The following is a 72,089-nucleotide window of genomic DNA, read 5'->3' as shown; positions in this document are numbered from 1 at the left end:
GATGTTCTCAAGGCTCTGTCCTAGGACCTCTCTTTTGGGACATCAATATGGAACCACTACTTGAAGACCTAAAGAACTGTGACGATGTGCTAGAGGTCATAGCAAACGCTGACGACCTCCTCCTGCTGGTCGGCGAGGACTTAGAGCCGAAAGTGGAGAGAGACTTAACTGTACTAACATCGTGGTGTCACAAAAGCAAAATGACGATTGCGCCCAATAAATCCACATACCTACTCCTCAAAGGCCAATTGGTCAGAAACCCCACTGTAAAAATTAATGGCACGCCAGTTCTTCGGCTCCGCGAGGCCTGATACATGGGTGTAATCATCGATGAGAGGTGGAACTTTGTATCATACATTGATACCGTATCTCAGAAATCCTTGGTTCTATTAAACAATCTCATCGGAATTGGTCATAAGCGGTTTCACCTTCCACCCAACTTAATCAAGTTATACCATAATAGCATCTTGACCTCAATAGTAGGATACGGATCAAGAGTCTGGGCACACAGACTCACGAGGGTCATGCCTGCCACGGCCGCAAGAAGAGTGCAGGGGAACATGCTTCTACGTTCAGCAGGGGCCTACAGGACAACACCTGGGTGAGCGCTGTTAGTGCTAATGGGAATCTGTCCATTGGACATAAAAATTCGTGAGCAGGCTGCCTGGTACTGGGCGAAAAAGGAGAACAGGGACAAAATCAGGGAGATACTTGGGGTTTATGCTGGGGACAAGAACACCATCAAAAAGAGAGGAATCGAACTGTGGCAAGAACAATGGATACGGGACGCAGAACCTATGAGCTGCTACCGGACATAGAGGAAAGAATAAAACTTACATTTTTCACGCCTACGAGAGGAATGCTGCACTTTCTTACTGGACATGGACCATATCCAACATATCTATGTAGGTTTGGGAAGCAGGCTACACCAGCGTGTGACTGTGGTGCAGTGCAAGGCACCCCAGAACATGTGGTGTATGAGTGCCACCTCTTCGATGATGTAGCCCATGATTTAAGACAACAGCTACCAAACAATGACACGTACCACTTGTTAAGGCACGACAACACCTTTAACACCCTAAATAAACTCACAGATGAGATATCAAAAAAGGTACTTAAGAACTTTTTAAGGGACAACCATCATTAAAGACAAAAAAACTTTCACCGACTTTGACTTCGTGCACCCTTCCTGTACCGCCGGGTAGGGACTGGCCAGCAGCTTCACGGTTGGAATCCGCCTTGCCCTGGACTAGGAGGGAGGGGGGTACATAAACAACAGACTAAAACGCACACCGATTATGACTTTTGTAATTAGAGTAGATGTAGAAGATAGGATAACACCTTAGAATAGACTGCAGCGATACTAAGTTAAGGGCCAGCCCACTGCCAGGGGCAGGACGTAGGAGTGTTATCACTGAGGAATGTTTTTGTGGCATCACTTGGATGATTTTATTATTCTGGAAGGCACAATGCATCAGCACAAGTATGCACCTATCCGTAGGGACAATTTCGACGCCTACATGCGACTTGTTTTATCTTGGCACCAAGGCGGCTACCATCAGAACAATGCAACGTGTGACGCAGCTCACAGTGTATATGGGTGACTGGAGGAGGACGAGGATGAATTTACCGAACCCCCCGGCCACCAAACTCCCCGGCTTAAACCAAATCGAGAAACTGTGGGACTACTTCGACAGAACAGAGCTATTCGTCCCATGGACCCTCAACTGAGAATTCTAGCGCAGCTGGCGACGACACTGGAGTCGGCATGATCCATATCCTTGTGGGTGCCTTCCGTAAGCTCGCTGACTCTTTGCTGCACGTCTCACAGGGTTCCACGCTGCAAAAAGCGGTTACTCAGACTTGTTACAGGTGGATACATTACTGTGACAAAGCAATTTTTCCTCTTTCAGTACGTGAATAAAATGAGAAAGAAAATCTATAAGATCTACTGACTAGGAGGAAAGATACTGGAAGTAGCCGTGAGGATGGGTTGTACAATAGCTTTAGAAGTGTATGTGTAGACTCAGGCCGCGGCGTCTGTAGCGGTTAACGTTGCTATCAGCTAAATATGAAGACTTGCATTCGCTTTCCAGATTTTTAAGTGGTGGGAAAATCTTGAAAGCCGCCACTTCTTCAGCTGAAATGAGAAGCTATGTATAAAAATATCCAAGAGATTACTTTTACTAGGCTGAGCCAGATGAAAGTTAATTCATTTAGTACAGAAAAGATTTTAGTCTCCGTTTCGACCAAAGTGCTTCAGTTAGACTCTGTTCTACGTTTTGTGGATTGTGACGGCGTGGTCGTACAGTAGGTGGCTTAGTTCCCCAATCACCTGAGTCTTCACAGCTCCCTGCAGCTGGTGGCGTATTTTAGATTCTACGTTCACTGCTGAATTTATAAAGCTTTCAGGAAGATATCTGTTCTTAAACGATACCATTTGCAACAGTGAACACTGTACTGCACACTTCACCATGACAAAGAACTAAACTAGAAAGATTCATATCTGATTAGAATATTACCGCATCTATCTACTACTGCTGTACTGAATCACTGTCTAAAATATAATCTCATAACTGGGTATTTGTATTTCATAAAACTAATGAGCGAGTTATTAAAGATCTTGGAGAAACAGGTACTCTAAAAAATTCACTTAACGGTTTCCCATATTCATAGTAAGTTAAGTCATGTCCAGAAATGAGGTCTAAACGCGATAGTACAAGAGAGAAAGGGTGTAGCATCTTACCAGCGTCGTCGATCAGAAAGTGAGATGTAGAAATGGTAACTCTACCGTCGAGAGTGTTTTAGCTACATATCCGCATTTTCCAGTAAGGCACTACCACAACGAATGCGGATTATGATCACACGGTGGAGGTTTCGCAGGAGTTTAGTATCACCTATTTAGGCAAATATGCCAGATTATACATCAACACTGACGTCCACCTACCCTCAGACGTCTTTGTGAAGTTCCGGAGTGTATGACTGGGCACGTACTTACTGGATACTGTCTTCTATTTCACCGCGTATAGCCTTTCATGTGGTGCAATTCTAAGGAAGACGCATGTCATCATCGAACTTTTGACTGATGACAAAAAATGGTTCAAATGGCTCTGAGCACTATGGGACTTAACATCCGAGGTCATCAGTCTCCTAGACTTAAACTACTTAAACCTAACTAACCTAAGGACATCACACACATCCATGCCCGATGCAGGATTCGAACCTGCGACCGTTGCAGCAGCACGGTTCCGGACTAAAGCACCTAGAACCGCTCGGCCACAGCGGCTGGCTGATGCTGACATGCTGCTCTTCTTCCAACACGAGATTCGTGGGGGACTTTGCTAGTGTGTGCACAGGTACAGCAAGACGGATAACCCACGAACGACTGAGGTGGAGTATATGTCTTCTGATGATTCAAGTTACAGCATTTACCTGGACGTAAACGACCTTCATGGGCATGCCGTGCAATAAAGTCTACCATATGGAAATTTCCGATGGCTGTCTAAAATGGAGTTCGATAGATTGACATAAGGTGAATCTTCTAGAGGTAGAGCTGGAACATCCCACCCATTTGCCTGACGAAGACAGTGACTCGCCTCTGCGTCTGGAGCGCCTAGTCCCGCACAACGGTTCCATCCCGAGGTTGCCGACAACGATAGGGGACAACCATCACTATAATATTCACTACAGAAACCTCCAGCAGTGTCTCAGGTTGGGGATGAAACTTGTTAGCATCACCTGCAGTATCTCCTTCACCCAGCGACACTGGAGGAGTACGTTGATTTGAATACGAGGGCTCTCGCGACGTGCGATTTCGAAAAGACTTTTACAAATTAATGAATAATTCAGTGGAGAATTTTAGAAAGTACCCGGAAGTGAAGTTGGTTTACCTTTGGCGTAGGCGTTACGACACAAAAGATTACATCGTCAGTCCAAATTTCAAATCGGCCAGCATATTCAATGAAGAGCAAGTCGCTGTGGAGATGAGTAATGTTTCAGTGCATTTCACAAAACCTGTCTATATCGATATGTGAGTTCTCGACCTCTCCAAACTCCACATATACCGCTTTCACTATGACTCTGCTGTCAAAATTCTCTGGTTCCAAGCTAATTTATATAGATACAGAATGTTTCATCTACTGGGTGTGATCCAGATGAAGTAATTAGGTACAATCATTAAAAATTCGAAACATCCGATTATGCAGCCGATAATCCCTTTGAGGTAGCGCCTCAGAACAAAAAGGTTATCGGCCTGGTGAAAGACGAAGCGAATGCTTCACAGATTGTGGAGTTTGTGAGACTCAGGTCCAAGCTGTATGCCTATCGTGTGGATGCAGGTGGCACCTACAGCCGGGCTAAAGGTGTGCATCGTGCGACCTCAAAGGCTGTAATGATCAGAGATTACAAGAGGTGTCTTCTCGAAAGTGTCAGCACTGCTCCACAAATGGTGCACCAGGTAGTGTTTGTTTCACGAGGTCATGATGTCCATACAGGTGTGCAACTGAAAGCAGCACCGTCCCATCATGACGGCATATAGATCATCTGTCGGACCGGGATCCGAACCACCCCGCACTTACACTGTTACCTGGAGTGAATGAGTATGTGGCCATGTGTAAGTAGTTAGTGTGCATGTGTGGAATAATTTGATAAGCCATTTGTCATATATTTGTGTGTGTGAGTGTACATTGCTTGCACACTATGTAGAAGATATTGTGTATATTTCAGTGTGTGCAGTCTTTTCTTCACATGCTGCCGCTAGTCTCTGTTTCCCATGTACATAGATAAGAAACCAGTGATATAAATTGAATCGACCATATATATTGTAAATAGAATGATTGAAAAAATGTAAATATTGCATAAAAATGTATACAGAAATAAAATGGAAAACATAGTGTTTCCGTCTTGAACCTGCTTTCCATAAGTCCTCAGGAAAAAAAAAACTGAAAATTCTTATATATGAAAAAAGCTGTAAATTAACAAGAAATTGTAAAAAAAATGTTTATAATTAAAAATACGCTATGTGTATAACAAAAAACTATTGCAAAGAAAAGAAGAAGCTGTTAACGAAAAAGACTGTAATTAAAGCGTAAGTTATATTCATAATATAAATTTATAAACTCTTTCACTAGAGAGAATAATAGAGCTTTATAGAGATAGTTATTGATATTATTTCTAACAACCTTGCACCTCTCCCAATGAGGCTGAGACTTCGAATGAAGAGGTCCATGCAGTTATAAAAAATGATAAAGAGTTTGAGGAGGATGAAAGTGGTGGGGGTTGCCACACAATTGTGTTGATGATTCCCCTTCATAAATTCCCGGTTGTTCCTAGGGGGAGAAGGAGTGACGGAAGCAAGGAGCTCAAGTCTGTAACCAGACACCGGATATCCTTATCACTAATCTTGAGATAATACCGTCATTTGGTCTTCAACCGGCCCTATATTCCTACTTATAGATGACTGAGAAATTTTTCAGTTGGTAGGTACTACGTGTGGCTTTAATTCGACTGGCTACAAAGTCAAACTGATCTTGATTAACGGATATGTGTACGTCATTCCGTACCACTACAACTATGTGGCAAAATCAATCCGTTTCAATTGGGGAAAGAGCTGGAGGACGCGTTGGCCTGGGAAACACTCAAACATCGTTTGTATCGAGGGAAGTCAGCAAACCAGAGGCAACATGCAGTCTTGCGTTATCTTCTTGACAGGTAATGTCACAGAGACTGTAAAGGTAACGGATCAGTAGTGTCACAAAATGTAGCTGCTTCACACGAAACAGTATCGCCTCGAACATCGAATGAGCTGGAATTGACTGTGTTAAACTACTCGGACTGACCATGTCTCTTTTAATTTACCGCGACCGGAAATTTTAAGTTAACTGAAGCCAGATATACACTACTTCTCCTCAAATTAGCTTCACATTACACTTACGCAGGCAAGTAATAACCCAAAATCTGTAATATTACCAATGATCACCCATCAGTCTAAATCCAACAGATTACCATTGATAAAATATTCTCCTAAACAAACTGCAGAATACATGTTATACCAGCGCCTGCTAATGTAGTGGCGGATTATGCGCAGCGAGAATGCTTCACCGGCACAGCACAATTATTCACATGAAATCAAACACAAAATAATAAAACATGGAGATGAAGATAAGTCCTTACAAACTACATAAACAAAGAAACATTGGCAATTAAAATGGAATGGGAAGGAATGAAACTGCTGATGTTTTACTGCATTAGTAGTAATAGCAACTGTTTGCAATAAGGATTGTGTCAAAAATTATCAGGTTTCCAAAACTGCTGTGATATGGAAAGAAAAGCTTTAGTGGATGAAACCAGATTTCAACTACTATAGAAAGGAAGTCAGAACAGCATTGCAAAATGATAATTTACTATCATGTAACATTAATGAATATTAAAAGTTACTGTTGTTTACGCATGTTGAGCTTTTACATCACTGATCAGAACAATATAATTCGCAGTGTCTCTTAAGCAATGTTCCTTCCAAACAGTGTCCACTTAGCTGATGCTGCCGTCGAGCCGTCGACGTCCACGTCGTTAGTCCATGATCCTTGAGCATACAATCCAGTAATTGGTGTCATGTTGCTGATCTACTTGAGTGTGGGTGCCTGTAGCTGTCTGTTGAAGTCTGTGGAATTATTTCTAATTTGCATATCAGCATGCAACGACGAATGCAACACACGCTTCGTTCCAATAACGCGTGACGTAACCCGTCGTAATAATGTTTGTTACACAGCTTATCCACAGTTTTTTTATTTATATTTTAGTATTACTTCACGATGAGACACTTTTCACAGTACATCCGTCCGCACTATGAGAATGTATAAAGTTAATTGTAGCATGAATCATTAGTCCGCCATTAATACCGAACCATAAGCGCCGTGCACAATATCTGTCTACGTAATCACTTGAGTCACGAGTGATCAGCACACCATACATTCACAGGGGGAATTCTCTGTATTGTAAATAAAAGGAAAAGCCTTTAACGAAAAAAAACTGTGAATAAACCGTAAGTTACTTTCATATCATTGTCATCATTTACAAACCCTTGTACTACAGACAATAATTGAGCGATATAGAGAAAATGTTTGATATTTTATATAACAACCCTTCAACTCTCTCCGTGAGACTCATGATTGTAGTAGCCCATGCACAGTTCAGCTAGTTATAAAAGGTGATAAGGATTTTGAGGTGGAACACGGTGGTGGGGTTTTCCATCATTTTTATCCCAAGTGACACAATTGTCTTCGACAGTGAACGCGTTACCATATTTTCTGTTTGATTTCACAGTCCGTGGTGCTCACTGAACAGTCTGTGCGGTTTACAGTCGAAAACTATATCCTTAAGGCGTGCACACAAATTTCCGGTCTGCACATACATGTTTTAAACTTAATAAGTCAGACTGCAGTACCGGCTGAAGAGTAAAGTGACACGTAAAGTTACTAGTTCCTTAATTGCTGCACACGTCGAAATCATGTATGTAGCACTGTTCAAACACTGACACTTCTCGTCGGCCACAAACACCGTGTGTAGGAGTACATGCGTGCCACGACGTCACGTTCACTCTCTATGTTCTGTTCCCTCCAGCCTATTTGTTGGTGCCTTCTTCTGTCGAGCTATCGATATAGTGCAGCGTTCATACTTATCACTCCACATACCGCTTTGAAAGATTCTGATTGCATCGATTTACAGCTTTATATACACTGAAGAGCCAAAGAAACAGCTACAACTGCCTAATGTCGTGTAGGGCCTCCGCGAACACGCAGAAGTGTCGCAATACGACGTGACAAGGACTTGACTAATGTCTGAAGTAGTGCTGAAGGGGGCTGACCCCATGAATCCTGCAGGACGTCCATAAATCCGTAAGAGTGTGAGGGGATGGAGATCTTTTCTGAACAGCCCTTGCAAATCATCCCAGATGTCTTCAATAATGTTTTGTCGGGGGAGTTTGGTGGCCAACGGAAGAGTTTAAACTAAGAAGAGTGTTCCTGGAGCCACTCTGGGGCCACTCTGGACGTATGGGGTGTCGTAAGGTCATGCTGGAATTGACCAGGTCCGGGGGAATGCACAATGGATACGAATGGATGCAGGTGATCAGACGGACGTTTCTGTCACCTGTGAGAGTCGTATCCAGACGTATCAGGGGTTGCATATCACTCCAACTGTACACGCCCCATGCTCTTACAGAGCCTCCACCAGCTTGAACAGTCCCCTGCTGACATGCAAGGTCCATGGATTCATGAGTTTGTCTCCATACGCCTACACGTCCATCCGCTCGATACAATTTGAAACGATACTCGTCCGATCAGGCAACGTGTTTCCAGTCATGAAGAGTCCAATGTCGGTGTTGACGGGCCGAGGCGTGGCGTCATGCCTTGTGTCGTGCAGTCATCAAGGTACAAGAGTGGGCCTTCAGATCCGAATGTAAATATGGATGATGTTTCGTTGAATGGTTCGCACGCTGATACTTGTTGATAGCCCAATATCGAAATCTGCAGCAATTTGCAGAAGGATTGCACTTCTGTCACACTGAAAGATTCTTTTCAGTCGTTCCTCCCGTTCTTGGAGGATCTTTTTTCTGACGCAGCGATATCGGAGATTGATGTTTCTTCGGATTCCCGATATTCACTGTACGCTCGTGAATGGGCTACGGAAAAATTCCCTCTTCATCCGTACCTCGGAGATGCTGCCGTCGTGCGCCGACTATAACACCACAATCAAACTCAATTAAATCTTGATAACCTGTCATTGGAGTAACAGCAGCCGGTGTAACAAATGCGCTACATACTTGTTGTCTGATACTGTGAAGGCTTTGCCGACCGCAGCGCCATGTTCTGCCTGTTTACGTATCTCTCTATTTGAAAACACATGCTTATACCATTACTGTGTACGTCGAAAATGAATTCAAATAAAGTGATAACAAATGAGAAAACATACATCATTATAAAGGAAAATAGACATCACATTCACAGCAAACACATTATGTAAATAGAACGTAATAATACAAGAAACAAATTTACGAAACTTATCCTGATATCTCATTTCAATGTGTCACCGAAATAGGACAGAAAAAAGTAACATAAAATTTAGATATCATGGTTGAAAAGTAGACAGCGATCAGTTGCAAATTAACAGGAAAAGAAACAATGAAGATCGTAAATAATCAATTACTTAAAAATGATCACCGGTTCTGGCCTTTCTGCAGGCTATCTTTAGATATACGGCGCTGTAAAGATATAAAATAGCGCCAAATTCGTTTCACCCTTCTTCCTCATCGCTTTTTACTCTATTGTATTTCATGAATTTTCACATTTTTTATTGAAGACTGTGATGCGATAGTGAATTTCACAAAAAAACTCTAATGTTAATTTTCTTATTGCTGTCAAGCAATGTGTTCATTTCATTTGCAGTTGAATGTTTGTTGCTGAATGGTGAAACGATGCTGGATTTTTACCAAGCTCGGTGATCATAACTTCCGATTATCTTTTAATATTATGAAAACTTCGGTTGTTAATCTATATGTTTTTTAATTTTTTTTCAGTATTTTATACCTACTGTTTCAGTGTTTTAATTATCCTAATGATATTATATAGGGACATAATGTAATAGCTAAATGACAAGCTTATGACTGTCCCTTGCTTCAGTTAGCCACACTTTAGCAATGGCTTTATTGAAACTAATGCAGTATATTGTAATACCATTACTATGTTGATCGACATTCTCACTTCGTTTATGAACATCCAACAAACGTCTTGGTGCTGGCGACAGCATATTAACACATCGGCGCCATTACAGCCTGCAACACATTACTGCCAAATCTTTATTGGCGCATATCGACAACCACAAATCATCGTCATAGCAACGGCGTCTTATGGTACATCTTTGACCATCAACAGCCGGCCGCGGTGGTCTCGCGGTTCTAGGCACGCAGTCCGGAACCGTGCGACTGATACGGTCGCAGGTTCGAATCCTGCCTCGGGCATGGATGTGTGTGATGTCCTTAGGTTAGTTACGTTTAAGTAGTTCTAAGTTCTAGGGGACTGATGACCACAGCAGTTGAGCCCCATAGTGCTGAGCCATTTGAACCATTTATTTTTACCATCAGCAGCCATATTTGAGGACGTCTCTGCAGCATTCGTGAAAGTGCCAACCAATACCACCTGGTTGATTAACAGATGCCCTGTCACATTCTCTTTTGTATTTAAAATATTTTTTAGCTTATGTCTTCATCATTAACAAATTTATACAGTTATTTGAAACGCTGTTACTTATATAATGCTTAATGAATACCTTCATGCTTTTTTATATTTTATCCGCTCTTTTGAACGTGTTTTCGTGGCTGACGTCATGCAGGTTAAGCGCGTTTTTTAATACGCTCCAGGTTCGCCACCAGCAGTAGTAAACGACTGTATCATTACGCAACTGTTCTCTGCAACGCCGGATGCAGCCATCCGGGTAAATGCTATGCTACATTATTTTAACTTCTGGTAGTTCTATTGTCTTACACTCCATATTATTGCCTGACTTCTCTATTTTGGCACAATTTTATATCTGTACAGTACCGTAGATCCGAAGATGGCCAGCGTAAAGGCTAAAACCGGTCATAATTTTTAAATAAACGATTATTAGCGATCGTGACTGTTTTACGTCTACATGGTTAGTCAGTATTTCACAATTAAGTGTTTAGCAGAGGGTTCATCGAACCATCTTCAAGCTGATTCTCTAGCGTTCCACTCTCGAACGGTGCGTGGGCAGAACTAGCTTTTACATCATTTAATGGGTTTATTTTAGTACTACTGTGGATGACTTTACACTTTACATTATTTAGGGTCAATTGCCACTTTTCGAAGCATACACATATCTTGTCTAAATCATTTAGCAACTTGTGTTAGCTATGATTTCTCTTACTTTATCATGATTATCATTTCTCCCTATGTAGTTGTGTGGCAACAAAATATTTTCGCGGTACGAGGAGAAAGCTGTGATTGAATTTCAGGAGAAGATCTTGCCGCAAGAGAAATACCTTTATTTTAATGATTGCCACCTCAATTCACGTATCGTATCTGTGGCACTCTTTCTCCTATTTCATAATAATACAAAACTGGCTGCTCTTCTTTGAACTACTTCAATGTTCTGCGTCACTCACCTTTGGTGCAAATTCCACACCGCACAGCAATACTCCAGAAGAGGGCGGACAAGCGTGGTGCAAGTAACCTCTTCAGTAGACCTGTTGCGTCTTCTGTTTACTTTCCTCGTTCCAATTTAAGTTATTCGTAACTGTAATCCCTAAGTATTTACTTGAATTTATAGTCTTTTGATTTAAGTGATTTATCGTGTAAGAGAAATTTAGTGGATTTCTTTTAGTACTACTGTGGATGACTTCGCATTTTACATTATTTAGAGTCAACTGCCACTTTTCGCAGCATACAGATATCTTGTCTAAATCATTTTGCAACTGTTTTGATCGTCTTATCACTTTGCAAGATGGTAAATGACGGCATCATATACAAAGACTCTAAGAGGACTTCTCGGACTGTTTCCTCCGTTGTTCCTTGGTGAACGCCAGATATGACTTCTGTTTTACTCTATGACTTTCCGTCAATTACTACGAACTGTGACCTTTGCGACACGGAATTTCGAATCCACTCATACAGCTGAGGCGATACTCCACAGGCAGGCAATTCGATTAGAAGATGCGGTGCGGAAAGCGTTCTGGAAATTTAAAAGTGTAGCATCAATTTCAGAACCCATGTCGATGGCAGTCATTACTTCGTGAGAATAAAGAGCTAGTTGTGTTTCAGAAGAAGGATATTTTCTGAATCCGTACTGACTATTTGTCAATGAATTGTTTTATGCGCGTTACTTCATAATGTTCGAATACATGTTTCAAAGTCCTGCTGCAAATTGACATGAGAGATGTGGGTCTGTAATTCACCGGATTTGTGCATCTTTGCAGTCTTTAGGTACAAATCTTTCGAAGAGCCAGCTATTGTATATAATTGATGAATGGTGCAATCGTATTAGCATATTCTGAAAGGAAACTAACTGGTGTACAAGCTGGACCCGAGACCTTGCCTTTCTTACGATATCTAAGCTGCTTCACTACACCGAGGATATCTTCTTCAAAGTGAAGTAAAAGAAAGTACAGAAAAAAATCCATTATCGTACTGTAGTGTTGTCTTCGAAAAACCTCGGAGACAGGGCACATCCACCAACCTTCACAGCTCAGAAATGTAGCAGCTACAATCCAAAATACAGCCTGTACTAACCAGAGATGGTCATGTTGTTTACCTAATGGCGTCCGATATCGTCACACTATGTGTGGGGCCGTATGGCAATAAAAAATGTAATATCTGAAAGGATGACGTGCTATTACTCTTCTTGCCATGTGTTGGCATTCCCCACTCCGCTAGCAAGCGAAGGGAACCTGAAGCAAATGAGGCTGTGCCGACAGTCCGTGGTCCTTTAGGTGTCGTCCCACTGCCCATCTTGAGACCTGTCTGGCAGTACTCGTGTAGAGCCATAGAGATCATGGGTCTCATCAAATCCACATCCACTCGAAAGTTGAGGAGTAAGGGCTAACTCGAGTAGCCATAACACAAAACGGCAAACTGCAGTCTCGATAGGCTACGAACCATCCTCTGTCAAGTTTCTATACTTGCTAACTGAGTTACTTCTTGTTGCTTGAAGCATAAAAAATCGTCTCACAAACAAAGGATATTCGTATGTAATTCATGACTGAGAAACGCACTGCGTGTTCTTTCCTCACGTAAAGACTGTAGTTAGTGTTACTCCTACACGCGTTATGAAACTGCGGTGTAATGATAATCACTTGCACATCCAAGCATGTTGTGCACCTACTCCCAGTTTGACGTTTCTTACATTCCACTTACATGGAGTTGTAATTTTAATGGCCAATTGCGTAATACGTATGTGACATACAGGGAATAAGGGGTATAAGAGCAGATATTTGTTTACATATGGTACCTTAATACCGGGTGGTTATAATTATACTTTCCCTATTTAACACGTTATAACACGGAAACTAATTACTGTAAGGGATCCAAAGTTGGTAGCATTAATTTCAAGGGCGTGGGGAAGAGAAGTGGTGCGAATCAGTTCTATGAAATGATTTTACTGTACTGCTATGGTACATCACATGATTACATATCGGTACCATAGAAGCTACAAAACACACTCAATATAGCGCCCATCAGGGTCCAGTAGAGTCTGAAAGCGCAGAATTGCATTCTCCACAACAGAACGAAGCATGTCCTTAAGTATTCTGGGTATCGATCTTAATAAGCTGCCCTTCAGATCAGTACATGTGTGAATGTTCCCCTGGTAAAGCCTGTCCTTCAGGTAACCCCACAACCAAAAACCATAGGGAGTGAGATCAGGTGATCATGCCGGCGAAGCATTTGGAAACGAGTGGCTGATAATTCTAACGTTTCCAAATGTATTTCAGAGAACTATGTAAACTTCATGTAGTATGTGCGGTGAGGCCCCATCTCCTATTAAAGTTGTTGATTTCAACGCGTCTCTCTCCTGCAGGGTGGGTATGACATGCTGAAGAAGCATATCACAGTATCACTGGACAGTGCCACTGCACGTCTTTGGTCCTTGAGCGCCAACCTGTTCATAAAAGAATGAGCCAATGATGAACGTAGCCGTGAAGCCACACCACACGGTGACACGTTCACATACAGAGGAACGTCATGCACGGTGGCTGGAGGTGAATATCTCCCAACTCGGCAATTCTGTGTGTTCACATCACCCGTCAGAGAAAGATGAGCTTCATCTGTTTATAGGATGGTCCAGGGCAAGGCGTCGTCAACTTCAATCCTTGAGAAAAGTGGAGAGCGAAGTCAACTAGTCGTTGTGCGTCCTGTGGCGCAAACTGCTGTACCATATTCATATTGTACGGATACTATTTGAGAATGGTACCAAGCTCCTACCGTACCGTGGACCACGGGGTATCCAACTGTCGTGACACAGCACGCGCACTGCCTGAAGATCGTGAATTGCGGCCAGCGCTGTCTGCCATAGCAACGGCGATTGCATCAACCACCTGTGGTGCAACCGAGCATTGACCTCTTCCTGGAGCGACGTCCAGTTCCCCAAATGATTTGAACTTCTTCATCATGCTCCTCACAGCAGGTGCAGAAAGAGGACCCTTCCGTAATCTTTTCAGCCGGCGATATTCTGGAAGTGCAGCTGCAGTGTTACTGTAGTTTTGATAATATAGCTTCTCCACTACTGTCCTCCTCCTTTTGGCCAAGCTCATGTTGACATGTCAACAAGTGTACAGCGGCTGGTCAGGTGCGTGAGATTACGAATCACGATGATTGATCACGGCACCAGGTAGCCGTAGTTGGAACTGGACGGTGGCGCTGTGACGCATAGGAATCACGCATCGCACGCTCTGGACCTTAATGCTACGAATTTTGGTACTCGTACTGTAAATAGTTTCTGTGTTATAACGTGTTAAATAGGGAAAGCATAATTATAACCACACGGTATCTAGACACATCGGTGTGTCGGTTGTTTTTATCCGTTGCTTCGAACAGTCTTCCCACAGACATGTCACACAATTTACTACCCATTATTCTACATCTACATCTACATCTACACAACGACTACATCTACATCTCCACACGGTCGCAACTACACCACTGATTGGACTACATTTATCATTATGGGCTAACCGTTTTGCATGCATCTATCTACACTTCAACACCTAACGTGCTGCACAGTAGAGAAAAAGCACTAACAGGAGGTGTGGTCTCTTAGAATACCCGAAAATTTTCGAACTCGCTTTCCATGGTGAGTTGTGGCAGAAAGACTCTACGTATACTCCCCCTACGCTTCTACCCTCGATCGGTGGCGCCTTTCTATAAAGTGCGCCAACAACAAATAGCATTGTCTTCTACCGTTTCATTGTTGCTTTATATCTACCAACCCATATCTATTCCTTCATTATTGCTAAGTGCTAAGTTGTCCTGTCGGTCGTACGTCAAAGTGATCAGCATCAGTATAAAATAAATTGCATGCTACGTCAGAAAAAAGTGTAATCCGTGCAATAAAACGACCACATTCCGAGCTAGTGGCACAATTCCACAATGAGACAGTTGTATAGAGATAATCGGCATTCTGGTAAGCGATTGGCTGTGATCTGATACATCTGCTCTGTTTAATTATTCGAGTGTGTCGTTACTGCAAGGTATGACTTTTACACAGCATCAGACTGATACAACGCAAGTCTATTTTATTACATTTTAGCTAAACAATGGTTTAACTCATCTAATGTAAGTTTATGTTATTTTTGTTTGGTTAAACTAAGATTGAACTGTGATTTTGCTCGTTCATATTTACCTTGGTAACATAACAAATGCTGTTCTTTGAATGTGTACAATGTGCGCTACGCTGACGGTTGTGCTACGAGAATCGGTACCCCCTCATGGGGTAAATTGCTGACCCTGCAATGTTTTACTACTGGTTGCGTTAAGTCCTTCTTTTATTGTTGTTAACACGTTTTACTGAAGTGTGGAGACCACGCATTGTGAACCTCGAACCTGCCTTCAGTATGGTACCATATTGGACAAAATGTGTCGTCAGGAATATGTCAGTTTTAACTTTCCTGAGTTTGAAGAAATTGTTAGACGGTGGATGGAGGTAAGTGTCAGTGATACTGATCAAGAAACAGTCGACAAATACCATTACTAGTGATGACAGTTCTTCTATCGAACAAGAGCATTATTCAGAGGAAGATCTTCAGGACAATTGTGGTGGTGATCTGTCTGTTTCTCAAATCAAATGTGTTGTGAGTAGTGATAAAAAACGTAGATCTCTGTGATACATGCATCACTTTTTTGCAGACTTTCCTTTCGTACAAATGGTTCAAATGGCTCTGAGCACTATGCGACTTAACTTCTGAGGTCATCAGTCGCCTAGAACTTAGAACTAATTAAACCTAACTAACCTTAGGACATCACACACATCCATGCCCGAGGGAGGATTCGAACCTGCGACCGCAGCGGTCGCTCGGCTCCAGACTGTAGCGCCTAGAACCGCACGGCCACTCCGGCCGGCCCTTTCGTACATATTGAGTGCAGTTTTTATATGAAACTGAAATCATGGAATTTAGATTGATGTGGAAATTTACTTGCTACAAAATACGACAATTTTTCAAAATGAAAAATTCAGTTATCTAACAGTCCACTTATGCGTACTATCTAAAAAACCACATAATAGTATGTGGTTTTGTGTGATAATTAGCGCAATAAAATAAACAAGACGCAATTAAACAACACTTAAATAATTGTAGAAGTGAATGCTGTAACACAAATTAAAAATTTGAAATGATTTGTGCCTTAAATTTAGGTTTAAACGTAGGGTTCCAAGAAACCCCATATTGTAGTCGGGGTTACAGACATGTCACCTCCTGAGTTAAGAGTTAATGGCATGCCCTTGCTACATACACTTTGAGTTACTAGTCAACATAAAACCACTCTACTCCTAATAGCTACAATTGTTAGTCTGCACATGTAGTAAATACTGACGTAACGCTGTTGTGTACACTTTTCTGAGTCACCATTAAAGATATCTGCACCTATACCCGTTATGTCTAAAACATATTTTCTAAATTATTTACACTATAATAAATTTACGGGCGTATGTAACCTCACAATCGAGCGACAGGGAGACACTTTGCTAAAGAACTTCACGTCCCTTACTTTAAGCGTTCATCGACAAGGAACTCGTTACGAGGCTGAAAAAGAAGCAGCCCCAAGGGCGCGCCCTCGTCTGTCGCCTGCCATCAGTCCCCTCTCTGATAAGCCCACTTGCCTGCCCCCTGCCCCTGCGCCCCTCTGACCCGTGCTTCTCACACGTAACCCGGCCACCAGCCACCAGACGCCGCCTACGACGCAGTCCGGCGCTGCTCGGTGTTGCGTATCGCCGAGGTCCTTCGTTAGCCAGCCGGGCTCTCCGCTTCTTTAAACCCCGCTGCCGTCTAACGACGTTCGTTATACAGGCGAAACCGGGCCGCCTAATGATGCCAGCCGTAATGAAGTCAGGTCAGGCCGCGCCCCGTCCCAAAACACGGCGGACGGCACGGGGGCGTGCTCGAACACTGGCAAAGTGAGGCGTCCTGCGAGAGCTGCGCCTACACTTGTCGGCACAGTCTTGTGTTACTTTGGAGGGATCGCGTTCCTTGGCTGCACAACCGCAGCTCACTGCGAAAGTAAGAAAGTAGGTCAGAGGGTATCAAACGAAATAAATTAAATAAAAGGCAGGAGGAGTAGGATGCAAAAGAAAGAGAGAAATAAAGACCGGGACTAGTTGGCATGGTTTCTACTCTACGACTTTTCTATTTTGCTCCTGTAGCACTTTCCGCAAATATGACCAATGATGCACTTAATACACTACTGGCCATTAAAATTGCTACACCACGAAGATGACGTGCTACAGACGCGAAATTTAACAGACAGGAAGAAGATGCTGTGATATGCAAATGATTAGCTTTTCAGAGCATTCACACAAGGTTAGCGCCGGTGGCGACACCTACAACGTGCTGACATGAGGAAAGTTTCCAAACGATTTCTCATACACAAACAGCAGTTGACCGGCGTTGCCTGGTGAAACGTTGTTGTGATGCCTCGTGTAAGGAGGAGAAATGCGTACCATCACGTTTCCGACTTTGATTAAGGTCGGATTGTAGCCTATCGCGATTGCGGTTTACCGTGTCGCGCCATTGCTGCTCGCGCTGGTCGAGATCCAATGACTTAGATAAATACAGAATCTGTGGGTTCAGGAGGGTAATACGGAACGCCGTGCTGGATCCCAACGGCCGGACGAAGTGGCCGTGCGGTTAAAGGCGCTGCAGTCTGGAACCGCAAGACCGCTACGGTCGCAGGTTCGAGTCCTGCCTCGGGCATGGATGTTTGTGATGTCCTTAGGTTAGTTAGGTTTAACTAGTTCTAAGTTCTAGGGGACTAATGACCTCAGCAGTTGAGTCCCATAGTGCTCAGAGCCATTTGAACCATTTTTTGATCCCAACGGCCTCGTATCACTAGCAGTCGAGATGACAGCCATCTTATCCGCATGTCTGTAACGGATCGTGCAGCCACGTCACGATCCCTGAGTCAACAGATGGGGACGTTTGCAACACAACAACCATCTGCACAAACAGTTCGACGACATTTGCAGAAACATGGACTATCAGCTCGGAGACCATGGCTGCGGTTACCCTTGACGCTGCATCACAGACAGGAGCACCTGCGATGGTGTACTCAACGACGAATCTGGGTGCACGAATGGCAAAACGTCATTTTTTCGGATGAATCCACGTTCTGTTTACAGCACCATGATTGTCGCATCCGTGTTTGGTGACATCGCGGTGAACGCACACTGGCAGCGTGTATTCGTCACCGCCATACTGGCGTATCACTCAGCCTGGTGGTATGGGGTGCCGTTGGTTACACGTCTTGGTCACCTCTTGTTCGCATTGACGGCACTTTGAACAGTGGGCGTTACATTTCAGATGTGTTACAACCCGTTGCTCTACCATTCATTCGATCCCTGCGACACCCTACAATTCAGCAGGATAATGCACGACCGCATGTTGAAGGTCCTGTACGGGCCTTTCTGGAAACAGAAAATGTTCGAATTGTGCCCTGGCCAGCACATTCTCCCGACCTCTCACCAATTGAAAACGTCTGGTCAATGGTGGCCGATCAACTGGCTCGTCACAATACGCCAGTCACTACTCTTGATGAACTGTGGTATCGTGTTGAAGCTGCATGGGCAGCTGTACCTTTACACACCATCCAAGCTCCGTATGACTGAATGCCCGGGCGTATCAAGTTCGTTATTACTACCATTGGTGGTTGTTCTGGGTACTGATTTCTCAAGATCTATGCACACAAATTGCGTGAAAATGTAATCACATGTCAGTTCTAGTATAATATATTTGTCCAATGAATACGCGTTTATCATCTTCATTTCTTGTTGATGTTGCAATTTTAATGGCCATTAGTGTAGTATTCTTCGGCTTCTATTCAATGATGAAAATATCACTTAGAATTATATGCTGAATTTGTAAAAATATTGTCACGAAAACGTGACATCTGTACCAGTATACCCCACATGTGAGACAAGTTGGAACACCCCTTGGTGATTCTGAGGAATAAACGTAAGTTAATAACTATAACACTTTTATCTGAATACAATGTGAAGGACAAACAATGTGCATGTTAAGCAACAGTATTAAATATTATTAACTCAAAAGATGTACAAAGAAAAGTTGCACGAAATCAAATATAAAATAACAATGAAGTCAGCGAGTCACGACTTCATGTTCACCAAAAAAGTAGCTCGATTTCTCGTTTGAACTGGTGGTTCTAGTTTCATAACAATTTTGCTTGTGTTATAGCAAAGCGTTTCAGGAGCGTCTGGTCATCTCCAAAATTTCATTTTGTTCACCATTGTGGAAACAAATATTTCATTAAAATGAATTTTCATATCTTACCAGGATATAGACGTGCACTATACTTCAGCATCACGAAGTCATCCATGTGATGCTGCTCCGAATTATCTCCTAGATCTATATTACTGCTGTTCTCTTTAGGAGTCGGTGTTGGTTGGCGCTCTAGAGATCGTGAAGGCCTGGGCTTGCATTCCTCCTCAGTGTGTGTAATTAGTTGGAAACCGAGGCTATCCTCAGAATCAGCATATCTTGTCATATCTGGCGTTTCCGATTCAGTTCACGTCATTCTTGAATCAATTCCTTGAAAAAGTTTTCCCTTCCTCTTTTTCTGAGTTGTAGCGCTTTTGCCCTTCTTGTCTAAAATAGGCCTACTAATTAACACTTTCTTACTTTTAGATTTTTCCATTGCCAGAACATTATTGGTAGGAGTGTCTGTCAAAATATCACTCTGTTCCTTTACCTTTTGGAAAAGTGCGAATATCTTCTTGTGTCACAATTCGGGACGGTGTTGGTGTTCTTTTAGTATGTCCATCAGTGGAATACGAGATGGAAGGGCTGTATGGAGGAGGTGGATCAGTTCAGTTTGGACACCATCAGGAGGCGGACGATCAGTGACAGGTGATAGCAGAAAGTCGAATTTAGAAAAGACGTCAGAACTGAAATGGCAAATCCCCCTTACTCGAAACTCTGCGGTGATACTGGATGGGGTTGCTGTAAGCGGAAAAGCTGTGTTCACGATGCTAGATATGTCATAGACTGAAATCGTTTGACCAGGATGATTACTCATCTAAGCATCACAAGTAGTACTGACATATATTTTTTAAATGGCCCAAACACACTCCTGCCATAGGCTGCAGTTTACGACTGCAGTGTGCGAGAAATGGTAAGACAACCACCCCATTTTATTTCAATAAATCAAGTGCTACCACAGACAAATGAGAGTCGTGGTTCTGAAGCAGTAGGCGTGTTCGGCGATGCTTAGATCTTCTAGAATAGCGAATGCAGCGCCTGGAGAACTTCATGAAATTCGTTTCTACCATCGAGCCGAACTTGTTGGCATCACCGTCAGAGCCAGCTGGAGCGTCTCGAACAAAATATGGTTTGTATTTTGCTGTAGGAGATACGAATAAACGTAGAAATGGCATTAACTCTATCTGTCGCTCATGTGGCTAGAGTTATAAGACTCCCTCTTTCAGCAGAGGCTATTCTTCCAATTTGTTTCAAACCTTTTTGGGCTACAATTCTGTCCGATTTCTGTACGGTTGTGCTCCCGGTTTCATCCATATTCCATATATGTTGCACATGAAGCTCTTGTCTAACCTAAATCTATTTAAGCAGACTGAAGAAACCGTTCTCATTTACTTCATTAAAATTGGTGGCCTGGGGTGTGCTTGTGGCTTCAAGTGTTCGGATGAATAAAGTCGGATGCCTCTTCATAAAATACGTGTACCAGTCAGGTCCTGCTATTTTCTTTTTCTTCGAGGGAAGTGATACCTTAACTTCATTTCTGGTGGGGTATTGACAAGCAAATTTTCTTATCTCCTTGAGGCTTAAGCCGAAATAAATACCTGAGGCTTTCTTAAGGTATTCACTTAACAGATACACCAGTACAAGAGAGAACACCTGTAACACAAAATACGAAGTATGTCATCACTTGTGAACCTGATGTTCTGATAGGCATGTATAGGGCATTGGAGTTCAATAGGCCCATGGGCAAAAGCTAAAATAGTTATTTGTTTACAAATTGATGTCACTTGGTTGGTATATACCTTCCTAGGAGCTTTATATCCACTTTAAACATGGGACTTCATGAGTGGAAGCATCAGGTTCTCTTGCTTTTAGGCAATACCTAGCTCACCTCCGCAGAAGGATGTTGAATTTTTCTGCAGTGGTGGCTCATATTCTTCATCCATAATTTGAGCACATATAGCATTTTTTATGTGCTGAACAGGATGCTTTGCTCTTTTCGACTTCCTCTTGTAAACCTTCAACGAAATATTTTTAAAAAGTCAGTAGATACCAATGTGCAAAAATGAGAGTGAGCGGTAAGCTGGCATATGCCACGTGCTCTATCCCAGCATGCCCCTAAGATAAGATTAAGATAAGATGCCAACTTGCCCAACAGCACATTTTAGACAAGACGGCTGTCTCACTGTTACACAATACCAATTCAGTACTTGAATGCAATTCTTATTGCCTTCTCTACCCATCACAGCTGCTTAAAATACCCAAACATTTTCTAGAGCTTCACGGAATAACTAGAACTTAGAGAGAAAAACTACGTACCTGTCTGAAAAGCAGGAAACATGAAGCCCTTCCTTTCTGGGAGGTCTCACCAGACTGAAGCAGCAATGGAAGGTACAATGTCTTTAGTGTGTTTGACTGTAGCAGGTGGCGATGTGTGCCTCTCCGCTTGCTCGTCACCTTTTGGCTACTGAACATCATCGATCATTCCTATCTTGCATCATTATTGGTGACGAGAAATGGTGTATTTATGCTAAGACAAGGAAAAGAAAGGAATGGTCGAGCCCAAACAAAGACAGCAATCCTCCGTACAAAGATTTGCGAGGATCAACAGAACGTGATGATGTGCATCTGTTGGAACACCGACGGTGTGGTGTACTACGAATTTTTTGCCCGATGTGTAATCATCACTAATAGCAATTATTTTCAACAACTGAGACGTCTTGCAGGCGCAGTCCGAGAGAAACGGCCAGAAAGACTCCGTGAGGTGATGCTGCTCTACGATAACGCCGGCTCGGATTATTCTTGACTGGCAAAAAACACCATTCAGTTCTAGGGTTCGGAAGTCATTCCACACCCACGTCAATCTTCTAATTTTGCCGCGCGTGATTAGCAGAGCGGTCTAAGTCGCTGTAGTCATGGACTGTGTGACTGGTGCCGGCGGAGGTTCGAGTGCTTCCTCGGGCATCGGTGTGTGTGTTTGTCCTTAGGATAATTTGGGTTAAGTAGTGTGTAAGCTCAGGGACTGATGACCTTAGCAGTTAAGTCCCATAAGATTTCACACACATCATCATCATCTCCTAATTTTCCGCTCTGTACCGAACAACCTTCAAGAAACTTCCTTTCCAGATGAAAATGCGCTGCGAACATAGCTCGTTGAGTTCTTCGCCTCAAAACCACATGATTCCACAGTCGTACCTCAGCAAAGGAAGACTGCAGTAAATAGTGAAGGAGAATATTTTACTCATGACTTAAACCTCTGTTATGTGTATCTGTTGTATTACTAAACTTATAATGCTAAGAAATTATGCACCAAACTAATACATCGCCTATTCTGACAAGTAATGATTATGAGGCTAAGGACATATACAGGTGAATGTAAACTTGAACGCACATTCTGTTGGGCGGCGCAGATGGACGAGCTAGTGTTTTGACAGTTAAGGAGCTGGGGCGGCCACACTGGCGTGAACTCAAAGGCGCCGCGCGTCGTAGCATTGCCAAATTATGGCAGCAGATTTCAGTTCCAGTGACTGGTGGACGCTGAGGCTCGAGAAATACCACGTCTGCAGGGAGGAAGGAGGTTAACTGGCTGCTTCTACATCTACATCTACATCCATACTCCGCAAGCCTGACCTTGAGTACCTCTATCGGTTCTCCCTTCTATTCCAGCCTCGTATTGTTCATGGAAAGAAAGACTGTCGGTATGCCTCTGTGTGGGCTGTAATCTCTCTGATTTTATCCTCATGGTCTCTTCGCGAGATAGACGTAGGAGGGAGCAATATACCGCTTCACTCCTCGGTGAAGGTATGTTCTCGAAACTTCAACAAAAGCCCGTACCGAGCTACTGAGCGTTTATCTTGCAGAGTCTTCCATTGGACTTTATCTATCATCTCCGCAACGCTTTCGCGATTACTAAATGATCCTGTAACGAAGCGCGCTGCTCTCCGTTGGATCTTCTCTATCTTCTATCAACCCTATCTGGTACGGATCCCACACTGGTGAGTAACATTCAAGCAGTGGGCGAACAAGTGTACTGTAACCTACTTCCTTTGTTTTCGGATTGCATTTCCTTAGGATTCTTCCAATGAAACTCAGTCCGGCATCTGCTTGGCACCGCGACCGGAAAAACCCAGGGCGTGGTGGCCGTTGGGGAAAAGCCAAGTGATATGTAAGCCAGCCAGATAGTGGTTAATTGGGGAGTGGAAAGACGGGGAAACGGAAATTGAATATCATTCACAATAGTAACAAAGTTTGTTTAATCTCCCGGCCTGGCGTACCATTAGAACAACTTATACAATACAGCAGCGAGGTGTGAAAGTTCGAGTTTATAGACAATCAAGACAATCCACAGTAGTGCCTCGGGAGGCAGGACACAAACCCCGGCGACGCTCACTAGTTAGGACGCGCCTCAGTGAACAATGGTCGGATAGCACCAATGCCTGGTATTTTTAAAATAAATACACAAGGTGTTTTAAAAAATACATCCCAAAAATGTGAAAAAGAAACACGGCTCGTATCGCCCAGTATACAACAGTTAAGGAAAGACCAATTTACAAGCTTTCCCTTTTAAACCAGCATAACACAATTCAGTCAAATTAGAACCCATCCAGACCTTACAGATAACTAATGACTAACCAGAATATCAGCAAATATTATAAATATTGGACAAACTAATTTTTCTTACCAACAAGCCGAACAGTAGCACCAAATTGTGGACCTCTTAGGAGGCAGTCTTGACCGACTGAAAAATGACACCAACTATAAAATCAAGAAAAGTTCATTATTAAATACAAGAACAATAGCAAATATACTAATAAATACTTAGAACAGGAGACTGAACAGTATCACAGAGAGGAATCTGTCTTTCTCGAACCTTTCATATTTTCAGATTGAACCAACAGTCGCCCGAAATCCCAAAATAATTTTAGCTGAGTAAACGGTACTTAAAACATAACATCAACAACTGTTAATCATACGCATATCCGCACAATGGCATTCAGTTCATAATGCAACACATTTTCTCCTCTGTCACTTTCGCTTGAAAAAATGCAGAATTTTTTGGGGGACATTCTAAGATATTCTCGCTTCAGCCCCTGAAGTTTCATGAAACTAGGTGGTGTCGGTATACGTAGCCTTCAACATTGCGTCTGTAACGAAGGTGTGTTCCAAGCAATTTTGGCGAAAACCAGAGCATCGCAAATATTCACATGCATAATGTCTACGGAGATCTGGCAGAGTTCGAAAGCACAGTGAGTCGTTTGGCAAAGCGTCTGTCATCATCGCAACCAGGTGGCGTAAACCTGTCCGCTCTCCCGCATGCTTGCCGACCACAGACAGCTGTGACTGTTGCTTTGTTGAATGTGCAGACACTATCATTGTCGCCAACGGAACACAATCAAACCCCTCGAAGCACAATTGGACGTCTCTGTCGGTAGTGCTGACACTCGTACAGCAGTTCAAATGTTCAAATGTGTGTGTGAATTCCTAAGTGACCAAACTGCTGAGGTCATCGGTCCCTAAACCTACACACCTCTTAAACTAACTTAGGCTAAGGACAACACACACACCTGTGACGATGGAGGACTCGAACCTCCGGCAGGAGGGCGTACAGCAGTTGGGGGTACTGAAAGGTGTGTGCCCATTGTGTTCCTCGCCACTCAACAACCCGGATCTTGCGCCTTCCAACGTCCATATGTTTGGCCCAACGAACGACGCACTCTGCGGGAAGCAGTACGTGGATGATGGGGAGATTATTGATGAAGCGAGACGTTGGTTCCGACGTCTGCTAGTAGAGAGTTTACCATGCGGACCTACATGGCTTATTAGTAATGTGGCGTAAGATCGTCGCATTGAACGGAGATTCTTCTGGAAAGTCGGGTTTTGCAGTTGGGAGTGGGCAACAATATTAAGTACTGGAATCCTGAATAAAACCGACCTGCTTACAGAAAAAATTGTTGCATTACTGAACGAACGCTTGTCGAAGGGCTGGTGAATAATAATTCCAAGGTTAGTGCCACTATGTCACAATATAATCACGAATTAACCAACTCTAAACAGGCTCACCCGGTATATTTCCTTGGTGGGGATATGCCGCCCCTAGTAAGCTCGAGTAGTTCTTGGCGTCGTCTAGCCGTGGACCGCTCCCTCCCCTGTGAGTTGTTCCCCATCCATGATCCCATCGACGTCCGGACAAACGTAAAATAGCTGGAGCAATGTCTTCCAAATGCCGGTGTTCTGGTCACGCTATTGAGCGGGTGCAGACTGTCTGTGTTTTGTGATCCTACGTATAACTTCCTGGATCCGCCGCTGGAGTTAGCTAACTCTGTCCGATCTACCACGTCCGCTCGGCCGGCCAAGCGCACTCGTTGCACCCTGGCGGCATGCTCAGCCGCACACTCGACAGCGAATCCCGAACTGCAGAGCAGCCACTGATGGTAGTATTCTTTGGAGGAGGCGTGTCTAGCCGCCAGCCGCCCGTTCGACGGTGCACTCAGCCACTAAGAGGGCTCGACACGGGGTCCGCGCTCCTCCTGGTGGAGGAAGTTGGCCGAAATAATATCTGTGAAGGCAAACAGTGTGCCTTCAGCCATGCCTGAATTGAGTGACCAACATAGACATTAAATAAACCTAAAGTCAATAAACTAATACAGAACAGATATAGAAAAGTCAGCAAAATCGTTACAAAAAGAAAAATAAGACAAGTGCTAATGTGTAAACGCGCCCAATACCAAGAAACAATCTTATATTTTATTTAGTGTCAAAGCCTTTGCAAATAAAATGAACTTTGGAAATTAAAGTCTCAACAGTGTCTTACGGGATTTGCATAAGCTACGTGATCACTGATACAGCTAATGAAGTTGTATCGGAACATAATAGTGGATTGTGTTTGTTAACATTATGTATCCTAAATTATAAGCCATAATACGAACTCTGTGAATAAAAACGCTAATCTGCACCAAAGTAATTGATAAATCAATTAAAATAGCTGCATTAAGGCAAAGTAGACTTCGGCATGTAGATACAAATGTATTTAAATTTACTAGTTCTTATTTATTAACAACAATGGCTATATACCATCAGATTTCAGGAAAAATATCATCCACACAGTTCCGAAGACCTCAAGAGCTGACAGGTGCGAGAATTATCGCACAATCAGCTTAACAACTCAAGCATCCAAGCTGCTGACAAGAATAATATAGAGAAGAATGGAAATGAAATTCGAGGATGATGACCAGGATGGATTGAGAACAGGTAAAGACACCTGAGAGGCAATTCTGACGACAAAAGACAAATCATGACACGTTCATAGGATTTGTCGACCTGCAAAAAGGGTTAGACAATGTAAAATGGTGCAAGATGTTCGAAATTCTGAGAAAACTAGGGGTAACCTATAGAGAGTGGCCGCTGATTGGATCCGTACCAGATCGGGTTGACGGAGGACATAGAGAAGATCCAAAGAAGAGCGGCGCGTTTCGTGACAGGGTTATTTGGTAACCGTGATAGCGTTACGGAAATGTTTAGCAAACTCAAGTGGCAGACTCTGCAAGAGAGGCGCTCTGCATCGCGGTGTAGCTTGCTCGACAGGTTTCGAGAGGGTGCGTTTCTGGATGCGGTATCAAATATACTGCTTCCCCCTACTTATACCTCCCGAGGAGATCACGAATGTAAAATTAGAGAGATTCGAGCGCGTACGGAGGCTTTCAGACAGTCGTTCCCCCCGCGAACCATACGCGAATCGAACAGAAAAGGGAGGTAATGACCGTGGCATGTAAAGTGCCCTCCGCCACACACCGTTGGGTGGCTTGCGGAGTATAAATGTAGATGTAGTAGATGTAGATGCACAAGGGCTAAGATGGAATAGTAACAGTGGACGACCAAGAACGAAGTGCTCGGATTAAAAAGGATGTAAGACAGGGATGTAGGCTTTCTCCTGCCCCCCCCCCCCCCCCCCCCTCCGTCTGTTCAACTTGTACATTGAAGAAGCAATGATGCAAACAAAATAAAGATTCATGAGTGTCCGGCCGCGGTGGCCGAGCGCTTCTAGGCGCTTCAGTCCAGAACCACGAGGCTGCTAAGGTCGTCGCAGGTTCGAATCCTGCCTCGGGCATGGATGTGGGTGATGTCTTTAGGTTAGTTAGGTTTAAGTAGTTCTAAGTTTAGGGGACTGATGACCTCAGCTGTTAAGTCCCATAGTGCTTTGATCCATTTTGTTCATGAGTGGAATTAAAATACTAGGTGAAAGAATATCAATGATACGATTCACTGATGACGTTTCTATCCTGAGAGACATGGAATAAGAATTGCGTGATATGCTGTATGGAGTGAACAACCTCCTGCGTACAGAAATGGACAGAGTAAATTGAAGAAAGACGAAAGTAATGAGAAGTAGCAGAAGAGAGAACAGCGAGAAACTTAACATGAGGATTGAAGGCCACGAAATAGATAAAGTAAAGAATTCTGCTACGTAGGCAGAAAAATAATCAATGACGGGCAGAGGAAGGAGGACATCAGAAGCAGACTAGCCCTGGAAAAAAGGGAATTCATGGTCAAGAGAAGTCTACTAGTATCCAACATAGGCCTTAAATTGAGAAAGTGCGTTATATGGTAGTGAAACATGTGAGAAAACCGGAACAGAAGAGAATCGAAATCTAGGTGGAGTGATAAGGAACGAAGAGGTTCTGCGCAGTATCGGAGAGGAAAGAAATATATGGAAAACACTGACAAGGAGACGGGACAGGATGATAAGACATCTGTAAAGACATCAGGGAATGACTTCCATGGGGAGCTGTGGAGGGCAAAAACTGTAGAGGAAGACAGAGATTGGAATACATTCGGAATATAACTGAGGACATTGGTTGCAAGTGCTACTCTGAGATGAAGTCGGCACAGGAGAGGAATTCGTGGCGGGCCGCATCAAACCAGTTAGAAAACTGACGACCCGAAAAGAAGAAAAATGAACGAATATTCTGGCTGCCATCTCTACAGCCAAGATGTACCACAGTGGTAACAGCAACATCCATATGATCGGTGATTACTGATGTCATCTCACTGGTGGATGCATGTCGCATATGTGGTGTCTCAGTATCAGTGGACTTTGACGCAATTTTGATAGGTATGTCTCTACTGTCTTGAGAAGGTGTTGTCGTAGTTGTTCTTCCCCTCTGTTCTTTATAAACACGATTATGCGCCATCTGCATGGCACAACTTCAGAGGGTAAAATCGATGGACATAAAGTGGGAAGATCACTGTACCCATGTTGTGAGGCAAGGCGACCACCTGTTGATTGTAATGTGCACCACTGCCAGCCGACCACATAATCCATATGATTCTGGCTGGATGGTCTGCCATCGAGAGTCCTTCGTTTGCCGTGCATATGAAGATGATTTGGTGTTTTTAGAGTGTACGCCAGATGAAGTCCAAAGGTGACTGGACTGGATTGGCCAATATAGTGCTGAAGCCAGAAATTGCTTGAACATAGACACGTCTGGGGCGACGAGCATCAGCAGTGGACTCCTGGAATGGAGATTGGCCATATAGCCACTCCAGGATATAATCAAATGTGTAGGGGTCGTGTGAAAGTTCACAGACGCCATACTTTATCCATAATTGTTTCCTATAAGACACATGTATTGGTGTCTGCAGCAGCTTGCTGCGATCCTTGAACATGGTACAGCAGATTGCTTATGTCAATATCTGTCTGGTTTGCAGGGTACACCATCTGGCTACGATCCTTCTGATGCCAAAGATGGTAGCAGTTTACGGGCAGTTTTTCATTAAATCACCAATGCCAGAACGATGATCATAGTGCAATCCAATACGCTCACTCTCCGGAGGGGAGGGAGAGTTCTGATTGATGAACTGATCCTCGCTTCTCATGAACAACCATTTGCAGTGGCGCGTATTTCACCGACACTATCTCACCTTAAGTAGTTCTTTTTGACTTTCAGTTATCTCAATGCTGACCTACTGACTGAGAGGCTGCAGAGAACCCATGATGTGTATCGCCAGATGATGTTGGGCCATCCCCGAAATCCAATTGAAAGCCATCTACCCTCCGTTACTTGGCCAGTGGTTTGGCGTTCAATGTGTAGCGTTCTTCTCGATTCAGATGCCAAAGCGGCGTGGTGTTTGGTGGTCAACCACAAATATATGAACCGCCAGAGACTCATTCCAACCACATAACAGAGTATCCATTATGTTCCCACTGCTATTTACCTTATGCAGATGACCATCGCCTGGAATGTGGGTTGCTGTGGAATCTCCATTATATTCTCACTGCTATTTACCTGACGTGGATGACCATCGTCTGGAACGTGGGATGGAGGTGCATAGATTGACGAGACTGATGTTGAGCCTCATTCAGCGAATGAACGCTATAGCAGTGATTCTGACATACTTTCGTATCCCAGACATGACGTTTTATTTACATGCTAAGACAGAGGCTATTAGATGGATCAAGGGATTGACTATATTGCACCTTCACTGGGATGGTGATAAATACTTCCTCGATTTTTGTACTTTCCTATTGGAACGATTCACACATCAACGACGCCACCCGCGCTACCACCAATATTTCGCTAAGTATGAGGGTAGGGTCTTTTCTGACCCTCCCCACGGTTGTGGGTGTGCCATGTAGGAGAAATTAAACTGATGTGCATGTCAGTTTTACGAAATGGACCGGAACAGGTGACAGAACCATAGAGACCAATTCTATGTGAAGACAGGCCCAGCCCTAATGACGGATAAGAAGGATCTGTGGACATGTTGATCGATGGTAGCAGTATATGTAGTGCCTAACATTGGATTCCGTCAGAAAAAGGATCTTTATTTTATATTTATGCTTTTTACGTTTTATTTTATTTTATTTAAGCTCTAATATTGTTTTTTGTTGTTGAGTTACTTTCTTTACTCTCAGGAGATGTTGTGCTTAACCTGCATTCATTCCCCACAAAGGAAAATGTTAAGACAACTGTTGTAGAGCAGTAGAGCATCCGGGTTTGAGTCCTGGTACGGCACAAATTTTATGGCTTTCGCTATTGCATTACCACAGTTCCTTGTAGGGCAGGAAGACACAAATTCCCACTCATACCATCTCTTTATTTCCCAATTCCCCATTTTATGTAAATACAGTTACACTTAACTCGAATGTAGTATGAGCTGTGAACTTTATTTTGTCACTACATAATCCTGTCTGCATATTTAATTACTGAAATTTTGTGATTAGTCTTTTAGGTTAACTGTGACAAATGCATTTGCTTAGCCCATGACAGTAGCACAGCGAAATCATAAAAGGCAATCAAGCATTCTGAAAAACAGGAACAGTGTTTCTGATTTAGTCAGAGGATCGAAATCAAAAGAACATCAGGTTCTGTAGCACTTTATTCGTTTACAAACCCGTACTGTCGCGTGATACTAGCAGTGTTTTCTGCATTTGTTCGTTCGTTGTTGTCATGGAGACCTGGTAAATCCGCCATACGCTAGAATTACGGAAACGGTCGTACCAGCGTCATGTAGGCCATTTCCTCTTGTGGCACAAGTTTGTAGTTAAGTTTCGACAGCTGTTGTGGAAGCATGGGTCTATTGGTAAATAAAATCAATATTCCGCGCTAACCGAAGTGTAATAATATTATCTCACAATGAGCAACAATAATATTCAATAGAAGCTATTCTGAACTACATCCATATTTTATGTAAATACATTACCATGGGACAGCGCATAATGACTATGCAAGTGGGGCATATAATAAAATGACAGCTTATTTCAACACTTCATTAATCTTACAAGCAAACCAACTAAAATAAACTAGGACAAGCCACTGAGTCACTTTATTGGCAACCTATTACTGACAATACTAGGCACCTAAAGGTAACACAATCACATAGAACGATAACTATTGTATCAGTCACAAGAAAATACAAATTAGAGCAGCAAACGCAAATAAGCAAGAGACGGAACAACTTATTGCCAGTACACTGTCATCGAACACTCATCATATCTACAATTTCACACTCAATAATGTTATACTCTACCCTCACGGTCTTGCCATGCTTTCACACAACAACAACCGGAATTCAGACAACTCATATATCCCCGCGCAGATTGTCGCACTGTAACCTAATGGGGCAAATGGTGACAGCTACCACTATTTGCCAATAACAAATATCGCCCCCAAAAGCACACTTCACTTCGTGCTCAGCACCGCCTTGCTCTTACCATCTTCTACGCCATTTCTTCTCGCTGACTATGACCTGCTGCCCCTCCCGGACACCAACAAGAGGACACTGACCACCACCCTAGCTAGACAATCTCCACGTTATAGCTGGCCACGTCCAGCACTGATCGTTGCAATTCGCTGTTGCTTTTCTCACAGTGCTTGTGGCTCCATGGCACTCTCCAAGGCTTGCCTACTCGGTGACCGCTCAAGAAGTATCTCTGCCAGCAACGTCTGCCACGCCGCGCGACAGCAGCCAAGGGGGACTCTACATCTACATCTACATGATTACTCTGCAATTCACATTTAAGAGCTTGGCAGAGGGTTCATCGAACCACAATCACACTATCTCCCTACCATTCCACTCCCGAACAGCACGCGGGAAAAACGAACACCTAAACCTTTCTGTTCGAGCTCTGATTTCTCTTATTTTATTTTGATGATCATTCCTACCTATGTAGGTTGGGCTCAACAAAATATTTTCGCATTCGGAAGAGAAAGTTGGTGACTGAAATTTCGTAAATAGATCTCGCCGCGACGAAAAACGTCTTTGCTTTAATGACTTCCATCCCAACTCGCGTATCATATCTGCCACACTCTCTCCCCTATTACGCTACAATACAAAACGAGCTCCCCTTTTTTGCACCCTTTCGATGTCCTCCGTCAATCCCACCTGGTAAGGATCGCACACCGCGCAGCAATATTCTAACAGAGGACGAACGAGTGTAGTGTAAGCCTTCTCTTTAGTGGACTTGTTGCATCTTCTAAGCGTCCTGCCAATGAAACGCAACCTTTGGCTCGCCTTCCCCACAATATTATCTATGTGGTCTTTCCAACTGAAGTTGTTCGTAATTTTTACACCCAGGTACTTAGTTGAATTGACAGCCTTGAGAATTTTACTATTTATCGAGTAATCGAATTCCAACGGATTTCTTTTGGAACTCATGTGGATCACCTCACACTTATAGTTATTTAGCGTCAACTGCCACCTGCCACACTATACAGCAATCTTTTCTAAATCGCTTAGCAACTGATGCTGGTCTTCGGATGACCTTACTAGACGGTAAATACAGCATCATCTGCGAACAACCTAAGAGAACTGCTCAGATTGTCACCCACGTCATTTATATAGATCAGGAACAGCAGAGGTCACAGGACGCTTCCCTCGGGAACACCTGATATCACTTCAGTTTTACTCGATGATTTGCCGTCTATTACTACGAACTGCAACCTTCCTGACAGGAAATCACGAATCCAGTCGCACAACTGAGACGATACCCCATAGGCCCGCAGCTTCATTAGAAGTCGCTTGTGAGGGACGGTGTCAAAAGCTTTCCGGAAATCTAGAAATACGGAATCAACTTGAGATCCCCAGTCGATAGCGGCCATTGCTTCGTGCGAATAAAGAGCTAGCTGCATGCACAAGAACGATGTTTCCTGAAACCATGCTGATTACGTATCAATAGATCGTACCCCTCGAGGTGATTCATTAAGTTTGAATACAGTATATGCTCCAAAGCCCTACGTCAATGATATAGGTCTGTAGTTCGATGGATTACTCCTACTACCCTTCTTAAACACTTGTGCGACCTGCGCAATTTTCCAATCTGTAGGTACAGATCTATCGGTGAGCGAGCAGTTGTATATGATTGCTAAGTAGGGAGCTATTGTATAGCGTAATCTGAAAGGAACCTAATCGGTATACAATCTGGACCTGAAGACTTGCCCGTATCAAGCGATTTGAGTTGCTTCGCAACCCCTAAGGTATCTACTTCTAAGAAACTCATGCTAGCAGCTGTTCGTGTTTCAAATTCTGGAATATTCCATTCGTCTTCCCTGGTGAAGGAATTTTGGAAAACTGCGTTCAATAACTCAGCTTTAGCGGCACAATCGTCGGTAACAGTACCATCGGCACTGTGTAGCGAAGGTATTGACTGCGTCTTGCCGCTTGTGTACTTTACATACGACCAGAATTTCTTCGGATTTTCTACCAAATTTCGAGACAATGTTTCGTTGTGGAACCTATTAAAGGCATCTCGCATTGAAGTCCGAGCCAAATTTCGCGCGTCTGTAAATTTTAGCCAATCTTCGGGATTTCGCGTTCTTCTGAACTTCGCATGCTTTTTCCGTTGCCTCTGCAACAGCGTTCGGACCTGTTTTGTATACCATGGGGGATCAGTTCCATCTCTTACCAATTTATGAGGTATGAATCTCTCAATTGCTGTTGCTACTATATGTTTGAATTTGAGCCACATCTCGTCTACATTTGCATAGTCAGTTCGGAAGGAATGGAGATTCTCTCCTAGGAAAGCTTGAGGTGACACTTTACCCGCTTTTTTAAATAAAATTATTTTGCGTTTGTTTCTGGTAGATTTGGAAGAAACGGTATTGAGCCTAGCTACAACGACCTTGTAATCACTAATCCCTGTATCAGTCATGATGCTCTCTATTAGCTCTGGATTGTTTCTGGCTAAGAGGTCAAGTGTGTTTTCGCAACCATTTACAATTCGCGTGGGTTCGTGGACTAACTGCTAGAAATAATTTTCGGAAAAAGCATTTAGGACAATCTCGGAAGATGTTTTCTGCCTACCACTGGTTTTGAACAAGTATTTTTGCCAACATATCGAGGGAAGGTTGAAGTCCCCACCAACTATAACCGTATGAGTGGGGTATTTATTTGTGACGAGACTCAAATTTTCTCTGAACTGTTCAGCAACTGTATCATCGGGGTCTGGGGGTCGGTAGAAGGAGCCAATTATTAACTTAGTTCGGCTGTTTAGTATAACCTCCACCCATACCAATTCGCACGGAGTATCTACTTCGACTTCACTACAAGATAAACCACTACTGACAGACACAAACACTCCACCACCAATTCTGCCTAATCTATCTTTCCTGAACACCGTCTGAGACTTCGTAAAAATTTCTGCAGAACTTATTTCAGGCTTTAGCCAGCTTTCTGTGCCTATAACGATTTCAGCTTCTGTGCTTTCTATTAGCGCTTGAAGCTCAGGGACTTTCCCAACACAACTGCAACAATTTACAACTACAATTCCGACTGTTCTTTGATCCAAGCACGTCAAGTATTTGCCAATCACCCTTTGAGATTGCAGCCCACCCCGTACTTTCCCGAGGCCGTCTAACCTAAAAAACCGCCCAGTCCACGCCACACAGCCTCCGCTACCCGTGTAGCCGCCAGCTGAGTGCAGTGAACTCCTGACCTATTCAGCGGAACCCGAAACCCCACCACCTATGGCGCAAGTCAAGGAACCTGCAGCCAACACGGTCGCAAAACCGTCTGAGCCTCTGATTCAGACCCTCCACCCGGCTCTGCACCAAAGGTCCTTAGTCGGTTCCGTCAACGATGCTGCAGATGGTGAGCTCTGCCTTCATCTCGTAAGCAAGACCGGCAGCCTTCACCAAATCAGATAGCCGCTGGAATCGAGAGAGAATTTCCTCAGATCCAAAGCCACACACGTCATTAGTGCCGACATGTGCCACCACCTGCAGCTGGCTGCACCCTGTGCTCTGCATGGCATCCGGAAGAACCCTTTCCACATCATGAATGACACCCACCGGAATGCACACAGAGTGCACACTGGATTTTTTCGCCTCGTTAGCCGCCATATCCCTAAGGAGCCCCATTACGCGCCTAACATTGGAGCTCCCAACTACCAATAATCCCACACTCTGCGATTGCCCGGACCTTGAAGGCTGAGAATCATTCTCTGAAACAGGGCAAGCAGCTGCATCTGGCTCAACCAGAGACAGTACCTGAAACCTGTTTGTCAGACGCACCGGGGAGGCTTTCTGATCAGCCTCCAGGGACGTCTTTCGCTGCCTGCCACGCCTTGGAACGACCTCCCAATCAACCACAGGCGAGGGCTCAGCCCCACTGCGGGCAGCAACCAGGGCAACAACAGCGGCAGACCGATCTGGGGACAGACGGGACGAGGTTGACATCCCCGTGATACCCAAGTCCGGCTCCCCACAGTGGTGCCCATTGGCAACAGCCTCAAACTGCGCGACCGAAGTCAGCGCCGCTTGCAGCTGTGAGCGAAGGGATGCCAACTCAGCCCTCATCCGAACACAGCAATCACAGTCCCTGTCCATTCTAATCGATGTTGAACAACAGTTACTGAAACACGAGTCCGTGCCTAGATAACGTAAGGGAAACACGCAAAGAATGTATGAACTGACCTGTACAAATGCCTAACGACTGTGCTACAATCTGCCTGAATTTACGATTACGGTAACTAAAACTCGAAATTACACCTCCTATACGAAACTATGTAACAAATAAGTGAGCTAGGAGTATAGGACTTGCTGCTGGCAGCTGCTGATCCAACGGCGGCAGGGAGCACACTCAAGCCATCTATTGCCGAGTACGCCACTGTAAATGACCAGAAAACTCTGCTGAGGCGACACAGTCATCAAATGTACCGTGATACGCGACACATTTTGCAGGATGGTGGAAAATAGGTGTTAGAAAGTTTTAGTCTACTACGACTTCACAAGGGAAGATCCCTGTTATCACATTTTTGTTACGGCAGACGGCCTGAGATTTCATACAAAAGCTTTTTAAAGTGGTTTCCTTCTGCAGAAATTAGTGTGTAGAGCCTTGAACTGAAAAATATTATAACTTTATGAAGAACATCATTTTTTCTGCACGCACGTCTCTGGAAATTGCAGTTCGAATGCCCTGGATTGTTGCAGGGACGTCACTGAAGACTCTGGTCTTTAGATAAGACCGTTATAAATAATCATACCGATTGATACCGTGACTACAAAGGGCTATTCCAGACTATGTCCAGTGAATGCTTAGGTGTTCTGGAGGACGATCTGGTGTCTGAATGTCGCCTGAAGAAAATGAAAGATGTGTAAAGTACATCGTGGACGTCATCCATCCTGCTTTAACCATTAGTTTCAGAACATTCGGCTGCGTCGTGAAGCTGGTAAAAATTCATTTTCCAGGTGATATCTGTATTTTCTTCGATGATAGGCCCGTTAATAAATATGAACCCAATAATTCATTTTGCACTGAGAGTGATCCAATAAGTGACATTTGTGGATAAAATGGAGCAGCATCTTGAACGTGTGGGTTCACGATGTCACTGCTCCAATGCTAGTGCTGTTAGTCTGAAACGCGATCTGAGGCATCACTAATTGAGCTATAGAATTTTCAGAGGTACAATACACCAGATTTAATTTTCCTCACAAATATCTCAACGAGTTTAAATCTTCTATTCCTCATCTGGCTCATTTTAGGAGATTGCCTCATTTCACAGCTCTTCTTGTATCACCCCTAAATAATTACACAATGTGATATGCCCAAAATTTACAACAGTTATCGTGTCATCTATTGCAGGAATTATCTTGCAAGTATACACCTTTAAAGATCATTGTTATTCATTAGACCAAGCACAAAATTGGTCGATTTGGATTATCTTAGAGCCAATCAATAACGTTCGGGCCTGCAGACAACAGTATCATCGGCGAACAATCTCATAGCTCAACTTGCTCCTTCTGACGAGTAGTTTACGTATGCTAAGAACTTCACAGGTCGTATTACGCCACATTCGGGCACATAGGCTGTTAATTTGTAGTGTCGAGCGCCTGTTGGAAATTGGTAAGACGAAATATACCTATTCACTAGGATCTCTTGCAAGATATCGTGTTTCAGTGAAGCAAGATGTGTTTCACAATGGTCGATTTTTCTGTATATGTGTGGACTGTTTGAAAGTAACTTGTTTCCCTCTTGTACGAGAGTGCGTTGTACCTAGAGGGTACTTTTACCTAGGAAAGCATGTCGTGTTTTGGTCGGTACTTCAGTCTAGCGGCTGATTTTAGAATCAAATGAAGGACTGAGCACTAGAGACTGCTATAAGCAGTCTCCGCCATTATCTACAGTTTTGTAGTTGTTGGACATGACTTGGCGCCATCTGTAAATATTTCACGTTCTACACATTTGATTGCTGTAAAATACATTACAACGTGTGAACAATGAAGCCATATTCTTGTCCTTTGAAACAAAAGGAGATCTTCTGCTATGAAACATGTGGTATTTGCGAACTGCCTGATGTTCTCTAAGGACTTAATAATTTTATCTGGCTTGACAATGGAAATTTCAGTTAGTTTCCAATAATTATAATAATTTCAAAATATATTTACTTTGTAACTGGGTTTTCATAATACAGTTTAATTTTGTTTCATTTACCGATTATTGGTGTTTAGTGCGTAATAAAATTACGGACAGACTGCTGAGTATAGTACTGGCAAGATTATCTAGACTGCAGCGCTTTTAAATTTCAGAAGAATATTTGTTCCTTGGTAAATGACCATGTCGTACCTCGGAACGTTTGAATATTGGGAAAAACTTTAATTTTTCGGAGAAATGTTTGCAATTTCAGAAAAATTTTGCAGTATAGAAAGTAAATGCCATCTTTTTAAAATGGTTTAAGGAAATATATTAAACTTTTATTATACAGCTGGCTAGAGGCAAACGTCTGAAACCTTATCTAAATAACAATACTATCCCCTATGCCATAATGCTTATGCTTGGTATATGCTCTAGAACCGCGCAACATGCGGACGTCACTATTATCGGTTTTAATTCTGTGCATTCGATCTCTTACCCTCTCTGTAAACGGGAGTGAGCAGCGCCGTTTTCCATTCGCGTGGACCTATTTGCTGTGAAAGAGATACTCAAATAAGCAAGGAGACGGGCTAATTCCAGAGCGTATTCAATGCGAAAAATAAATGGAATCCGTTAGGAGCTGATAAAACGTTCGCTTTATGTATTCCTCATTGTCGCGGCGTAATGCATGTTAATGGACTAAACCTTAGGGTTATTGCACATTATTTCATTAATATAATGTTGTTAGATAATCCACTCAACTGTTTAATTGCTGCTATTTAATTCACATGATCATTTTCTGATTTGAAGATGAAATTGTACAATTTCAGAACCGTGCATGTAAATTAAGTACAATCAATAAAATAGCTAAACACATTAGCCAATACAAGTGCATTAAAGTCTTCATTGTTATTCAGTACTGGGGATACTCACATCGATCTCTCTCATTCGCCAGTCCGAGTGGCGCTCCTACATTGGTACGATAGTAAACTCACAGGTGAATAAATTTTTAAATACAAAATTTAACATTACTGCACTCTGCATTATAAATGCAGAACAACCTGGGACTGAATGGGGATGTGACTGGAAATCGTGCAAATTCCTTTCAAAGTAACCATTCCAGTATTTGCCTTAAGTGAATTAGAGAAAGGATGGAAATATAAATGCGGTTAGCCGAACAGTGATTTACACTCGCTCCTACAGAATGGGTAGACTATGTCATAACTACTGTTCCACACCTGTCGATATGTGAGCCCATTCGGTGTGGAGGTCATTAGAAACGAGCCCAAAATCGACAGAGATACAGAAATAAATGGGCGCCTTTTATCTCGGCTTTTGCGACGAGTGTTGGTTACAAATGACGGGAAATATAAATCATTGTTTCAATCGTCACCTCCTTGATAGGAGTCCAGTGTCCTAAACAAAGCTCCAACTTACATCATGAACTCTCAAGGTACCCTCCATCAACCTCACAACAAATGTCCTCAGTAAGCACTCAAGGCGTACGACCACCGTTCTAAAACTGAAACATATGGATAAACAGAAGCCGGCCGCTGTGAGAGAGCGGTTCTAGGCACTTCAGTCCGGAACCGCGCTGCTGCTACGGTCGCAGGATCGAATCCTGCCTCCGGCATGGATATGTGTGATGAACTTAGGTTAGTTAGGGGACTGATGACCTCAGATGTTAAGTCCCATAGTGCTTAGAGCCATTTGAATCATTTGATAAACAGAAATTTGAAGTCAACTCGTATGTGACGGGTGAGGAAAAGGCGTGTTACTAACAAGGCGTGTAATATCGAAGACGTTATCTTGGCTGCAACACGTGACTTTAAAATGAAAAAAGCTTCTTGTAACAAAAAATATAGAGAATTACACGAGAAAAGCGTTGGTTACTTCCATTTGAGTATATCTCTATTCATTTTCGAGCTGTGCGGTGTTTCACGCAGAGAAAGACAAATGCTGTTGGTATCACATGAAGTTTACAGTTGTCTCACACGTAAGGTTGTCGTTCCCACTTCACCATTTCTCTTGTTGATGTATGGCTGACCACAGTTTCCTGCAAGACACGGGGAGTTTTCTCTCTGACTCTCACAGAATGATTCCGAAACGGCTGCTGATGTTCCTTCATTCAACACCGTTTTCGGTTACCCAAATTTCTTTTTGTCTGGAACAGATTCCTTTTCACGGAATTCCCCCGTTGAGAGTGATGGATGGTTTGCAAGGGTGGCGTTCGTTGAAATCCTTTGCGATAACACGGGTGCTCCTTTCTCCTGATATCAGAACGATCTAAATGCGTTTCGCTTGGGTTAATGCTATTGTCCTTCACATCACATGTAAAGAACAAACGTAGTACTTCTAGAATTAAGACAGGTGTGAAGAAAGGTTCCACACTTAACAACAAACAGACCTTTACATTAATCAACTGCTTTCCTTGTTGCCCGACAGAAAGTTCCTAAAAAATTGCAAGACAAAATTCTATTTTTTGTTGTTGGACGTATCATGTTAAAAGAATAAGTCGATTTATTGCGAAAAACAGTACCATAATAATCCGTTCCGCCGCTCTACGGATTTGAATTCTAACGGCACTCTTTCGTCGCATGATGAAGATACGCTGCTGTTCTTCAAAAGCAAATTAATATTCGCTCCAAATAAAATTTCTTGAAATACGTCGTGTATATGACATTTTTTGAAAGATTTTGAATTTTTTATCTTTCACGGGCTTCGTCGTGTTAGTTTCTTAGTCCCTGGAATAAATTCATAGAGTGGTGATATGATAGAAAACGAAATATCGTCACAGCACAGAGACATGACACCGAAGAGATAGCACGTGTCTGACAACTCAGTGCTGCAACAGTTTATTGGATTTTTATGAGAAACTGAACTACGTTCACCCAAAAACAAAAGAAATATTCCAGGTATTAAAACAATCGAATGTGGCTCAGAACAGTAAAATGAATCCATAGTTGCAAAACTGTGTGGTCACATACGCTAACGAAATCGACAGACAACTGTAACTAATCAAATATACGTTCGAGTAATATATGTCGTTCATTAAATAAATGACTAAAAATTTCTCGTCTAGGCCAAAACGTTAAAGGGATCTGAGGAATGATTCGAACAAAACATAGTTTCGATGTTATCTGACACTGTGAAATCGGAAGAGTGGCGATCTCTTATGTTAAAACATGTGGATAAAAATCCTAGGCCAATATCGCTAAGACTCCTTTATTGATTGCTAATTTTTTCTCATTGACGAACTACCTTCAGATCAATAAAAATTGTTTCATTCAGTGTGTATCAGCCGCCAGGCATAACACATAGTGAACGTGTTCAGCTGAATCGCTTTTGCTGCCATGAGGTTGTAGAAAACTGCTCAAATGTGTACCTGTCTAAAAGAACGATTCAGTTCAGTAGGCTTACGATGTGTAATGCCTGGTAGCTGATGCACACTACATTAATCAATAACTTTTATTAATTAGAAAATGCCCCGTCAATAACTTTTAGCGATCTTGCTCTAGCATTTGTATCCACGTATTTAAACTTACTTTATAGAGTCAAAGGCACAGAATTGGTGCACACTGTGAATAAATCTTAACACTGTTCAGAGAATTTTTTGGATGCGCAGTTTGATTGCAATTGTTTGCTGGTTACAGTTTACCGATAAATGAAAGCACGATATAGAAGTCTGAATCACCCAGTTCTTGGAAGATTCCACAGCCAAAGTTGAACATTTTAATGAAGCACTACCCCGTTTCCATACAAAAATTTCATTCCTCTTACGTTTATAACCACTGATAATTCTATGGTCGGCATGTAGCCAAGAAACAAAATTGTGTCAAAAATTAAAGCACTTTACGGCTGCTCTCTTTCAAAATTGAAACATGAGCAAAATAGTCTGCAGCAACTTCCATTGTTTTCCTGTGAGCTACTCTATTGCGCAATAAATAACTTTAAACATATGATTTAGAAAATGACGTATATTCTTAAAATAAATTTTTATGGTTAGGCAAATGAAACTTGTTTTAATCTTAAAGCATGAGAGCTTAGTGTGAAGGTGTACATAAAGACAGGATTTTATTTTCTGGCACCCTCAACGAAGCACAATGGCGCGTACTTTATAGTCTTTGCACTCCACCGGCGAATAGTGGACTGGTTAAGGGCAATCAACTTGCTTTCTGGAGTTGCAGGATAGAATACGCTTCGGACTGTCCTGACTTAGATTCTTCTGGTTACCCTAAACGTCTTGAAACGAGTGTTCAGAAGATTTCTCAGAAAAAAGCTGTATCTTCCACAAACATTTTTTAATGAACATTCCTCGGCTTTCATCAACCTCTGACCAGTGAAAATTATGCAATAGAGTGTCCATTAAAGAATTCTTAGCCTTCAGTTGAAGCACGAAACTGGAAATGTAAGGGAGTAACATCCGTTTTCCGTTAGCTATCCTGAGCAGAACATAAGCCACGTATCCTTTTTCACTTAGTTAGCGTAACAGAGCTTTCAGTTAACAAACTCTATAAGATGCTATTGTAATGATAGTTACTCAGCTTAAAACATCTTCATCTTTACGGTCATGAAATTCCGAAATCTGAAAGGTAAACGTATTGTGGCCCATATTACTCTGGATTATTTATTCCATCCCCAAGTTTCATTTTGTACCATAAAAGGCTTTTTTCATATTATGACGTCGATGTTTCCCATGTATTGTTTATTAATCACTGCTTTAATGATTCATTCTTACCGACCAATAAACTGCACCCAAGAAGTTACGCCGAGTGAATTTCGCGTAATGTACACAGAAAAATGTATAGATTTAAGGAACGAATTTTCACTCTGCAGAGGACGTACGCGCTGATTTGATGCTTTCTGGCCTATTGAAACAGTATGCCGGAAGGCAGGAGATGTGGTACTGGTGGAAGTGAAGCTGTTAGAAGGGTGTTGAGTCATGCTAGAATAGCACAGTACGTAGAACATTTGATCGAGAAAGATATTGATCCGACGTTCGAGTCCTGGTTCGATACAGTTTTAAACTGCTTGTAGGTTTTAGTGTTGGTAACCCGACTGCACGCAACGCTAATTTGTTAGACAAGCTCAGAATGGTTAAGGGTGGAAGGAGATCGCCTATATGAGTTTCAATAGAAACTATTTTAGAATTTATTTTAAATCGATTGAGGAAAATCACTGAGAAGCTACGTTATGACGACTGTCCGCGAATTTTACGTTCTTCCCCATACTTGACATCCAGCATAGGAAGATTGTGAAGTGAACGTGAAGCCGCTGGATGTAGAAGAAAGAGGGAGCTATTTATATTAAAGCACGAAATTGAAACTTGGGAAGAATGTGAGCATATAATAGCTGCCCTTATCGATGTTTTGTAAATTCCTACCTTATAAATGGTGAAACATGTACATTTGGAATATGACTGAAATTACGTACTGCCAGTAGTCTGAAACACAACTGTTATAATAAGAATGAGACGTGAATGTATATTTTATCTCGTAGCTCATGCGCTTTGCCCTGTAATTAACTTTTCTGACTGCGAGAATGTAAATGTAATTTAGCTAGGAGAATATAAACTGTCAATAACTTTAAACCAAACAAAAACTGCATGAATTTACGTAACACAAAAAGTGAATATATGCAACACTATTTGAAATTGGCCCTGGTAATAAACAAAATTTGATCAGTTTGAAAATAATTGGCCCTGTGCTTAATAAATGCTATCGCTGAAATAATAACATTAATTATGCTTATCCATTACGGATATTTTACAACCGTGACTGTATATTGAATGTAAATAAGTTATACACAAGTGCAACCAGACACGTTTTTGAATAATAATGCTTTATTCCATAAACCGGTTTCCAAACCTTTTCAGGTTCATCTTCAGATGGTTTCGGGAGGATCCGGGAAGTTACATCATTACTGGTAGTAGCATAATGCTGGGTGCTGGTTCTATGGCGGAAAGATGGATCACACTTTAATGTATCGCCATGACTATAGCTTATCTGTCGATATGGATGTAAATTTAGTTTTTACTTAGTGTGACAGTATAAGTGGCTATTTCGGATCTGTCTGCCTCCATTTTGATGTCCAGAACACTTTCACACGAACTATGTCAGGTTACACTTTACCAGCATCCAGCATGCGCTTTACAACTGTTGCTTGTAACAAAGATCTTGACAGAAAGATATGGCATAACCTACTTTGTACATTCTAGCTGGAACAAACAGAAGCTGCCTCTACCAATATCCCAGATCACTCCAATGTTAGAATAAAAATAAATCAACAGTTAAAGAATTTTTGTTCATGATATTTTAAATATTAAATGTACATCCATACAAACAGCTTTAGTCCATTACAATCACTATAACTGTTATACATGTACCTTTGGCTAAAAGAAACAGAATCTGCTCTTCATAATACCCCAGATCATGTTAACGTAACAACAGAAATAAGCCAACAGTTCATCTGAAGATTTATTATTAATTTAAATACACAGGCCCTAGTCATACAGACAGCTGCATCTCACTGCAGATACAATAACCCTGTATTATTGATTCCTTGGGATTCATGTTAATGCCAAACATGATAATCGCTATTTAAAAAAAACCTGCCTGTAATATAGAAGTAGAAATAAGATATCAGATCACCTGAAATTTGTTCTTGTAGTAATTTATTTATTTTATCTCGTGCTCTCATGCTATCGCCATTAAAATTCTTGCCCTTGTATCGACTTTAATACATGTAAAGAACAACAAATTACATCTCTGTGCAAAGTAGGTTATGCCCTATCTTTCTGTCTAGATCTTCGTTACAAGCAACAGTTGTAAGGCGCATGCTGGATGCTGGTAAAGTCTAAACTAATATAGTTCGTGTGAAAGTGTTCTGGACATCAAAATGGAGGCAGACAGATCCGAAAAAACCGCCTATACTGTCACAGTAAGTAAAAACTAAATTGACATCCATATCGACAGATAAGCTATAGTCATGGCGATACATTAAAGTGTGACCCATCTTTCTGCCATAGAACCAGCACCCAGCATTATGCTACTACCAGTAATGATGTAACTTCCCGGATCCTCCCGAAACCATCTGAAGATGAACCTGAAAAGGTTTGAAAACCGGTTTATGGAATAAAGCATTATTATTCAAAAAAGTGACTGGTTGCAGTTGTGTATAACTTATTTACATTCAATATACAGTCACGGCTCTAAAATATCCGTCATGGATAAGCATTATCTGTTGATACCACGCCAGGTAATTAGAACAATGCGCGAATTTCGGCAATGTAAACCTAAACTAACGAAAACCATCCTTGCAATAAGATTTAACAAAAAGTGTCTCTCAGAAAACGTGACTCCAAATTATATCAGAATAAAAATAACAAGTCGAAGTGTGTCAGCCAAGATAGCAAAAGCACGATGTGAAATTATTTGGTTAAAAACTGAAATCAGGTCTCTTTAGAAAAAGAAAGATCTGCTCAATTCAAAGCTGTATAATATGCACTTAGAACTTAGACATAAACTTCTTGCTTATGTTTTCATGGTCTTCCTAGACTATGTCAATATATATGTAAACAAAGAACGTATTATCATCTCACATAGACACGAGAAAAAGATAAATGCTCTAATCTCAAAGCATGCAGTGAAGTCCCCCAGTACCTCTTCTGAAACAGAACATACGTTTTTTGATAAAGTGATAAATACTACAGAAATATGCTTCAGTTGTAATGAATTAAAGCAGTTAAACAAAGTCCTTATGCACAACATTACCCCCTCACTAAATAAAAGCAACATTAAGGACCTCATAGTTAACACAAAATTTGCATGTACAGCAGTTAAACTAAAACACAATAAACAAAATGCTGTAGCTCATAAGGCAAACAACATCATTATGAGAAACATTCACCAGAACAAAATGTACAATAAGATGAATACTGAACATAAGACATAATATGACATAAATAAGAAACTTTCAGTTGAATATTCCCTCATTGTCAGAGCAGACAAGGGTAACACAGCTGTTGTCATGTATGAATCAGACTACATTTGCAGAACTTGTGAATTCTTCAGAAAGAATAATATAAAGGAAATAGCATGTGACCCTACTCCCAAATTCCATGATAAAATTAAAAAGTTACTTAAAAACTGCAACTTCTTGTTGACACCATTAGAAGTAAAGCACTGTATAGTGATGAACCCATCAGCACCAAAACTGAGATCACAGCCTAAGATCCACAAACCAGAATGTCCAATACGTCCCATTGTGATCTCTATCAGTAGCCCAAGCTATAAAATCACCAAAAAACTTAATGATATTATCCGCAAGGCATATGTATTTGAAAATAACTACTCCATTAGAAACAGTTATGAGCTCATCAATAGTATAAAAGATATCCCCATCTCAGTCACAGCCAAATTTGCATCTCTTGACATAGTAAACCTATATACAAACATACCTGTCAAGGAAACAATTAGTTTAATAAGGAATAACTTGCTCAAATATGGGACAATGGGTAGAGCTGAAATCTATGAACTCATAGAGATCCTGGAACTTATATTGTCACACAACTACTTCATGTTCAACAACAAGTTTTACATTCAAGAAGATGCAATGGGTAGTAGTCTTGCAGGCTTGCTAGCAGACATATATATCAATAACCTTGAAAATAACTTTTTCAGGTCCCAAACTGAACTATAAGATAAGCTGCTTTATTACAAACGCTATGTTGATGACACACTAATTCTGTTCAATGGAGCAACAGAAGAAATAGATAATCTAGCCAAAGAACTGAATAAAATACACAATAAAATCCAATTCACAGTAGAACATGAAACACCAGAAGGCATTAACTATCTTGATCTGACAATTTCAAATAAAAATCAGAAGCATAAATTTCAAATTTTCAGAAAGCCAACAACCACCAGTGATACGATACACAAATCCTCTTGCCATCCAGACCAACATAAAAGAGCATTCTTCAGAACAATGGTTAATCGCATGCTTAAAATCCCCATGGACACAAGTGAAAGACAAAAAGAAACAGAAATTATTAAATCAATTGCCTCCACCAATGGGTACAACCCTGCAATAATAGATAAACTAATCCATACAGCAAAACTAAATCAACCAACTGCTGAACAGCCGCCCACAAACAAGAAAACCACATTTGTTAGCCTGCCTTTCCTAGGGAAGATTTCTCACTAAATTGCCAACGTCTTCAAGACATACAACATAAAAATAAGTTTCTTCACCAACAACAAAATACATAATAAAATCATACACAGCACCAAAACCACTATACAACAGTGTCAAAAGTCAGGTGAGTACAAGCTCACTTGCAACTCATGTCCAAGCTTCTACATTGGACAAACTGGTAGAAGCTTCACAACAAGATTTAAAGAACACATTGATGCACTCCATCTCAACAACCTGAACAAGTCCAGCTTTGCTTCACATCTTGCCCAACACAATCATTCTGCAAATGACATAGAACAGAATCTCTGAATACTACATTTTGCCAACAAAGGCACAATACTTGACCTTCTTGAAGAAATTGAAATATTTATCTACACAAATGCAGCACCTGACTACCTACTCAATGATCAAACTGAGCTGAGAAAAAATTTTTCCTTCAGAACTTTGAAGATCCACTAGTGCAAAACAAGTAACCACCCAACGAACCCCACACCAGCTCCCCCCCTCCCTCTCCTTACATCGTAACCACACCGGTGTCAATGTTATATACTACCACAAAATAAGATCTGTACCATATCTTTAAATGTTAAAGCTCTCCATAGCTAACATAAATCTGTACTTTATACATATTAATTCTAGCTGGAACAAACAGAATCTGCCTCTACCAATATCCCAGATCACTCTAATGTTAGAATAAAAATAAGTCAACAGTTAAAGAATTTTTGTTCATGATTTTTTAAATATTAAATGTACAGCCATACAAACAGCTTTAGTCCATTACAATCACTATAACTTTTATACATGTACCTTTAGCTAAAAGAAACAGAATCTGCTCTTGATAATACCCCAGATCATGTTAACGTAACAACAGAAATAAGCCAACAGTTCATCTGAAGATTTTGTTATTAATTTAAATACACAGGCCCTAGTCATACAGACAGCTGCATCTCACTGCAGATACAATAACCCTGTACTATTGATTCCTTGGGATTCATGTTAATGCCAAACATGATAATTGCTATTTTAAAAAAAACCTGCCTGTAATATAGAAGTAGAAATAAGATATCAGACCACCTGAAATTTGTTCTTGTAGTAATTTATTTATTTTATCTCGTGCTCTCATGTTATCGCCATTAAAATACTTGCCCTTGTATCGACTTTAATACATGTAAAGAACAACAAATTACATCTCTGTACAAAGTAGGTTATGCCATATTTTTCTGTCAAGATCTTTGTTACAAGCATTAGTTGTAAAGCGCATGCTGGATGCTGGTAAAGTGTAAACTAATATAGTTCGTGTGAAAGTGTTCTGGACACAAAAATGGAGGCAGACAGATCCGAAAAAAGCCGCCTATACTGTCACAGTAAGTAAAAACTAAAGTTACATCCATATCGACAGATAAGCTATAGTCATGGCGATACATTAAAGTGTGACCCATCTTTCTGCCATAGAACCAGCACCCAGCATTATGCTACTACCAGTAATGATGTAACTTCCCGGATCCTCCCGAAACCATCTGAAGATGAACCTGAAAAGATTTGAAAACCGGTTTATGGAATAAAACATTATTATTCAAAAAAGTGACTGGTTGCAGTTGTTTATAACTTATTTACAATAATATTAATGCGCAATGGTAACGCTCTTTGCACTTCTCTCTGTCAGTACTTTAAATTGTATAGTTAGCAAACAGCTTCTGTGTAGGGCTGTAACTGCATACATTTTAATTAAATAGAACATGACATACGATAATTTCTTAAGAAAAATAGTTAATGAAACATGACGTGGATCTGGGTACTGGTATTGACTTGAGATAAGTGACATTATGGGACTAACTTTGAATCTTGTATTTTGACTCTTTGAAAATTAATAATGCTCACAATTAACACACTCAATAAATGACTGTAGATTAACAATTAGCTTTACATAGTCATTGGATGTGAGCGCTATACATTGCCTCGATCACGCATTGCATTGCATTGCGTCAGTAAAAAAAGAAAAAAACAATTCTCTTTACTTTAACTATTTCCAACTTCTGATGAGATTTCTTATACAGTTACCAAACATCATAGTATCTTACAAATAGTAAAATCATTACTGCCCGTAGCGAGTAAGTACATATATATCCAGCACACATCAGATACAACATGTGTTTACACTTGAGAGTCCTCCATACATCACTCGATCTGAAGTTACTCTAACACATTACACATAACACCTTCGATCACCGATCGCTGTTGAGCAGCGACTCTACTACACAATCGATACTACATTTGACGATCTCTGTTTCAGTATAATATTTTCCTAGAAAAATTTAATCATTTTATTTTACGTATATAGCTTTCAATCTGCCAACGCGGTTCATAGTTCAAGATTCGTGGTTCACAATCCCTGTTGCAGGTTACCTGCGTAAGGGATTCTACCCGCAACAAGAAATTGATTTTCAACAATTTCACATAACATTGATCGAATTAAAAAATGAAAGTGCTATCATAATCTACTCATTAAGAAGTGTGACCTTATGTTAAAAGTTTAACACAATAAGTCAAGTATAACAGTAAGACACTGTGTTATTTTTGTGATGACTGGGTGTTGTGTGATGTCCTTAGGTTAGTTGCGTTTCAGTAGTTGTAAGTTCTAGGGGACTGATGATCATAGCTGTTAAGTCCCATAGTGCTCAGAGCCATTATTTTGTTGTTGTTGTTTTTGTTGAGGCAGCGTAGCTCACTATCCGCAAATTACACAGACGGCATTCATACGATATTTGAGAACAACAACAATCAGCGAAGTTCCAACAATCTTTGACCGTAATTTCAAACTCTTATAAAGATTTTGGCTGCTTATATGCTTGCCGTAAAATTGTAACATATTAACTCATTTGTAAAGTGATCAAGTGTTTGAAGCAGTTTTATTCTTCGGAGTTGGACTCTTTAAAGAATCGGGGGTTTACTGGTTATTACTAAACTGCTAAATATTGCTCTATTTCGTTGTGGATTTTATAACTATTACTTTTGTGTAGTTTTCAGAGCCGTTTCCTACCTTTAACATGGTTGTTTTCGAAATAAAGAAATAAGCAAATTAACTGGAATGGTATTAGTGTTTTTCATCAACCTGACACTAGTAGCTTTTAATAAGGGACGAATTACCTGTATATGGACCAAAAGATGAATCAGATTACCAGTTGGCCTCAGGCACAAAAACTGGTACAAACCGCCATGTTGTCAGCTGACACGACAGGCAAGATAATGTCCCGGGTTGCCTAACACCCAGGCACCCAACTATCCGTTAGCTTTCCTCTTAAAAAAATATATTTCTTCATTGTAGTTGCACACTGAAGAGCTACTAGAATTACTAAGATAGGAATATACTCATAATGTCAGAATTCAATAATTCCTAAAACAGACTTAAGGCTATATGGAATGTAGTGAAACGAGAGACAGGATAACGAGTCAGGAAAATATCGCTGTTGAATAGAATGGGAGGGCTATATATGATGAGTCATACGTGGATGAATGTATTTAATAGAGTCACAGCAGAAAAAGTATCTCTTATAAAAGTCAATTTTATGAAGGCCCAAGCAACTTCTCCATCTCAAATTAAGAAAATTATACATGCTCTCAAGAGTACGGATTCTTATGGTTTTGAAGGAGTTTACAGTAGGGTACTAAAGATTTGTTGCCATATGCAGGTAATGGGCACTTTCGTATCTGAATTATGTAATATATCACTAACTCAAGGTATTTTTCCAGACAGACTGAAATATGCCATTGTTAAACCCCTCTTTAAACAAGATGTTAAGAGAAATGTCAGTAACTACCAACCTGTTTCACTGCTGACATAATTTTTCAAAATCTTTGAGAAAGTGGTGTATTCCAGAATGGTATTCCATCTTAGCAAGAATATTATCCTCAACAAATCACGTATGGTTTCAGAAGAGTTGCTCTACTGACCAAGTTTTACAAGAATTAATTAATAAAACAGTACAGTTTGCTATTTTCTGCGACCTACCTAATGTATTTGACTGTGTGAATCACAATATTCTCCTACATAAACTGAAATTTTATTGCACTGTTGGTATAGCCATCTTACGGGTAATATTATATCTAACGGAAAGAATGCGGAAAGTTGTAATGAGTATCTTTTATAACTAATTAACTGGTATAGTATAACACTCCAGTTTTGCGGTTCGGAGAGTTATTTCAGAGGTACATCAAATACCTGTACGAATCACCACTTATTGTAAATTAATGCCACGGACGCGTTTTTATGTCTAGATGTAAAGGCTAATTCCAAGAAGTACTGTAGTTATTTTGATACGGTTTTCACTTACACACTCACAAGGAAAGGTTTTCTATATAATTTTTTGCCACTAGATACACAAGTCGTCCTGCCGCAGGTGTTTATTGCTACTTGTGAGAAGCTGGGGGGGAGGGGGGGGGTGGAGGAGGAGGAGCGGGAGGGAGACATGAGTGGACGCTAGTAAATTATAGAGAAATTACAGGAGAGATGATACAAATAGCATAAGTATAATAATTCGAGCACCTCGTGTTTGGAACTTCCTGTCGCAATGAGTGTTGACTCTAAGCAGCGAAGAAGAGTCATATATGCATTTAGATCAATACTAGGGAATCCGACAATGCTTTGCAATTGCTAAATATGTAAGCAAATTGTATATACGTCCTAATATCCTTCTTCCTGATTCTCTGTCCTCCCCCTCCTCCCTCTGCCTCTGTCCATCACCTTCTCACCCCCCTCTGTATCCATCTTCTCTTCCACATGTCTCTCTCCACCTCTTCCTCCCTCCTCTCCTGTCCTTCTCCAGTTTCCCCATCTCTATGTTGATCCCTCCCCCCTCTCTGTCCATTTCCTCTTCCCCCTCCCGTTGACATTGAGTCTTTTTTATTGTTATAGCCAACGAAACCCCGACTGAGAATTGAGGTTGCTTAAAAGAAATGGGTAAATCGGTTGGGATCACTGACAGACGCGGTTTGAAAGAGGCCTCTCCTGCTGCTGGATCAGTGATGATAATACTTCAATCACACACATCTATATATGTTTACATAAATGTACAGTAAATGTTCGGGCAGATATAGGCCCTCTCTCTCTGCCCATACATTTACTGTACATTTATCAGAGTACCATACAAAAATTTTAAGTAAATCCGTCTAGTACTTTTTCCAGATTTATGGTATCTACATTAAACGAAGACTTTTATTCACGAGTATGTAGTGGTATAGATTACTAATGAAAGGTCTTTCCATATAATTTATTACCACTAGATAGACAAGTCGTCCTGCCACAGATGTTTGGTGCTACTTGTGAGAAGCTGGAGGGGTGATGAGGGAGGGGAGTGGACGTTAGTGAATTATAAAGAAATTGCAGGAGAGATAATACAAATAGCATAAGGATTATATTTGCTTCAATATTTTTACAATATTGTGAGGTGAAGGCCATCACAAAACTGGAGAAGAGCAAAACTGAAGTTACTGTAACGGATCGCTGACGAAGTGTTTTAAAAATAAAGTACACTCAAAGTACAGGGCTATTCAGAAAGAACGAACAGATTTCAAACAGATATTTCTTCCAAGCTAAGACAACTCCAACGTTCCTGGAAACAGCAAAGTTCAAATTTTAAAACATTCATTGTGAGTGCCGTGTGTTACACGACAAATACCGAAACGGAGGCCCATTTTCTGCCACACACGAAGCAATTGGTCTCTCGTTATCGAATTTTCAGCTTCAAAAATGCAATGTTGCAGACTTTAAAGAGTGTCTGTCGTAGGGAGGATAAAAACGCTTTCTTTTTCGTAACCCCAAAGATAAAAATCGCAATGTGTGCGGCCTGAAGACTCGGGAGGCCACCTGCGATGAAGTTCATCTTCTGCTCCTCCTCTTCCAATCCATCGTCCTGGAATGGTGCCACTCAAGTAACGTCGGACGTGCTCAGAGAATTTCGTAATGTGGATGAGACTCCACCAACTAATATAAGGACGACTGCGAAAAGGGAAGATACTAATCGCATGACGATCTGTAACATTCTGCATGAAAACCTTTTACACCCTTATCACTTTCAACGCATGAAAACATTATATGAGGCATATTTTTAGCTAACGCATCTTAGGGCAGTGTGTTGTATTCCTTCAGTATCATATTCACTCCATGAGGCTAGCTTTTCAAATGATGGGATCTTCAATTGTTATAAAAATCACTTCTCAAGTTATGAAAACTCTCATTAAATTCGACAAAATTGATATCAAAGTTCCGGGTGGAAAGTTTCACGATCCCCTAATTGGCCCCTACTCCTTTCCACTACGTCTTACTGGACAAATGTATCTACAATTTCTCAGACTTGACTTGCTTCATTTACTTAATGACGTACTTCTAGATGTCAACCAAGCATGTGGTTTATGGACGATGGTGCTCAACCTCACTTCATACGGAAGGCTTGCCAGTATCCGAGCAGTTGGACTAGTCACTGCATGGCTTTCCTATCGCCAGACTTGAAAACAAGTGGACTTTTATCATCTAGGGACAGTGAGGGAGCGTATCCAAAAACTATTCGACCAAATACGGAACACACCGGAGTTTTTCACAGCATATGGCAAAGTACGGAACGCAGGCAGTCTTGGATTATGCATGGAAGCAGGAGGTGGCCACTCCGAACAGTATTTGTAAATGTAAATGTGTTTGGTAAACGTATCATTTTTGTGCCATGAATAATTAATCCTCTCATGCTTTCTTAACGAAAGATTTTCAGCTCACGTTCATAATCATTTTTTACAATGTTTTGATATCAACAATGAACCTCTAAAGCATCTAACATGAGTTGTACAAATTATGACGGACAAAACGTTACTGTGGAGAGAACCTATTAATAAAACCAAAGTGTCAGTAACCCAAGAACCGAGAAACAGAATAAATGATGCCATTACAGAAATTCCAGTGGCCAAAATCTGGATAAGAAGAAGAAGAAAAAGGAGAAGAAGCAGAAAATGCGAAAAGAAAGTTTAGGTACATTAAGACTAAGGAAATGTTTCACAATTGAACGTGGAGGCACTGGTCGATACTTGAGACGAAGCAGAGAAAGCGGAAAGTACATGACGAAAGCTTTCCCAATCAGAAATAAATGTTTCAATAAACTGTTCAGTAAGCCAAGTTCGTCGTGAGGGGAGGAAACATTTCCCTGTGCGGGTTAAAGATTCGTTAAGTAACTGCTTTTGGTATCCATGCATCCATAGTTCTAAATATAAGCTAATGTTTACGTATTTCTGAATGCGGGTGTACATGATGTGCTCACATTTGTGATCAAATGGGACGATTTAGTTGCGTTTAATGACATATGGACTAATTATATAGCCACAAGGTCTGCTACACCATCACTTCGATACTTGGTTAACATTCTCCATTGCACAAGTAGAAAACTGACGACTGTCAGATGCTGTTTTGTTCGTGAATATTCCAAAAGATATTGCGACCCGGTGGATCATGATTCTCTGAACTCTCTGCAGCGTAACTACGTCCATAGTTTCAAGAGCAGCGTGCAAACCCGTTACCAGTCCTTTCACATCCTCTACCTGCAGAAAAGTGCGAGTAAACACTCCACTTATAGGATTGGACCGAGGGAGGATAACGTGGAGGACCTGAACGTACGAAAATATTCACAGGTCCCGTTTGCGTAAGAGACATTTTCGTATTATTAGCAAGTAAGGGATCACACTGTAGCGTCCGAGTAAGAGAACTTTGACTATGCATTTCAGAAGAATGTGCCAGTTCTGACGGAACATTTGTTGCCGTGAAAACTACAGTATTGTTATTACAGATAAAGATTATGAAATAATTCGATTAATTAAGCCCCAAACGTGTATTGTACAACGTTTTACAGACAAACAACATAATGAGAACGTATGGAGAATAACGCGAGCCAAGTGCCTGAACATAGGAAACTAAGGAAGATTAGTTTCGAAACCCGTGGTCTAGGTGTAGCGTCTTTGATTCATAATAAAAACGTCTCGGGTTCGAATTCTGCCGCTACTTCAATTTTGATTAATAATCAGCATTGGCGGCCGCAGACTTCCGGAATAAGAAGTCACCCTCATTCTGCCAGCGGACTTGTCAAAGAGGGCGGATGCCAACGGCCTTGTCAAAGAGGGCGGAGGAGCGGACGGAGGTTCAGGACACTCTCTTGTCCTAGGTGTGGGATACTGCCCTAAAGGTGGAAGAATCAGCAATGATCAACGGCATGAGGATGCAGAAGGCAATGGAAACCACTGCATTAAAGACACGTAACGTGTATCCACAGGACATGTGGCCTGTAATTGAAGACGTGTCATGATGATCTCTCCATTGGCGAAACATTCCGGAATAGTCTCCCATTCGGATTTCCGGTAGGGGTTGCCAAGGGGGAGGTTACCATGAGAAAAAGACTGAACAATCAGCGAAAGGATAACGTTCTACGAGTCAGGGCGTGGAATGTCAGAAGCTTGAACGTGATAGGAAAACTAGGAACTCTGAAAATTGAAATGCAAAGGCTCAGTCTAGATATAGTAGGTGTCAGTGATGTGAAGTGGAAAGAAGACAAGGATTTCTGGTCAAAAGAGTGTAGGGTAATATCAACAACACCAGAAAGTGGTATACCGGGAGTCTGATTCGTTATGAGTCGGAAGGTACAGCAGAGAGTGTGTTACTGTGAACAGTTGAGTGACAGTGTTGTTCTTATTAGAATCGACAGCAAACTAACACCGACAATAATAGTCAGGTATACATGAGGACGTCGCAAGTTGAAGATGAAGCGATAGAGAAAGTGTATGAGGATATTGGAAGGGGAGACTGGAAAACAGTTGTAGAGAACGGAGTAGAAGAAAAGGTTACAGGAGAATATGGGTTTGTGACGAGGAATGAGAGAGGAGAAAGACTAATTGAGTTCTGTAACAAGTTTCAGCTAGTAACAGCGAATACTCTGTTCAAGTAACACAACAAGAGGAGGTATAATCGGAAAAGGAGAGGTTATACGGGAAGATATCAGTTAGATTACATTATGGTTAGACAGAGATTCCGAAATCAGATATTGGATTTTAAGGCATACCCAGGAGCAGATATAGTACGTGATCACAATATAATAGTGATGAAGAGTGGGCTGAAGTTTAAGAGATTAGCCGGGAAGAATCAGTACGCAGAGAAGTGGGATATAGAAGTACTAAGTAATGACGAGATACGGTTGAAGTTCTCTAAAGCTATAGATAGAACAATAAGGAACATCTCAGTAGGCAGTACAGTTGACGAGGAATGGACACCTCTAAAAAGGGTCATCACAGTAATTGGGAAGGAAAACATAGGTACAAAGAAGGTAACTTGCGAAGAAACCATTGATAACAGAAGAAATACTTCAATCTATAGATGAAAGGAGGAAGTACAAAAATGTTCCAGGAAACTCAGAAATGCAGTAATACAAGGTCTGAGGAATGAAATAAATAGGAAGTGCAGGGAGGCTAAGACGAAATGGCTGCAGGAAAAATGTGAAAACATCGAAAAAGAAATGATTGTCGGAAGGACAGACTCAGTAACAGGAAAGTCAAAACAACCTTATGTGACATTAAAACCATAGGTGATAACATTAAGAGTGCAACGGGAATTCCACTGTTAAATGCAGAGGAGAGAGCGGGTAGGTGGAAAGAATACATTGAAAGCCTCTATGAAATGCAAGATTTGTCTAATGTGATAAGAGAACAGACAGGAATCGATGTAGAAGAGATAGTGGATCCAGTAGTAGAATCACAATGTAAAAGATCTTTGGAGGATTTAAGATCAAGTAAGGCTTAAGGGATAGATAACATTCCAACAGAATTTCTAAAATCATTGGGGGCAATGGCAACAAAACCACTATTCACGTCGGTGTGTAGAATGTATGAGTCTGGCGACATACCATCGGACTTTCGGAAAAGCGTCATCCACGCAATTCCGAAGACGGCAAGAGCTGACAAGTTCGAGAATTATCACACAATCAGTTTAACAGCTCATGCATCCAAGTTGCAGACAATAATAATACACAGAAGAGTGTAAAAGAAAATTGAGGATGCGCTAGATGACAATCAGTTTGGCTTTAGGAAAGGTAAAGGTACGAGAGAGGCTATTCTGGTTAATAATGGAAGGAAGAGCAAAGAAAAATCAAGACAAGTTCATAGGAGTTGTCGATCTGGAAAATGCGTTCGACAATATAAAATGGTACAAGATGTTCGAAATTCTGAAAAAAATTAGCGGTAAGCTATAAGGAGAGACGGGTCATATACAGTATTTACAACAGCCAAGAGGGAATAATAACAGTAGACGACCAAGAACGAAGTGTTCGCATTTGAAAGGGAGTAAGATAAGGATGTAGCCTTTCACACCTACTGTTCAATCTGTTCATCGAGAAAGCCATGATGGAAATAAAAGAAAGGTTCAAGATGAAAGTATATCAATGATACGATTCGCTGATGACATTGCTATCCTGAGTGAAAGTGAAGATGAATTAAAAACATGATCTGCTGAACGGAATGAACTGTCTAATGAGTAAGGGTTGATAGTAAATCGAAGAAAGACGAAGGTAATGAGAAGTAGTAGAAATGAGAACAGCGAGAAACTTAACATCAGGATTGATGGTCACGAAGTAGACGAAGTTAAGGAATTCTGCTAGCTAGGAAGTAAAATAACCAATGACAAACGGAGCAAGGAGGACATCAAAAGCAGACTATCAAAGGCAAAAAGTCATTTCTGGCCAAGAGAAGTCTACTAATATTAAATATCTGTCTCAACTTGAGGAAGAAATTTATGAGAATGTACATCTGGAGTACAGCATTGTATGGTAGTGAAACAGGGACCGTGGGAAAACCGGAACAGAAGAGAATCGGAGCATTTGCGATGTCGTGCTACAGACGAATGTTGCAATTAGGTGGACTGATAAGGTGAGGAATGAGGAGATTCCCAGCAGAATCGGACAGGAAATAAACATGTGGAAAACACTGATAAGGAAGAGGGACAGGATGATAGGCCATCTGTTAAGCCATGAGGGAATGATTTTCATGGTACTAGAGGGAGCTGTAGAGGGAAAAAATTGTAGAGGAAGACAGATATTGGAGTACATCCGGCATATAACTGAGAACGTAGGTTGTAAGTGCTACTCTGAGATGAGAGGAATTCGTGGCAGCCCGCGTCAAACCAGTCAGAAGACTGATGACAAAAAAAATAATTTTCGAGTGTCCCATCGTTAATCAGGTTGTTAGAGGCGGAGCACATTTAGGGTAAAGACCGAAAACTTAAATCTGGACGGCCAAATGAGGATTTGACCATCATCTTTTCTAATGCGAATGCAGTTTACTGATCTCTGTCACACCTCGTTCGGTTCTGATAATACTATTCTAATACGCCTATTTTGCCAGTAACACACTCCAGCACAAAAAAAGCGACGCGCGAAGAAATAATTATAGGAATTGGTCGGAAATCAGTATATGTGACGCGTATGAGAAGACAAAAAAGTTCACAGTTTCAGAAGAAATGTGTGATCTATCCAAGAGTAGAAGCTTCACAAATTCAGCAAGTCAATAACGCTTTGTTTCACCTACGACCGTTATGCAAGTTGTTATTCGGCTCGACATTAATTGCTAGAGTTGTTGAATGCCCTCTGAGGGATATCGAGTCAAATTCTGTTCAGTAAGCGTGTTAGATCTTCAAAATCCCGAGCTGGTTGGAGGGAGCTGCCCTTCATACCCCAAACGTTCTCAACTGGGGAGAGATTCGGTGATGTTTCTGGCCAAGGTAAGGTTTGGCAAGCAAGAAGAAAATCAGTAGAAACTCTCGGCGTGTGCGAGTGGACTTTGTCCCGATGACCAGCAAAGATTGTCTGAAAACGCTCTGGACAGCGGTAGGGTACCAACTGTCAGTCGTCATTCGGCCCGACAGCCTGGAGTGATGGTCTGAGGCGCCATTTCATTTCATATCAGGACCCTCTTGGATGTCATCCGAGACACCATTACAGCACAGTGGTACAACGACACTCTAAGCCCCGTTATGTTTCCCTCCATGGCAAGCCGTCTTGAACTTATATCTTAGCAATATAATGCCCTCTCGCACTCACCAAAAGTTTCTACCGTTTATCTTCTAGTTTTCCAAGCCACATCTTGGCTAGAAAGGTCGTCTGATGTTACCAAAATTGAGAACGTTTGAAGCATTATAGGCAGGCCCTCGAATCAACTCGGGAATTTGAAGATCTAACGCGACAATTGGTCAGAATTTGTGACGGTATCCCCAAGAGAAACATTAATCAATACAAAGCTGAGTAACTACCCGTGTAACGGCCAGAGGTGGATTCAGTTTCTGAGGTTCTTTCACTTGAATAAATCATGCAATTTTTTGGATATTTTGATCGTTCGTTTATCTAAACTTCACAACTACATCTCATACCACCTAGTAAATAACAGAACCGAACTTTTCCTATCATTTAACGAAGAACAGGGCAACTAACTGAGTCACTAACGTCTAATATTCAGCTCTGAGGGTGAATATAAGAACCATAAATTTATAAACCTTTATTGTGCAACACGTCTTAGACCAGTATGTGTCAAGCAAGGTTGTGAGGGTTAAGAGAGCCCCACCAAGGTTAAATAGCACTGTCAGAAAGTTACGCGGAATCGCAAAGCGCTTTATCATAGCTTAGAATGAAGTCAGTCTAGCTGATAAACAAAAACTGGACAAAGCCAAATCTATCACAAGGAGAACAAGACGAAAAACGTGCAATGAATATGGAAGTACAGTTTGACAACCAACCAAATTCCTGTCTAATACTCAGGAACTATACTGATATCGAAATGGAATATGACAGAGAGTAGGAAAAAAATGTTTGACAGGGGAAAGTCGTATTACACTTTCTCCTATCAGACAGCATACTAACACGAAAATTGCAAATAGAAAAATGAATGCGTAATACAAAATCAACTAAAGCTGCTCAAAAATGGAACGGCATTTGGAAAGGATGTGCTTCATATGACACTTGACAGAGATTACGTGAAAGGAATTGTTCCCCTTCTAGCATCGGTTAATAGTTGATCCGTGTTCTTAGGGGGGCTCTATATGATCGAACGCAGAAAGATTTGCTGCCAAATTTCTGATAATTTCATTGATGTGACCATACAACACTGACAGATTTCTACACCCCACCTGCCTGATATCATAGCCTAATTTCCGTACGTATAAAATGCTGCGGAAATCAAAAACTGATGGAAAATTCAAAATAGACCATTTGTGCTTCATTGTGTTGGCCAATTCTATGATGTCACAGCTAAGAGCCTAGTTGTCCTAACTGTAAATCTGTGGAAAATTCAAAACATTTAAGATTTGCAGTTGTCCCATGAGAAATCCGAGATGAAGGACCTGCAGGTACGAAAAGAGCTCTGGGCTGTCATAATAGAACATGGCTGACTTAGGACTATGAGCACAGCCCTATGATCTCAGATTCGCGTATGCTGGACCTGGAGTTACGAAAATAGCCCTTTTTCGTAAGAATCCAGTATGACTGACCCTTAGCTACAAATAAAGCCATATGAAGTCAGAATCTAATATGGTGGACCTGGAGCTACGATCACTCCTCTATGACGTCAGAATCCGAAGTGGCTGACCCTGACGTAGCATTCCAAACATATAAAGTCGAAATCCAGGACGCCTGACTTGGAGAGACCAGCATGGCCTTATTATGTCATAACCCAAGATGGCGATCCAAGATGACAGATATTGGTGTATGAGCACAGGCTGTGTGGATGTCACGTCACTTCAGATAAGTTTAGAATCTGGTTCTCCGTTTAAAATGGAAGGAAATTCAAAATTCATCTGGTGCTCCTCATGAAGTCACATGGTCTCTTCCCTGCCCACGTTTACCATTTACGATGTCTATCTCTGGTATGTTGGGACATGCAGGACATTCCAACACAAGAAACCACTTAACAGTCACTCACACAGGCGCATTCCTAAGGCGTTGACCCTGCTCTAATTTTAGAGCTGGACAACAACATGTCCAAATAGGACGTAGCCTGCTCTTACAGTGAAGTGCAGTGACCCAGAGAACTATCTGCAACATTTGTGAAAGCTGTTTCAGGGCCTCTTAGTTGTCTGGAATGCGACGTTATTGACATTCCATTGTAGGAAAACTGTTTCCAGCACGTGACATGCTATGACCAAACAAAATTTTTGTGTAGAACTTCACACACTTTAGCTATTAACTTAAAGGAAATGAATCTCTAGTTCAGTGGTCGCATAGTGGCTGCACTCCTTCTTTGATGTACGATAGTATTCTCTATTATCTAACTTAGATTTTTTTGCTGTGTGTAGGTATTGGTGCGAATCAAATTTAGCAGCAGTTACACTGGAGGAGATTATTCATTGGATAGTATGAGTGGCACAAGTGAAGACTTCGTTATAGTGTGTTGGTGTACATTTTACCCTCAGAACTACAGTGATTCTGAGTGACACAAACTTTTAAAAGATATCTTGTGATATGTGGCGTCAAATTTTTACGAAATTCCAGTCATTGAGATTTTAAGTGGTTCAGACTAAATGTGTAGTACGTTCAAAGAGACTGAGTCGGATTTAGACAGCATTTGATCTAAGGAATCCTTTTGTAAAGGAACTGAGCATGTGTCACAACTCACAACGTTAAAGAAACCATGTTTAAAAGCAATTTTACATTCCTTAGATCCTTATTTCAAAGTAAAATCAGCAAGACACTACAGTATCGGGCTCATGGAGACGCACATAAAAGGGCCGTACAGACACCATACGTTGCTCTCACAACACAGAGTTACATAACAGTTGACACTTGACGTAATACCACTACATACCGGAGTATATAGTTTCAAGTTGTTGTTGGTGGGGTCTTCAGTACAAAGACTGGTGTGATGCAGCTCTCTACCCAACCTGTACAAGCCACTTCAAAGCTGATTAACTGCTGCAGCCTACATCCTGCTGAGTCTTAGGCTCCCTATACGATTTTTATCCCCAACCGCCGCGCTTCCCTCCAGCACTAAATTGGTAATCCCTTGAAGTCTCAGAATGTGTCGTACCAACGGATCCCATCATCCAGTCACGTTACGCCTCAAATTTCTCTTCTACTTAGTCCTATTCAGTACCTCCTCATCAGTTACACGAGCTATCCATCTAACCAAAAGCATTCTTCTGTAACACCACATATCAAAAGCTTCTATTCTCTTCTTGTCTAAACTGTTAGTCGTTTATGTTTCACTTCCATACATGGCTACACTCCATACAAATACTGTTAGAAAAGGCTTCCTGACACTTAAATCTATATTCGATGTTAACAAATTTCTCTCCATTAGTAACGCTACAGTCTACATTTTATATCGTCTCTACTTCGACCATCATCAGTTACTTAGCTGCCCAAATGGCAAAACTCATCTACTACTTTAAGTTTCTCATTTATCTAATTCCATCAGCATCACGTGATTTGATTCGACTACATTTCATTTTCCTCGTTTTTCTTGTTGATGTTCATGTTACAGCCACTGTCCATTCCGTTCTGCTGCTCTTAAAAGTCCTTTGCTGTCTCTGACAGAATTGCAATGTTATCGGCAAACCTCAGAATTTTCATTTCTTCTCCCTGGACTTTAATTCCTGTTCCAATTTTTTCTTTTGTTTCCTTTACTGCTTTCTCTACATACAGATTGAATAACATCTGGGATAGGCTACAACCCTGTCTCATTCCCTTCTCAAGTGCTGCTTCCCCTTCGTGCCCCGCGAGTCTTATAACTGCTCTTTGGTTTTTGTACAAATTGCAAATAGCCTTTCGCTCCCTGTATTTTACCCCTGCCACCTTTAGAATGAGGAAGAGAATATTCCGGTCAACAGTCTCAAAAGCATTCTCTAAGTCTACAAATCCTATAAGGCCCTTAGCCCTTCGTCTGCGAGAAGTTGTATGGTCAGTATTGCCACGCGTTTCCTACATTTCCCCAGAATCCAAACTGATCTTCGCCAAGGTCGGCTTCTACCAGTTTTACCATTCCTCTGTAAAGGACTTGTGTTAGTACTTTGCAACCGTGACTTATTAAACTGATAGATTCACTCGTGTCAGCACCAGCTTTCTTGGGAAATGGTATTGCTATATTCTTCTTGAAGTCTGAGGGTATTTTTCCTGTCTCATACATCTTGCTCACCTGATGGAAGAGTTTTGTCATGCATGGCTCTCCCAAGGCCATAAGTAACTGTAACGGAATGTTGTCTAGTCCCAGGGCCTTTTTTCGACTTAAGACTTTCAGTGCTTTGTCAGATTCTTCACACAGTATCGTATCTCCCTCCTCACACTAATCTACGTCCTCTTCCATTTCCATAACATTGCCCTCTAGTACATCTCACTTGTATAGGCCCTTTATATATTCCATCCATTTTTCTGCTTTCCCTTCTTTGCTTAGTACTAGTTTTCCATCTGAGCTCTTGATATTCATACAGGTGGTTCTCTTTTCGCCAAGGGCTTCTTTAATATTCCTGTAGACAGTGTCAGTCTTACCCATAGTGATATATGCTTTTAGATACTTACATCTGTGCTCTAGCCATTCCTGCTTAGCCATTTTGCACTTCCCTTCGATCTTATTATTTAGACGTTTGTATTCCAGTTCAAGTGCTTCATTTATTGCATTTCTATATTTTCTCCTTTCATCGATTAAATTCAATGTCTCTTGCGATACCCAAGGATTTCTACTAGCCCTCTTCTTCTGCTGCCTTCACAATTTCGTTTCTCAGAACTACCTATTCATCTTATACTTTACTCCTGTCCCCTGTTCTTGTTAAGCATTCCCTAATGCTCCCTCTGAAACTCTCTACAACCTCTGGTTTTTTCAGTTTATCCAGTTCCTATATACTTAAATTCATACCTTTCTGTAGTTCCTTCATTTTTAATCTGCATCTCATAACCAATAAATCGTGGTCAGAATCCACATCTGCCCCTGGAAATGTCTTACAATTTAAAACCTGTTTCCGAAGTCTCTGTCTTGCCATCACATAACCAGTGTGAAATATTCCGGTGTCTCCAGGTCTCTTCTACATATAAATCCTTCTTTCATGAATCTTAAACCAAGTGTTAGCTATGATTAAATTCTGCTCTGTGCAAAATTCTACCAGACGGTTTCCTCTTTCATTCCTTTCCCCAGTCCATATTCGCCTACTACTTTTCCTTCTATTCCTTTTCCTAGAATGATTTCCAGTCCCCCATGACTATTAAATTTTCGTCTCCCATAACCACCTGAATTATTTCTTTTATCTCGTCATACAGTTCCTCAGTCTCCTCCCCCTCTGCCGAACTAGTTGGAATATAAACTTGTGCTACTGTGATGGCTTCACGTCTATCTTGGCTGCTACAATGCGTTCGTTATGCTGTAAATAGTAATTCACCCACTTTCCTATTTTTTTATTCATTATTACGCCTACTCCTGCAGTATCCCTATTTGATTTTGTATTTACAACCCTATATTCACCTGACAATAAGACCTGTTACTCCTGCCACTGACCTTCTTAATTCCCACTATATTTAACTTTAACCTATTCATTTCCATTTTTAAATTTTCTGGGGTACCTTTCCTATTAAGGGATCTAACTTTCGACGCCCCGATCCGTAGAACACCAGTTCTCCTGGTAACGACGCTCTTTGAGTGGACCCGCCCGGAGATCAGAATGCGGGACTGTTTCACCTCCGGAATATTTTACCCAAAATGTTATTGTAGCAAGAATGTTACTAATGTACCATTCTTACAACCTATCATGATGAAGTGCCATCAATACAGCGACAATCTGTAAGAGTTTCATTCATTATCAATATCAATGAAATTAACCACCACTTGTTTGGAAAAATCTCATTTAATGTGCAGAAGATCTGCTGTTATGATTTAGACTGCGCTCCAAACGGCTGCTTAGGTTCGATATCGATGGGCGGGAGGGGGGGCTGATATACACTCCTGGAAATTGAAATAAGAACACCGTGAATTCATTGTCCCAGGAAGGGGAAACTTTATTGACACATTCCTGGGGTCAGATACATCACATGATCACACTGACAGAACCACAGGCACATAGACACAGGCAACAGAGAATGCACAATGTCGGCACTAGTACAGTGTATATCCACCTTTCGCAGCAATGCAGGCTGCTATTCTCCCATGGAGACGATCGTAGAGATGCTGGATGTAGTCCTGTGGAACGGCTTGCCATGCCATTTCCACCTGGCGCCTCAGTTGGACCAGCGTTCGTGCTGGACGTGCAGACCGCGTGAGACGACGCTTCATCCAGTCCCAAACATGCTCAATGGGGGACAGATCCGGAGATCTTGCTGGCCAGGGTAGTTGACTTACACCTTCTAGAGCACGGTGGGTGGCATGGGATACATGCGGACGTGCATTGTCCTGTTGGAACAGCAAGTTCCCTTGCCGGTCTAGGAATGGTAGAACGATGGGTTCGATGACGGTTTGGATGTACCGTGCACTATTCAGTGTCCCCTAGACGATCACCAGTGGTGTACGGCCAGTGTAGGAGATCGCTCCCCACACCATGATGCCGGGTGTGGGCCCTGTGTGCCTCGGTCGTATGCAGTCCTGATTGTGGTGCTCACCTGCACGGCGCCAAACACGCATACGACCATCATTGGCACCAAGGCAGAAGCGACTCTCATCGCTGAAGACGACACGTCTCCATTCGTCCCTCCATTCACGCCTGTCGCGACACCACTGGAGGCGGGCTGCACGATGTTGGGGCGTGAGCGGAAGACGGCCTAACGGTGTGCGGGACCGTAGCCCAGCTTCATGGAGACGGTTGCGAATGGTCCTTGCCGATACCCCAGGAGCAACAGTGTCCCTAATTTGCTGGGAAGTGGCGGTGCGGTCCCCTGCGGCACTGCGTAGGATCCTACGGTCTTGGCGTGCATCCGTGCGTCGCTGCGGTCCGGTCCCAGGTCGACGGGCATGTGCACCTTCCGCCGACCACTGGCGACAACATCGATGTACTGTGGAGACCTCACGCCCCACGTGTTGAGCAATTCGGCGGTACGTCCACCCGGCCTCCCGCATGCCCACTATACGCCCTCGCTCAAAGTCCGTCAACTGCACATACGGTTCACGTCCACGCTGTCGCGGCATGCTACCAGTGTTAAAGACTGCGATGGAGCTCCGTATGCCACGGCAAACTGGCTGACACTGACGGCGGCGGTGCACAAATGCTGCGCAGCTAGCGCCATTCCACGGCCAACACCGCGGTTCCTGGTGTGTCCGCTGTGCCGTGCGTGTGATCATTGCTTGTACAGCCCTCTCGCAGTGTCCGGAGCAAGTATGGTGGGTCTGACACACCGGTGTCAATGTGTTCTTTTTTCCATTTCCAGGAGTGTATGTGATGATGTGGAATAACTAAATATTTAGCTGAGTGACAGTGAATAATGGGACAACTTCGTATGGTTCTTCATGACAGCTACATCGTGTCTACATATTTCGATAGTGTTGTAACTTTCATATCACTGGAAATCTCAAAGAATGATAGTACAAAAACAAGCTCCTTCCAGTAATGCAATGAAAGATAAATCCTTAGTGGCAGGAGATGCATTCAAAACAGCGGCGTATCAGGCCTGAACTTACCAGTATGCAACAGACAGTTCATTAACGTGATGAAAATAACTCCAAACTAGCTCATCTGGATCTCTCTACTGCAATAACTTTCAAGATAGTGGTTTGAGAAATGTGCTGGGAGAGACCCATATCATGATAATTTATGAAATCGGTAAGAAGCAACCGAGAAATGTGCGTCACATCAACTATATGCTTCTGCTTTTGAGAAACTCTAGTGTGAATTGAGAATGCAGCTTGAATTTTCAGGTCTGTTTTGAAATCACGGCGTTCTGACTCGAAATAGGTTTCCAGCAGTTTGGACTGGTTTGGATCCAACCTAAGCCAGTCACAGTCCACGCAGTCTTTTTTCGAAGATCACAGCTTGTAGCTACAGAAATATCAAGAAAGACTGATACCTACAAGTGTTGCGTATAGTTCTAGATGTGACAGAGTAATCCTTTTGATTGGTGAGACTCCTGCTTTGCTCATAATAGGTGAACAATGACAAGTCTCACAGGATGGCAGTCGAAGGTAATTGTCACCGCCATATGGCCATTCGAAAGCACTGAAGAATCATGCAGTTAGCCAACTGCCAGGCATAGTCACTATATGTTTCCACATGTTTTCTAAATCATTTGTAATGAATGGAGGAGTAATTACTTCAACAAGGTTGTTATGCGGGAAGGTTGCGGATGGTCACGATAGCGAAGGCCGTCAAAGGGACGTGGAGATGTTCTTCATGTGGACTTCGTGAAATTTTGCAGATCTGCTAGTTTTGGGGAGTCCGACTATAGCTGGACTTTAAAATATTTTCAGCAATCGAAAAAACTTTGTTATTCGAGGACATGGGGGCTGCAAGGTTAGAACACCACAGACACCTGCAATGAGTTATGAAAAAAGGAAAAGTCTCGTTCCATTCGGTCGAAAATGAGTTATAGAGACGTTATATATCCCTGGAAGGACATGACCAGCCATATGTTAGCATTATAGACAAGACAGCAGCTCTCATAACCGTCAACAGAATGGAATACTGAGTGGGTAAATCTTACATAAGACTGAAAAATTCTCATGGCCATTTTAGAGAGATGCCAGAGCTAGTTTACTTTTCTGTACGGTGAAGTTCGAAGGATTCTAAAACCGCGCTGTTTTGAACGATTTTAAGTCATTAGTCGAGAAATGTTTAAAAAAAGGACACAGTGCGTTATGACAATTGACTGTTGACCAAATATTCTCTGGAGTGTAATTTCTGTTTACCTCTTAGGCACAGACTTAGTTCTATGCTTGTCAGTGTGCCTGCAACCAACTATGTTGTGTTAATAAGCCAGCATATAGGACCTAACAAACTAGAACAAGAGCAGGTATGATAAAATCATCACAAATCTACTAGATATGTATAAAAATACTGTACCTAGAGTTATGCCAGCGTATGTAGTTCATGGGGAAAATTTATATGATAAATGTAACATAGAAAGAATAACTGAATCCATTTAAAGAATATAGCAATCGAAGTATATCATGGGAATATAATATTCACAAGCCTGTAGGTTCATCCCTCATGCTCTGCTATCTCTCATGCGTTCTTCTACCAAGGAGCATGTTTCATCGCGTTGGTCTTTCCGTAATAGCTTATTTTTGTACGTACAACAGATGATAAACTATTACAAATAACCAAAATGTAGCTCATCTTGGGCAAAGGTTAAAACCTCAGGCTGGTTTCAATTACATAAGCATTCCGTAGTAGAGATAAAGTACACGAGACTTTAAAGGAATTGAAAGGAACATCACCAATAAAATATGTAAACAACACAATTTAATTCGGATGAGATACCAGTAAATATGTGATATTATCATATTATTCCCAGATACTCCCACAAATATTCGGCTTTCACACCCTTCCTCAAATCTCACTCTCCCTTAACATAGTTGTTGTCTAATGTGCTGTGTCGTTAGACATTGTGTAAAATATGCAGTGCCACATACCTGTGGAAGCCTGGAAGAATCCACTGTAGTACTATTTTGTTATCATCTTTGTTCTGTTGACTGGCGTAATCCTCTGCATGGAGTGGAGTGTGAGTCATAACATCAGTAGTTCTACATATTAGGTGATATTTTTCCAAGCAAGTATGTAGTTATTTCATTACGAGCAAGGTAACTCTTACAGGTCATCATTCTTATTATGGTACTTCACAAAGGAATCCAGAAAGAACTGTGCCTATGTAACATGAATTGCTGACAAATTATTGCAAGCGTAACATCTTGAACGCTTGTACTGCAAACTGTAGTGGAGTTACTTCAAGTGTCACCTGTGCGACAGTTCGGCCTGTGTTGTGAGGAGAACGTCTGGTGTTTACACAGCACTTACATGCACATGGCCTGTAGCTCAACGCACCAATGTCCGGCTGGTTTTACTTTAAAATATTGACCTAAGGACTGTAGTGCTGCGTTAAATCATCGTCTCTTCCATGTTGTGAGTTGCGACACATGTTCACTTCAGCTACCAAACGATGTCCAAAGTCGCAAGCTGTGTAATTTGTCACGACCCTTCAAAGTTACCATACATTCTGTCGGACGATGGAATATCGGCAACTGTAGAACCGTAATCGGACCGGAATTTTGCAAACATTTGATGTCACATAATACTGGAAATTTATCAAGGGATTGTATGACGCAGAACCACTGCCATGTAAGGTGTTAAAAATATTCCAACAGCACTATTTGTGCTGCTCGTATTGTCCAAGTGGACCACTTCTCGGTTATGAGTACTATTAAATTTCATTCACACAAAAGCAAGCATACATACAACTAAAATTGACGTTAGTTAAAGAATAATGCCTATATAAAAAAATGTGTAATTGTTGCAGTGTCCATGCGACAGTTGTACAGGAATTTCATCCTCTTAAAATTTGGGTCGAAGTGTGCTTGTAGATATACAAAGGAAAACCTTGGCTAAGTGAAAGCATGCCAAGTGCTGTAAATAAATATAGTAAATTGGAACGTTAGTGATTACACATGCCAGACGACTAAGAAGCCTGAAATAGCTCCAGCAAACATTACAGACATCTCACTGAAATATTGTAATTTGTTAGAGTAGTAGGCTGCATTCTGTTTGCAAATGTTTCAACCCACTTCTAACGTTAGAGCAGAGCTAAGACGTTAGGATTGCAGCTGCGTAAGTGACTACTCAGTGAGTTCTTGCTTGTCCCAACATTTCAGAGATAATGTCCCGTAAAAGGTGAATGGTGGCGGATACAGGACCATGTGAAACCATGAGGAGCAGTGGTTGCCATCACACTGTTAAGTCTGTACCACACTATTCCATCAAGCCTGCTGCATGTGGTAGTAAAGGCGTACAGTAGCCAAGAAGGTCTGGTACATTGCATGTCAATGGTCTGCTATCTACAAGATGTCGCATCCGGTCAAGCGATGCACTGTATGACTGCAGTCCAATGCAGCTGCACTGATTTAGACTGCGATTGCTGTAGACAGTGGAGCATGCAGTCTATCCTGTCTGACGACAGTGGTGCTGCGCAGAGCCATGAGTAGGCTTCTGTCGACAAGAAGCGACATGCATGTCCTATACAAAACGCAACAGCTGCAACCCAGTGTTATGTGGTGCATCCAGAAACATTGCGAGATCTGTGAAAGAACCGTCGCGAGAGGCAAACGCTTAAACTAACAAAACCCAAGTTGATATCTCCCCTCTCGAGCCACATCTTTGACACGGCAGTGACAACTACGCAGATTGCACCAGTGAGCTATAGTCTTGAACCAAGGTTATATGTTCTAGTTCTGATTACTAAGTAGGCTGTAGCGGTGGGATTATTACCATTTAAAGTTATTATAGATACATTTTTAAATTTTTCACCATTACAGCTTCTTTAACTTCTCACATCTTAAATTAGAACAGGAGGGTGTTTTGAATATTCCTCCATTACAATTTAGAAATGCTAGGCTATGGGATTTTAAACTTATTATGGCAGTTGTTTAAACAGCGCAAGTGGGCTAGCAACTGGCATGCGGGGTATTGTTTAACATACAAAATTCACTGTTCTAAACTTTGGGCTAGTGGACTCTTAGTAAAAGTTAACTGTTACATCATAGGACCGGGTAAAATGAATGATTTTTAATTTCCTATCTTTTTAGGACTGAATTCAAAAGGTAGCAGAAGTGAGATTACATCCATACAGTCTGTGCTCAAACGGCCATTTTGAATTCAATACTTAGCAAAAGCGAGCTGGTAACCATGCAAGCTGCGCTAGTGTGCCCGGGTTGGCCTTCTAGGATCGCCATCTAGGTTCCTGACGTCGTGTAGCTATGGTTGTATCTCCAGGTTAGCCATCTTGAATCACCGTCTTCAACTCTGAAGACAGATGGGTATGCTTGTATTTTCAAGTCATCCAACTTGGATTCTGACGCCATGAGGCAGGTCACTCTCTTGGATGCTGTCGTTCTAGGCTGTACTCGTATCTTCAGGTCAGCCATATCGGATTACCAACTGGGATTCTTTCACCGTAATGCTGTGCTGGTATCTCCAGGTCTCCTATCTTGAACTGAGACATTACTGTCCTGTTTTCGTGTCTTCAGGTCCACAATATTGGGTGTCCCATCAATAGCACAACTGGCTGCCTTGTAATTTGGAATTTCCCAAAAAACGACATTTAAGACAGTTGGTCTGTGTTCTGTGACATCACAGGAGGGGCGAAAACATTGCAGTAAAATCCGGTTATTTTGAATTTTCCATCAATGTTTTTAATATACACGTTTTTCACATAGGAAATTTGGGCAACTGTATCACAGGAATGGGGTGAGAGAGGTGACAAAGTTGTATAGTGACGTCATCGAAGACATACACGGAAATCTGGTAACAATGCAGGATTTGCTCGAACGTCTACGGCTCCCCTTCTCTCAGTAGTAACGTAAGACAGCAGTCAGCTGTATAAAAGCGAAGGACATTCCAGTTTTTAAGAAGCGTCATTGGTCAGAGGCACATATTTATAGACCTATTTCGGTGACATATATCTTTTGCAGACTAACGGGCAACGTTTTCATGGTTACTCATTACGATGTTTTGGCAGAACGAAAATTCGTGCGTAAACACCTGAGCTTACTCAATTCAACTTTAAGACACAGAGCAGTGTACGCAAGAACGCATTCTGTGATTGCTGGAAGGAATTTGATAAATTATTACTTTGCACTTTAGTGAAGAAAATTCGAGCTTACCGAGTATCTGACGAGCACTGTCATTGTGTTCAGGACTTCCTTCCGCATAGAACTCAACTGTTACTTCGTAACAGAGTAAAATCGAATGTAGAGATTATTTCGAGAGCTCCAAAGGAAAGTGTTAATGTTTCAATCATATCTTAATAATCGAATGGTAAACGTTGAAAGCTACGTGATGCTGTTCGCAGCCAATGTATTGTTTATGGGAAGGTTGGAACGCGAGAAGACTGGA

The sequence above is a fragment of the Schistocerca piceifrons genome, chromosome 1, assembly GCF_021461385.2.
Source record: "Schistocerca piceifrons isolate TAMUIC-IGC-003096 chromosome 1, iqSchPice1.1, whole genome shotgun sequence".
In the NCBI taxonomy this organism is placed as follows: Eukaryota; Metazoa; Arthropoda; class Insecta; order Orthoptera; family Acrididae; genus Schistocerca; species Schistocerca piceifrons.
The sequence above is the reverse complement of the archived record's forward strand: the minus strand, read 5'-3'. Positions refer to the sequence as shown.